Source organism: Lissotriton helveticus, chromosome 3_1 (assembly GCF_964261635.1).
Source record: "Lissotriton helveticus chromosome 3_1, aLisHel1.1, whole genome shotgun sequence".
NCBI classification, from domain to species: domain Eukaryota; kingdom Metazoa; phylum Chordata; class Amphibia; order Caudata; family Salamandridae; genus Lissotriton; species Lissotriton helveticus.
The window spans coordinates 132,940,866-133,012,954 of NC_136061.1; the positions used below are offsets into that span (position 1 = coordinate 132,940,866).

A 72,089-nucleotide genomic window follows, 5' to 3' on the forward strand; every position below is an offset into this window, starting at 1 on the left:
AACCTATGATCTGGACCCAAGGCTTTCCAAACTAATCATGAGTACAGTCTAAGCTTTACTTAGTTTCCAGAATGTATCTTTTTTTTTTTTGCAGTTTTATATAGCGCAAACTAGACCCGAACCGAATCGGGTATCAGAGCGCTTTACATATTTTTAACTTACGTTACATGAGGACACACTTTCATTTTAGGCACGGGGAGATTAAGTGATTTGCCCAGAATCACAGGAGGTTTTGGCGTCGTTACCGAGACTCGAACCCAGATCCCCAGTTCCGAGGTCGAGCGCCCTAGCCGTTAGGCCAACTCCTCTCCCCAATCTGCTACTCCGTCTGATCAAATAAATCCTGACACAACCGATCAAAGTCAAATGGAATTAGACTGGCTGACAAAACAAAAAAGGTCACTTCTGGAAGACAACTGGTCCTCCATAAGTACATCTTCCCTCATATTCCATATGACCCCTAATCTAGCTTAAACAAATGTATGCTTCTACAAAGAGCTTTACTGGACTGTTAGCCTACACCTCCTACCTCAACACTTGTTAGAATTGTAGCAATGAAAGTGGTGAGTTACCATGCATTTTGTTCAAATATGGAAAAAAGTAATGCTTACACCCTAGAAAGCTTTCACGCATCCCTTAGTTTTACTACAACAGCAGCAGGTGTATTAGCTCCAATCAGTTAAAATTAGACACTGCACACGTACATCAAATCGATCTTATGCTTACTCTAGGAGTCAAAATAATACTCTAACTGGTAAACGCACAATACACACATTTTTATACTCAACATTATGCAATCTCCCAACACATGCTGTATATTGGGCACATCTCCATTAACTTTATTAAATACATAATTGTGATTTGTCAATAAACAATTACTTTCCCCCTTCTTCAATACGTGCGCAAAAGGTCACATCTGAAAATGCAGAATGTTTTATTTGCTTTTAAAGCATTTGTAGTATCTGTGCCAGAGAAAAAGTACAGAAGAACGTCTGCATGTTGGCAAATTTTAATGCATATACTAAAAGACAATCTTTAAGTATTTTTTAAGTAGAAACCTGAACACAGTTAAATCAGCGTAATACAGCCTAGGCTGTTTCAAGGAACATATCCTTCAGAATAATAAAAAAATATATATAACAAATAGGATACCAACATTTCTTTTGTCAACGAGTTGGCATGTGTAAGGTCCTCAAATGTATTTGAAAGTAGCAGTGGAGACAAGTACACACAACACTTAGATATCTGGCATCACTAAGGTAAAAGGAACCATTTGAGACTGCGTTTCTGTTCTTCATTACTACATTTGGGACAGTCTATTAATGTGTTGACACAAAAATGAGGCATATATTGCTCCTTGTTGGGCAAAAATGTCTCAAAGCTTGGTAATCACAATCCTCCCTTTATTTCTGATGGTGTCACACACCACTGAAAGGAAGTCTCACTTAAGTTCACTGTATCAGAGACAACTGGAGCAGAGGTTCTTTTCAGAATAGTGGGGATGCACAGTATCTGTAAGAAAGTTTCTGAACCGAGACAGAGTTTTCGGTTCCTATATACCACCACATTGCCCATTGGAACACGCTCCATGAGTGATTACTTCTTGTTGCATTCAGTTTTCAGGGCACAGGCCTCTTTTCGCCCTCTTCGATCACTGTGGAAGAGATCTCAAGGTCCTGTAATTTGTCATTCAGACTTGTGTCAGAGTCTACTAGACTTTCCAGATATCTACTTCCAGCACAGGCTTTTCCAGTCATTGGATCAATGACATTTCCAACTTTGTATACAATCTCAGCCAACTCATGTTTGACGTGCTTCGATCTCCTCTCAGGTAAAGCTTTCAGAAGGACAACATCCCCAACAGTACACTGTTGCAGTGCATCGTGAGCGAAATATGTTTTGCGCTTGTTGTAAAACTGTTGAAAAGCAAAGAGAAATGTCAATAAACGTATATCTGCAAGTACAAATCTGCATTAAAAATTCATGCATATACAACACAGAAGCATGCACACACTCTCTGGGCCAGATCTCTTCTGCCACTGGTCTACATGAGTGCCATTTACACTCTGCTTCTATCCATGACAGCATATAGGATGAGGTAATGAATCAGTTCACTTCAACAACAGCCTCTCTTACCCTGGGAGCGCTTGGATTGGTCTGATCACACGAGCACATCTAACTGAGAATGTGCGCTCTTCAGTACATGCAAGTTAGGCTAATAATTTAGCTTTCTTTTTTCACCTCTCACTAGGTCGACTTTCATTTCTTTCCTAGTCCTCTTTATTAGAGCACACTAGAACTCCAAATGCAGCCCTAGGGTACCACTCGATTGCTGCCCATTTCATCTGCAGTGCACCACACAAGGCACCACTACTGCATCTAAAAACAGGCGACCATCATGGAATGGGATTATCTACAGTATATTGATTTTACTATTCCAAGATTGCCAACACATTGATTCTACAGGTGGTAGACATCTTGAAACTTTAAAACAGTGGCACACTATGTACAATACCATTGTATGAAGCCCACCAACTGCTTTGTTTATTGTAAGCGTGTGCCCACCATGTTTAGGCTACTTTCTTTTTTTTTTTAACTTTTATTCTTTTAATGTATCTTCAATACGTCCTTGAGTTTGAATGTGGTTCTTAAACCCATCAGTGACTAAAAAGGCACCTTCATTTATAAACCAGACGTATCACCATTGCCACTACTTGCTATATACAGTTGGTTTGAGACTGATATTCTTCTCATGATAAACATGTTGAATATATTTCGTTTACAAGGAATATGATCTGAAGTCTCTAATATGAGTATATTTTAAATCAAACAAGGGAACCCCACAAGGTAGATAAGGACTTTGGGTATCAGTATTTTACAGAAACAAAGGTCCTTAAAGAACACAATAAAGTTACGGCAAATATAGACTAGAATCAGTGCTATATTAAAGATGTCCAGCCGGACAAACAATTTAATTAATCAAAAAAATGCAAAGCAAATAAGAGCACAGTAATAGAGTGGGACACAGTCCTGCGTCCTACACAAACATAAAACAATTACATTTGGGCAAAAACATTTTCAGGCAAGACAGGAGTAGCTTGTGGCCAATATGAATAAATAGGGCCAGCTTGCAAAGAAACAGTTAATGCACTTGTTTAACACATTGGATTAATGTGCATACTGTTTAAACAAGTCAACAGCGTTTCGATTCTTTTTAAAATACTAGGATCATCATCATGACGGGTATTATACAAGCCTGAATTAATACACTGCCTGTGGAACAAAAGGAAAAATTGAGGAAGAAAGGCAGAAAACAAAAAGATATTACAGAACATGTAGAAGAGGAGCTAAAGGTGATCTCCTGGTGGAAATTACTGAGTATGCTAAATCGTGGTAGCTATTGTCAGAAAAGTGCAGAAGAGTTCATCTATTATGAGTAGCACATACCTGATCAATTACATTAAAACACAAATATCTAACATCGAATGCAGACGATCATTCAACTTACCTTAAGTAAATAGGGGTCTAACACAAGCCTGGTTACGCGAACCTTTGCGGTTTTCGGCATTTTTGTTCCGATCACTTTTCCTACGATCCACTTTGCATGGACAGCAGCAACCTTTGCCGCCATTGTTCAGCAAAGGAAGAGGAGCTGCAATTGTAGAAAAGAAAAGCCATTCAAAATTCACTTGAGAAAGCGACAACTGGTTTATGCCATTAACTCTTAACATATTGATTACATTGCAATACGACTTGCAAACACAACCAAAACACGTTTAGCACGGCGTAAAATCCAACGTGCTGCGGGTGTTCTATTGCCCGTATGGAGCTGCGTCGGCCAGAGATATGAGCAGCACTATCGAGGTAGTGCTCGCGACGGCCGTTGGCCAACGGCAGCAGCTAATGGGTTAAATATCAAAATGATTTGTTTTAAAGGAGAATAATCAACAAGGTAGTTGCAGTAAAGGCCTGCCCTCAAGTTGAAAACTATAAGGTGGCTTCAAACTTGCTAGTAAACAATTTTTTTTCACTTATCTACAATTCCTATCCTTACAACAGTGCTACCCAACACAAGTCTGAAAGCACATGAACTCCCCAGATCGATAGATAAAGTTTCTTTTAGGGCACTGATCATTATCAGCTCTCTGTGTTATGCACTGGACAACTACACAGAGGGATTTTTGTGGTCTGATGAGCTAGAGTATTTTAATCTGCTAAGAAGGGTCAACTCCCAACACTTTATTTTGAGGAAATGTTTGTTGTTTTGCATCTTTCCACCACCATCAGCAAGCAGGAGGGGGTGCGCCAATATCCTCAATAGCCTCTTAGTGCTTCTATTCTTGAACGCATAGGGAACCTTGGCATATTAGCGCCCACCCATCCTTCCAATACACATCTCCTTTCTAAACCTAAGTCTGCTCTGCCTACCACTGTCCTTTTTGAGCTTCCACTTTATTCCTCTCTTTGTTCCTCTACCGCTGCCTCTATCTCCTCAACACCCGCTCGGCGGTGAAGCACTAACTGGAACTATTCAACTTCCTTGACGTCAGTCCCGATCTTCTGTTTCTCACTGAGACATGGTTCGCTCTAGACTCTCTGCCTGATCTTTTAGCAGCACTCCCTGATTCCTATTATGCTCTTCGAGACGATCGCTCTGACGGGAGGACCTCCAGTTTCAACTCGTCTCCCATCCTCCCATCATGGCAGTTGACTTTCTAGTTGTTCGCTCTCTCAATCTTGCAACCTCTTTCACTTGCGCACTCTTCTATCGTCCACCCCAAGTCACGCCTCACTTCATTCCAGCCCTTCAGGAGCTGCTGGCCACCTTGGTAGTTAACCACTCCTCTGTTTTGCTTTTGGGCGATTTCAACTATTGGCCTGGTGACTCCAGGGAGGACCAGACTTCTAAAGATTTTTCGGAAACTCTCCTATCTCCTAACTTCACTTCTCACATCTGCTCTCCCACCCATATCCACGGTCACATCCTTGACCAGGTTTGGTCAGCCAATCTACCTATTTTGTTTCCTACTGTTCTCCCTTGCCCTTGGTCCGATCATTCCCTGGTCTCCTTTTCCCTTGATCTTGGGCCCACCAAGAAGCCCCCTCTGCCCAAGAATGTCTGGGCCCGCAATTGGAATCATATTGACTTGGGGGCATTTTGCTCCTCCCTGGCAGCCTCGTCTCCAATCATGGATGATTCTCCACCTGACCTCCAGTTGGCCACCATCAATAGCTGCCTTTCTACCTCCTGCAACTCTGTCGCCCCCCTCAAACTTGTTAGGAAATGCCGCTCCCATGATGCCAACAGGTGGTTCACCAACGAGCTAAAAACCCTTAAACTCGCACTCAGACAAGCAGAGCGGCGCTGGAGGCGCAGTTACTGCCCCACTCTCAAGGCCCAATATTCGGCCCTCCTCCATGATTATAAAAAAAAGCCATCTTGTTAGCCAAAACTGACTATTTTTCCCTTAAGATCCTCCTTGCGGCAAACAAGCCCAAGGAGATCTTCTCCATTGTACACAATCTAGCCGCATCTGACAGAGTCAATCCTAATCCTGCTCCCTCCCAATTCCTCTGCAATTCCCTCAATGATTATTTCATTGAGAAGATCGCTACCATCAAGCGCAATATCCCTCTGCCTTCCTCCTCCTCCTCCTCTCCTCCCCCCCTGCCTCCATCGTTTTTGATTGTTTCCCTCTGATCTCTAGAGCAGCTTTCCTTCTGCTGCTCAAGAAGGTTAAGTCAGGCTCTCCTTCCGATTGCGCCCCGGCTCACATTCAGAGGGTAGCATTCTCTAACTGCCCTGATCCCCCCCTTAGCCTTCCTTAATTCCTCCATCACCCAGGGAATGGTCCCTGTCTACCTTATGGCAGCCACAGTTATCCCCATCTTAAAAAAATCAGGGGCCGATCCCTCTTTATCGGCCAACTTCAGGCCCATCTCCTTGCTCCCTTTCCTGGGTAAGATCCTTGAGAGCCACATACCCACCTGCCTCCATCGAGGACAACCACCTTCTGGCCTCCCATCAAGCCGGCTTCCGTCCAGCCCACTCGACGGAATCTGTGGTTCTCTCTGTCCTAGATGAGCTCAGAAGAAGTGCTGATGCTAACACCCCCCCAGGCCTTGGTCCTCCTTGACCTGTCCGCTGCTTTCGACACGGTCGACCATACCATCTTACTCGACCGTGTCGAGGCAGCGGGGATTCAGGGGACCGCCCTTGCCTGGCTTGCCTCCTTCCTGCAGGGCCAATCGCAGGCGGTCAAGCTTGATGGCTTTACCGCCCCCACCTGTTCAGTCTCCTGTGGGGTGCCCCAAGGGTCTTCCCTCTCTCCCCTCCTATTTAATATCTACAGCTACCCCCTCATAGTCACCCTGCAAAATCTGGAGGTCGCTGCCTTTAATTATGCAGACGACCTCCAGTTAGTCTTTGATCTTTCCCCTTCCTCTGACTCTATTCTTATATTTCAGACTACTCTTGTTTTCATTTATGACCGGATGAGCCATAACCATTTAAAACTCAACCCGGACAAGACGGAGCTGGTCCTAACCTGCGGCTTGTCCAATCCCTGGAACTCCGCTTTTTGGCCATCTGCCCTTGGCCCTTCGCCAGTGCCTTCCACCTCTGTTAAAGCCCTGGGCATAAAAATTAGTTCAGACCTTTCCATGCGCCCCCAGATCAGCTCTGTCGTTTCTACTTGTTTTCTGTCCCTCACAGTCATTCGAAAGATCTCCCGTTTCTTTTCCTATGATACTCTCAAACTAATCATTCTGGCTATGATTATCTCTCGCCTGGACTACGGCAATGGTCTGTTTGTGGGCATTCCGGCATACAAACTCCGGCGCCTTCAATCCATACAGAACCAGGCCGCACGTCTCATTTATCGGCTCCCTCAGTTTCACCGCATCACTCCCCTTCTCAAGTCCCTTCACTGGCTACCCATCTCGCAGAGATCTCTATTTAAGATGGGCTGCCTGCCTTTCATGGCCCTGGCTGGCTCAGCCCCAGTCTTCATTAACTCCATGGTCTCCCCCTATGTTCCTAGCCGTACTCTTCGTTTTCCCTCCTTGCTCCTCGCTTCTAGAACTCTCTCCCTCCGGTTATCAGGTCCATAACAATCTATCTGGATTTCCGTAAAGCCCTCAACACTTATCTTTTCAATCTAGCCTACTCAGTGTAATTAAATCTCTCCTCGGTGCCCCCCTCGACTCACAGCGCCATGAAACCGCTCGGCGACCGTGCGCTATACAAATGCTTTCAACTTCATCCTCAAATGTGAGCTACGTACCATATTCTCCAGTAGTTCTACCTAGACCTCTAGATATTATAATGGAGACAGTGCCACTGTCCAATGCAATCCTGGTGTTCTGATTGCTCTTTTTCACGGTCTTCCTCTTCTCTCCGGCAGTAACTTGCTGATCAAGATGACTCACATCATGGTCCTTTCCAGAAATTGAGGGCTTTAGTTTCCCCAGCATCCAGTCTTGTCCCAAGTACAAACTAAACATAAAAACATGTTGTCCTTGGCCCCAAACAATATGTCCTAGGAGTCAGGCTATAGGAATTTCACACCCCTAGAGGAGGATAAACAAGTGAGAGGGGGGCAGAGCGTATGTGACTGGTGGGTTGGTGTACAGGCTTTGTATGTGCGCGCAATACGTTTGAATTGGCTGCGCTTGTGAATGGAGGAGCCAGTGAACCTTCTTGAGGTGCGATGTATTCACGGCATGGGAGGTAGAGTAGGAGTCTTGCAGCGATGTTCTAGAGTATGTGTAGGAGTTGTTTGAAGATTCTGGGGTACAGTGTTGCCGTAATCAAGCCTACTGGTGATGAGGGCTGGTGCAATAGTCCATCTGGTGTTCTCAGGCAACCATTTGAATATCTTTCGTAGCATGCGTAGGATGTAGAAGCAGGAGGTGCATACTGTGTTGACTTAAGCCCTCATCTTGAACTGGTCACCTAGGATGATCCCTAGATTTCTTGCATGGTCTGTGGATGTTGGACCTAGGTCAAACAGCCATCATGCGGAGTTCCATGGAGAGGTCTTGTTACCAAAGACCAGTACTTCATTCTTGTCTGAGTTGAGCTACAGGGAGTTTGCATTCAGTCTGCTACTATGGTTATGCAGTTGGTGAAGTTGGTTCTGGTGGTGGTTGTCTTGTTCGTCAAGGAAGGGATGAGTTGGGTGTCATTGGTGTAGGAGATGACGGTGAGGTCTTGTGATCAGATGATGTTGGCGAGTAGTGTCCTGTATATTTTAAAACTATCAATGTGGGCCTCCGCATATCAACCTCCTGGTCTCTGTAGTGAAGGATGACAGCCTGACCCTGTGGGTCCTTCCCATGAGGAAAAAACAGATTTATTTGAGAGCAGACCCCTGTTGGCCAACCTCGTTGTAGTCTTCTGAGGAGGGTGTTATGGGAGACTGTGTCAAAGGCCGCGGAAAGGTCGAGCAGGATGAGGGTCCTCCTCGATCCAGGATGATTTGAATGTTGTTAGTGGCCGCGATGAGTGCTGTTTTGTTACAGTCGTTTTTTCTGAATCCTGATTGAGTGTTGTCTAGAAGATGATGAAGTAAGATGTGAGTTACGAGCTGTTCATGATGGCCTTCTCAATCTCTTTGGCTTGATAGGACAGCAAGGAGATGCGTTGGAAGTTGCTCAGTTGATTTGGGTGAGTTGTGGGCTTTTTGAGGAGGGCGTGGATTTCTGAAATTTTCCATTCATCCGGATCAGGATGGTGCCGATTTGTGATGTTCCCAGGTTGTAGATATAGTGGGGGCATGGGTCCATTGGGACACCAGGTGGATCATCCGCATTACTGGCGTTGTGTCATTTCTGGTGCGGTTTGTCCATTTTGTCAGGTGGCCGTTTTTGGTTGGTGGTGGGTAGGTTAGCAATGAGTTCTCTGGGGTTGGGTTGGTGTGTGAAATAGCTATAGTTTGTGATTTTGCTATGGAAGAAGTTGGATAGGATGTGGTAGCGCTGATGGGCGGCAGCAATGATGTTGATACTGGCTGAGGGCGGGGTGAAATCCTTATGGATCGAGAAAAACTCCTATCAGCTGTTGGAGCTTCCTTAGATGCGGTCCACTAGTATTTTTTCTTGGTGTCTCTTATTTGCAGGTGATAGCGTCTCAGTGCAGCCTTATAGGTAGGTCTGTGAGTGGAGTCTCAGCTGGCTCTCCATTTACTTTTAAGTATATAACAATACAAACCTCCACCACCAGACACCATCTAATAATGCCAGCACAGCAATGCACATAAATGTAAGTTTATAAAACAATATATACGCACATATGTGCCACCACTATAACTGCCTGGATCTCTCCCACTGTTATTTGCCGTGAAGATCTCTCTCAGTCACTTGAAGGCGAGGCCAAGGAATCAAGTTAATACCCTGGTACACCCAGACATCTTAAATGTGCAATTTGACGATGAAATTTAAGATAAGGGATGCATGACAGTGGACACATCAAACTATATTGTGTGAATCCTCACATCTCTGCTGCTCACTCTATAACTGACCACCCATAAGCATGCCACCTCTTTAAAAAAAAAAAAAAAAAAATCAACAGTTTCAATGGTATTTAACCTATAGCTTCCTATTGGGGTTATAGCCCTTCAGATTTTATGACCCTGGTACTTTGGCCTGCTGCCGGTGCTTGTGTTTTATCTATTATCTGATGAATAGGGCAATCCGAAGGAGTGGAGACCTCCTGCTCTGCTGAGGCTACACAGGTATGTGCTACATTCCTGGAAAGTGACTTGGCATATTTCAATTAGTAAGACTGCAGACCAGCAATAAGGATTGCTTAACAATGCATTAATGTGAGGTTAACTGCACATATAGCAACACAAAAAGATATGGATAGAATGATGAACATTGTCAAACATTCACCCCCACTCACAGATCTGGGTTAAATCCATAGGGTTTTTTTGGTCCTCATGTCACTCCTGTTTGGACCCAGGCATAAGAAAATCAGTGATTTGACCCTGCTCCCTATAGGTACAGTCCAGTCGCAACCGCCCAGGACCACAAAAAATCGGAGAATAAGCATAATCCATAAAACACAAGCACATACACTAGATCGCGACCCTCTGCTCCCTGGTTTTCTACCCCCCTCCGTGAGGAGAAAAGCAGATGCAAGGCTCTCGAACGTAAGTGGAGACTAAACTATGACCCTGAAGCTAAACTTTTATACAGATCTACCCTGAAAAAATTTCTCAAACAAAAAAAACTCGCTATGAAAGATCACTTTGCCTCTCAAATCACCAAGGCCAGAAACTCATCTAAAACCCTATTTAGCATTGTCAAAGACTTTATTAATCCTCCGGCCAGGGCTCCTCAGAACACCTCGAGTCAGGCTCTATGCGAGGGACTTTCAGACTACTTCCTCGAAAAGATAAATAAACTTTGTGTCTCCTTCCCCACAGGGCTAGCCCCCACGCCTTCCCCCACTAGTCCCCCAGAGTCCCCGTCGTTTCTCTCTTTTAATAAACTTAATCAGGATGATGCTATCAGGTTACTCATCCATTGCAAACCCGGCGCCCCCTCCGATCCGGTCCCTGCGAAACTCATGGGAGAACTGGCACCTTCGCTAGCCTGCTCCTTCCTTTCCATCTGGAATGCCTTCCTCCATCATGGCTTCTTCCCGACCATCTGGAAGGAGGCCTTGGTGATTCCCATCCTAAAAAAAGCGGATGCAGATCCCACTGTTTTTGCTAACTATCGCCCCATCTCACCTCTCCCTAAACCCGCAAAAGTCTTGGAAAAAGCCGTGCAGTTGCAACTCACGGAATATCTGGAAAACCACTCTCTACTGCACGAATCACAATCCGGATTCAGAGCTGGATTCAGCACTGAGACGGCATTGTTGGAAGTCTCCGAAACAATTCGGGAATGCGTGGACAGGGGCGAGGAGGCCATGCTGGTCCTCCTCGACCTGTCCGCAGCTTTCGATACGGTCTCCCACCCTATCCTCCTTGACCGACTTAAACAGATAGGCATTGGTGGCACCGCTTTCAGCTGGATCGAGTCCTTCCTCTCGACAAGAAGTCAGAGGGTATTGTTGCGACCCTTCAAGTCAGAGAAAAGACCCCTGTCTTGCGGGGTGCCACAGGGTTCTGCCCTTAGCCCCCTGTTCTTCAACGTCTACCTTGCCCCACTGGCCGACATTGTGGAGTCCTACGGAGTCAGGGTGGTCTCTTATGCTGACGACACTCAGCTGGTGTTTTCCTTCAGGGACCACTCGGACTCCGCATTCGCCAACTTCCGCCAGTGCCTCAACAACATCAGTGTCTGGATGACCGCTAATCACCTCAGACTGAATGCAGATAAAACGGAGGTACTGTTTTTCAATCAAAAAGCCTCCATCCCCCCTACTTGGTGGTGGCCCACGGCACTTGATCCCGCCCCATCTCCCGTTCACTCGGCCCGGAATCTGGGTTTCCAGTTTGATGACTCCCTATCATGCAAAACTCAGATTAATAAAGTGACTTCTGCTTGCTTCCTGAAGTTACGCATGATCAGAAAAATTCTTCCTTATCTCCCCCTGGATTCCCGCCGTACAGTTACCCAAGCCCTCATCACGTCCCACTTGGACTATGCTAACAGCCTCTATGCTGGTGCCCCCCAGTATCTGGTAGGCCGGCTGCAGATTGTCCAGAATGCTGCAGCCAGACTGATTGGTAACATCCCCTACCGCCAATCTGTTTCTGCGTATCGTAAGGAACTCCACTGGCCAGCCGCATCCAGTTCAAGGTCCTTACCCTCACCTATCGAGCCGTCAACGACCGCGGGCCCAACTACCTGAAAAAACGTGTCTCGATATCCCGCTCCACCAGATCCCTGAGATCCAATGACCTCCGCCTCCTGATCTCTCCCCGTTTTAGATTATCTAGAATGGGTGGCAGAGGGTTCAGTGTCATTGCCGCTAAATTGTGGAACTCCCTACCAATCGAGTTGAGATTCTGTCCCTCCGAATCCATCTTCCGAGCCAAACTCAAAACTTGGCTCTTTTCCGCACTTTGAGTCACCCTACTGCTTCTCCTTGCTCTTTGCTCCCTTTCCCCTTTAGAGGCTCAGGTTTTTAGCGCCGGGACACCCCTTCGGGGGTAGCTGTGCGCTCTATAAACTACATAAAAAATAAATAAATAAATAAATAAATAAATAAATACAGCAGGTCAAAGAAACAGGGTCATAACAACTAAGAGAAAATACATGTGACTGCAATAGCAAGCCACAGAGTAGATGCCACTGAAACTGTTGATTTTTAAAGAGGTTGCATGCTAATGGTTGGTCAGTTATACAGTTAGCAGAAGAGATATGAGGATTCACATAACTATAAAAATCATAATTGCGCCAGGACGCTCCTTCGCTGGAGCAGCTGTGCGCACAACAAACATCCATAACATAACATACTTTGCATGGGGCTACATAGTTTTCCAAACCGCATGTGCTGGGCGAGTGATGTGTACTGTCTATGTCAAAATGGAATTGCAAAGGATGAACATGTGAACTGCCAGGTTTGCTGCTACAAGAAACAACAGTGGTCCTATGCACCATAGATTCATCCGAAAAGATAAATACAGACACAATCAATTCTGTGTTAATATGACTTGTCCAGCCGGACAGAGGTCTCAATGTTTTTACTCAACAAGGAATAAGCAAGGAATTTCATTCGACAATTTCACGTGGTGGGGCACAAGCCTTTACCCTACATAAGCACATACAGCTTAGTACATTCGAAGAGGCAGTGAACAGAAAAAGGGCTTTTTAGGCAAAAGCTTCAAGGTTCTAAAATAACAGTTAGAATAAGGAATTCAAAATGCACCTTTACATCAACATAATACATGATATAAACAATGTATAAGGCACATAAAAGGTTGACGGCGTTTCGATCCCACATTTAAATCATGGGGATCATCATCAGGACATTGATTAATGCCTAATTCAATCAAGCCTCTATTGCCTAGAAGAGAGAAAAAAATATATATAGGGAGATATATAAAACAGGGATGAATTGTTGAAATCGACTGGCATGGTGGTGATAGGTGAAAAAGTGGTGTGGAATAGTAAAAACTGGCAAGTCATTCCTTAAAAAGTGGAGCTTGAAGCGGACGTGCAATAAAATAATGAACAATAAGAACAATGGCCCAATCCTTTTCAGGCAACGCAGTGAGAATCTGGAACTCCTTTCCGCCTCAGCTCCGGATCACCGCCTCCTCCCAGGCCTTCAAAAGGGACCTCAAAGTTCTCCTCCTACAGAGACACCTCCAAAAGTAATTCACGTCCTCTTGCTATTTGTGAGGAAGACTTCCCACTACTGATAATTTCTACTTTCCATGACCATGGAAGTGCCTTCCCAGTGTATTCCTGTGGTTGGAGTGTCTGCCTTTTTGCAGTATTTTCCATGTACTGGTGTTCGGTGCCCTTTTGTAACATGCACACACCACTCTGCCCTTGTAACACACGGTTGCTACCTCTCACATGTTTTTACCTTTGATACTTGCACAAGTGCCACCTTGCCTACGTAACGCTTGTTCTTGTGCCTGAGTGTCTAGCACTTATTGCAGTACTATACCTCAAATTATACTGTTTTCTCTTATAACTGCACACTTGTCCCGTTTCCTCTTGTGCACTTTTGACTACCTCATGTATATTTGGTTGCTCACAATTTTTACTACCTCAAGTATTTTGTTTGCTCACAATTGTCACTATTACCTTTACTACCTCATGTATCTTTGGTTGGTCACAATTTTTACTACCTCATGTATTTTGTTTGCTCACAATTGTCACTATTACCTTATGTAAGTAACGTATGTTTTTGCAATCTGTTCTTTTGTAATGTTTCTCATTATGTTTCATTTCTGTTCCTAATGTGAAGCGCTCTGACGCCTTCGGGTAAAGTCCGCGCTATATAAAAATGCATAAATAAATAAATAAATAAAATAAGGGTCTTGTCCCCAAGACTCGACAGAGGTGGTGAGTAGCGGAGACCAACGAACATGAGGTTATGGCGGCGGCTTAAGTGACTAGATGAAGCGAATAAGTCAACGAATGAGCAAGTGAAGCGGCAATTTCCAAGGATAAAGGTAAAAGGATAATTGTTGCTTGTAGACTCAGTGACTAGTTACAGTTCCCCGTGAGCGGGAAGCTGCAGTGGTGGTGATCAATTCAGGATAAACAGGACTAGTGGGGTAGTGTAGACAGGCTACGTGAAAATTGGGAAGCTCAACGACGCAGAATAATTGTGAAGGTCATGCCGGCAAGGGGTGTAAGACATACGAACATTATTGCATGTGTTACGAGTGAATGATAAAATAGGGGTGATAAAGCGGCGCAGTGAAGGTTACGGTGGAGGAGGGCTTACCAAGGCGGATCCAGGGCTAAAGGAAGGGACAAATTCGTGCAGGTGGCTCCCTAAGAGGAATAACGGGAAGAGTAATAAGGTTGGGCGGAGCGAACAGAGCGAGCTGTGCGCACTAGGGACATCGATAACACGGGGCTTACCGGCTTCAGGAACCACGGGGACGCGTCGACAATCAGATCGCGTTGGGTGCAGGGTGTACCTGGGAGGGATCGGGGATGGAGGTTACAGGATATTACAAGAAGGGGCTGGCCAAGGCATGAAATCGTATGGGGTCAGCAGGGCTTACCGGGTCAGTCGGTTTCCAGTCCCTCTCGGCAAAGCGATAGCAAGCCGGGATCAGCGTTGCTTACTTAGGGGTTCCTGATTGGTCGGGGAAAGGGGCATGGAAATAGAGGATGGGGAAAATGACGGCCCGATTGGGAATCGTGCATGATCGGTCGGGGATGGAAATGGAAGAAGGGAAAGGCGGCGGCCATGTTGGAACTGGTTAAACTTTGAGCGTGTTACAAGTTCCTAGACCGATCGGACTAGGGAACAGGGAATATTACCACAGGGAATCCCCGGCCACGTGGGACAGGGCAGGTGGGTGTGATATGTGATAAGGAAAGTGAATAGACAGTGGGGAACATAGTAAACATAAAAACTGAAAATTATTAAAAACAATCATAACAATTCTGAAACAATCCGTACATTATTGTTTAGAAAGGGAGCTAGTACTGAAAAGAAAGACATCCATTAGACCAGATTGGTCCAGTCTTCCTGAAGATTCAGTCCAGAGTTAAGACTGTCCGTTTTTAGGATCCATTTCAATTCTTCTCTGTTAAGTAGTTTAGAGAGATCCCCGCCTCTAGGGGGGAGGGTCACTTGGTTAATTACAGTCCAACGAACTTCGTTCTCATTATGTCCTTTGTCAATGAAATGTACAGCACACAGACAGAATACCATTGTTTCTTTAGGGAGTGTGAGTTGCAAGAGCTCAGGTTATCGTGCGTAATACGTAATAAACGCATGACATCACCTTTTGCATAATGTGTAACTTACATTATATCTAACAGATATGTGCAGGTCTATGGGCAATTAACGCTGGCATATGGTGACCCCTGACATGCAGACCCTCTTAACAGACAAGACGAAGTACCGATCATATAGGAGTCAGAATGGTAAGACTTTGTATTTGGCGTTTACCGTCGCTGTAATTTGCTCCCCGTGGTTTGTCCGAGGTTGTGTTTAGGCAACGGGTGTAACAATATTAATCCTCTTGTCTAATTTCGGTTAGTGGTTTTGTGTAGCTTCTTGTGTGTTAGCAATGGATGCATAACCACAGTTAAGCGTCTTCACATAAAACGCGCACACCGGAAAGGTAGATGCCCTAGCTTCGATTGTGCACTTTAGAGAACGCAGAGCAACGTTAAACATTATCAATTCAAATCTATACACTTCTGAGTTTGACCAGCGGCGCCCTTGCGCTCCTAGTAAAATTGCCTCACTAAAATGTAACATTATGCAAAAACTGCACTTCAACGTTCCCCAGAAATTAGCCACAATTAAACATTTGCTAACATTCGTGCCAAGAATTTTCAATTCTATTAAGGACAGGAGGCGAGGATTATGCTTTCTCAATTTCTTTACTGGAAACACAGCAGCCAATCAGTACACAGTAAAGAAATAACAAACTACATTACCCATAAACCCAGGGTAACCATAGAGTATGTGAATGTATAAATAAGGTCATAGAGGTGAACACTTCCTCTTTCTTTGTCCATAGTCAATAGTAAAGGATCCAACGTAAACTTAAACAATCCATCAAAGGAGTCCCCCGGAGAGGTCATTATCTGGCTGAAGTGGGGAAGGAACCTCCCAGAGCCACAGGAACAGCAACAGACCAATCAGGAGAAGAAAGTCACGGCACACTTCATTTAAGGTCGGAGCCTGAAGAAAAGAGACAGAAGCCGTGAAAACTGTTCCCCAAAAGAGTTGAACACAGTAATCAGGACGGGGAGGGAACATTTCATAAACAGTAACCAAAATGGTACAGCATAAATGCAGTAAACATAATATAAAGACAATAATGAAATAAGGGTGGGATAATCCTCGCCTCCTGTCCTTAATAGAATTGAAAATTCTTGGCACGAATGTTAGCAAATTTTTAATTCTATGGCAGGACGGAGGCTCCGATTATGCTTGTTTAAAGCTTCGCCACCACAACAGATGCAACATCTACAATTGGTTTAAAATAAAAGGTTTTGAAAACAGACTCAGATGACCAATCCGCAGCTCTCATGATATCCTGAAGACTAGTACCCATGGAAAAAGCCTTGGAAGCCATAGCTCCTCTCGCAGAATGGGCCCCAAAGATGGAGACATCAATGCCCGCTTCCTGCATGAGCCAACGTAACCAACGTGCCAACGTAGCTGGAGAAACAGGCTTGAAAGGCTTCTGTAAAGCGATGAGCAATTGACCTTGTGAATCAGAACGAAAAGGTGCGGTGCTTACCTCATAATCCTTTAGGCATTGGACTACACACAACTGAGGGTTGTGGGGAAAGCAAGGATAAGTAACCGCAGCAGTATTACATTTTGTTCGTTTTGAAATGACAAAAGAGACACCCTCAGGAGAGTAGGTGCGACCCGCGAGATCCAAAGCTCGCACATCAGACACTCTTTTACAAGAGACCAAACACAGGAGCATAGTAAGCTTAGCTGAGAGTTGTTTGCGGGATAAAAGGTTATTGGAAGGCCAATCAGAGAGAAAACGTAAAACAATAGAAACATCCCAAAGGGCAACATATTTGGGGCAAGGAGGTTTTACCATCCGGATTCCCCGCAACAATTTCGATATTAAGGGATGTTCTCCCGCTGGTTTACCATCTACAGGAAAATGACCTGCAGAAATTGCAGAACGAAAGTTATTAACCGTTCTGTAAACTAGCCCAGAGGATGCCATGGAAGCCAAAAAGGTAATGATCAAAGAGACATCCGCTGAAACGGGATCCACCGACCGCTGTGAGCACCAATCACACCAACGCTTCCAACTTGATTTATAGCTCTTATGTGTGTTGGGGGCCCAAGCCTCATTGATGAATCTGGTAGGGTCTCCCGATAAGCCCTGGATTTTCCAGCGTTCCCCGAAATTCTCCACGCTACTAGCAGGAGTTGGCCCGACATTACTAGAGGGTGTGGTTCCCGAAGAGGGTCCAGCAACAGGTTCCAAACCTGTGGAAGGAGGAGCGGTGATGAGCAACTCATCTCCAGAAGAACTGGAAACCACGCTTGAACCCTCCAAAGAGGGGTTATCAGAATGAGTTCCGACGAGAAAAGATGGGCCCGGGCTAGAACTCGGGAGATCATGAGGAATGGTGGAAATGCATAGCAAAGCAGAGGAGGCCAGACCTGGAGAAATGCATCCGTGGCTAGAGCCTCCGGATCTGGCCTCCAACTGTAGAACTGGGGAACCTGGGTGTTGAGGCGAGAGGCAAAGAGGTCCAGGTGACAAGTCCCCCAAATTCGGGACAACCTGCGAAATACTCGAGGATGAAGCCTCCAATCGCTGAAATCTCGCAGATGGCGAGAGTTCCAGTCCGCAATCAGATTGCGGGAGCCCGGCAGGTATTCGGCAATAATCGTGATCTTGCGGTCCAAGCAAAGGTGCCAGAAATCCTTCGCAATTTCTGAGAGTAGCCTGGATCTGGTACCCCCCAGTTTGTTCACATAACGAACCGCCGAGACATTGTCCATTCTGAGAAGAATGCAACAATTCGTTCGGAGAGGAGAGAGACATCGAATCGCGAAGGAACCCGCCAGAAGCTCCAGGCAATTGATGTGGAGAGACAATTCCTCCTGAGACCAACGACCCCCTGTTGATGCTGAACCGCAACGGGCTCCCCAACCCCAGAGGCTGGCATCTGACTCTATCACAACATCGAGAGTTCTCCTGAAGAGCGCACAACCGTTCCAGGATTCCATGTGGTCCAGCCACCACCTCATCTCTGTCCGGGCTTCCTCTGAAAGAGGGACATGATCCGAGTACCGAAGACCCTTCTGAAGATGACGGATTTTTAGGCGCTGAAGCGCACGATAGTGTAATGGACCTGGAAATATCGCTTGGATGGAGGAGGAAAGAAGACCCACAATCCGAGCCACTGAGCGCAAAGAGACAGTCTCTTGAGCGAGAAGTAACCTCAAGTCCCTCTTGATGGATCTGATCTTCTGAACTGACATGAGAGTAAATCGATTCGAAAGCCCAGAAAATCCATAGTTTGAGATGGAGAAAAGTTTGACTTTAAGGGATTCACTAGAAAACCCAAAGATTGAAGAAGATCCATGGACCATTGCAAATGTGATTGAAGAAGAACAGGACACTGAGCCAAGAGGAGAATGTCGTCTAGGTAGACGATTAACCGAACTCCGCGGGATCTCAAAGATTCCATCACAGGACGAAGGAGCTTCGTGAAGCACCACGGAGCGGAAGAAAGGCCGAAAGGAAGGACTTTGTACTCGTACCAACTGTCCAACCATTGGAACTGAAGGTAGCGACGATGAGGAGCGTAAACTGGAACCGAGAGATAAGCATCCTTCAGATCCAGTCGAACCATCCAATCTTTCTCTCGAAGAAGGTCTCTGAGAAGATGGATGCCCTCCATCTTGAAATGACGATAGACAACGCCACCGTTGAAGTCTTTTAAGTTGAGAACTAAACAAGACCCTCCCCCTTTTTTCTCCACGAGAAAAACGTTGCTGACGAATCCCTGGGGATGAGGAAACGTCGGAACGATGGCCCCTTTGGCCAACAGGGAAGAGATTTCTGTGGAGATAACCTCCTGATCTGGTCGGGAAAAAACAAGAGGGCGTGGCCGGAAATGCTGGTGAGGGCGAGAGTAAAATTCTATCTTGTACCCTTGCACCGTCTCCAGCACCCAGGCATCGTTTGAGATCAAACGCCAATTGTGCAGAAAAACCTGAATCCTTCCCCCCAAAATCACATTGGAAGCGAGAATCAAGCTCACCTGAGGCGGAAGAATCGGGACGTCCTCCTTGGCTACCGTTGTAACCGCCCTTGCCATACTGCCCTCTGCCTTTCCTTGAAGGGTAGAATGAAGATTTGGTTGAGGAGTTGCCTTGTCCTCCTCTGTGGGACTTATTCCCCCGTTGAGCGGGTTGATCTGACCCACGGCCGGACGAACGTCCCCTTCGTCCGGCCCTGCCGAAAACCGGACGGAAAGCCCGTCTCAGGTTTGCCTGAGCTTTATCAAGCCCACTGAAGGTCGAAATAAACCTGGTGAGTTCTTTGAGAAAAGGTGCACCGAAGAGCAACCCTTGAGCTTGTGGGCCAGATTCTGAAGTCGCCAAATCAGTGAGACGTGGATCAAGCTTCATCAAAATGGAGCGACGTCGCTCTGCCGACAAGGCACAATTTGCATTACCCATAAAACAGACTGCCCGCTGGGACCAGCCAATTAATTCCTCAGGGTCAATCAAAGCGCCAGACTCCTTTGCCCTGAAACCCAAGTCCAAAATCTTTGCGAGTGGGCCCAGCAAATCCAGAAGTTTATCTTGGCACGAACGCCAAGACCTATCCAAACCCTTAGTAGGATCTTTAGAGTATTTACGCATATATGTGACCATGGTAGGGTCTACATCAGGCGTGGAAGCTAGCTTGTCTGAAAGGTCAGGGCGAGGGTATTCCGAGCGTAAACGGGCTCGCACATCCTTTTCAAAAGGGGAACGGATGTGGGTTTGGAGATATTCAGCCACCTCGAGAGATGGCAACCAAGCGGAGGAATTGGGATGAATGATGTCCACAGGATTGAAAGTCAAAACCTTAGGTGAAGATGGCGCATCAACATAATGCTCCTTTCGGGATTTCTTGGATGGTGGAGGCTTAGCAGACTCAGAGGACGTAGATGAAGAAGAAGACGACCCATCATCTGTGTGGGACGGAGGGTCCGAACGGGCAGGCGCAGCACGCTTTTTTGAAGAAGGAGCAGAGAGGGTCCTGGCCAATTTGGCAAATTTTGATTTGTGTGGGTTCTTTGGCGATTTTTTGCTACGCTTAGAGGCAGGAGGCACCCAACCCTGTTGGGCTGCATAATCAGATAGATGCTTTTTGAATGGCGCAATCGCCTGAAATAAAGCTTGGCCCATGAAATCATCAAGGGACGCAGAAGGCTCATCCTCCTCATAATAATCTTCACCTTCCTCATCATAATAATCCGCCATGATGATATGAATCACCAAATAATGCCCTCAGGAAGGAAAGAATAAGTTTTCAAGAACTTATAAAAAGGCAAAGCCAACTTGGGGGAGTGGTACCCCTAGTGCAAGTCGTGTAAAGACAGGAAAACCTGACAAACAGAATTCAATAAATTGTGGAGAGAGGACTCGCACTGAAAACCAGTTAATTCTGCCACTCTAGGCAGAGCCTATGCAACAATTTATACAACCCCCAAAATTAATTGTAAGAGCGCGTCAGGGGAGCTCAAGCGGCAGCAATAGGGCAGGCGTCAAAAACGAGCACCAGAATTATCCTCCGTCAGAAGCCGACTGAGGTAAACACACGCCTTCGACGGGCGTGTAAACAAAGGCTTCGCGCATGCGCAGAAGCCGCTTGCCGAATAGGAAGAGACGCGCGCAAGGAAACGCGTCTCTTCCAGCTCCTACTCCCGCTCCACTTTGCAAACAAACAACGCAAAACGCGTTGAAGAGACACCGGAGGTGGAACCCACGCTCCCAAAATTAGAAAAAGCAACACGGCAAAACGAGGTCAACGACCTCAAAGCAATGCGGCAGAACGAGGTCAGCGACCTCCAACCAAGACTACAAGCGGCGTGAGAGAACGCACACAGCGGGAAAACGCAATACAAGTAAGCGTTGCAAAGTTATAAATAGCACAATGCAAAACAGTAATGTAAAAGGAATAAAGGCACTTAACTGGCTGCGAAGCAGCAAAGAAAGAGGAAGTGTTCACCTCTATGACCTTATTTATACATTCACATACTCTATGGTTACCCTGGGTTTATGGGTAATGTAGTTTGTTATTTCTTTACTGTGTACTGATTGGCTGCTGTGTTTCCAGTAAAGAAATTGAGAAAGCATAATCGGAGCCTCCGTCCTGCCATAGAATTCATATGTACGGCGGAAAGTGTGCACGCGGGCATGACACCTTCTGAGCAAAGAGCAAAAGGCGCTTCTTGGGTTGGTGCTTTTGGTATGGCAGCCCCAGTATCCACCAGGTCACCTGCCTGCAGCATGGTCTCAGAGATGATCGTTCCCTTCCTAGTGTCAATACTGCTCGTCTGATCGTGCCACATCCCATTGCGTTTTGTTTATTTATATCCTTTAACTCTCTGTCTTGCAATTTAGCAGGCATAAAGACTCGCTTCGGCAACACTGGTTAAGGTGTAATAAAATAACAAGAGTTCTGCTACTTACACTGACCTTCTGTGAAGCCAGGTTAATGTCTCGTACCCGTCATTGAACTTTTAAATATGACGCAGACTGTAAGTAAGTACTTCCGGTTCGCTCGACAGCCATTTATATAGCTGAGTATATACCAATAGGATGTCTTGAAAGTGGGAGGGGCTGGTAAACTGTAAACTGACTTGTGATTGGAGCATTGGTTGTAACACAGCCAATCGTAGCGCTCTACGCATAACACCGAAAAATTATTTGGCTGTGATATTTGCTCGTGCTTCTGCAGTGTGTAAATAGTACACATTTTTGTCCATTTATGTTCTTACGATCGGCCTGTGAACTCGACCTTGAGGTGTCAGCCAGTCTCGGTCGGGAAGGATTTCCTGTTCTTTGGCTGTCTTCGGAAAATAGACTCTGCCCTGGACGAACAGGCAATATAAACAATGGTTCTGTCGGGTAAAAAAAAATTCTTCAAGTTTTAGTATATTAATTCATACACTTCTTAAACTGCAGTATTAACTTGCTTTCAATATACCAAACACAAAAATGCAAATCCAGAACAACCAATAGGGTATAAGTAGATTATTTTATGAATTCAGTATCATTCATAGTTACCCTGTATTCAATACATACATTTGAAAGTTCTACAAAAACGGCGCATTAGAATAAGGTGATAGTGATATATAAGTGCAGTGATTTATCGTGCAGTGGTGAGATAGAAACAGTGACTTATGTACAAGTGAAGGAACGGTTGGGGTTAAAATGTTGGCCAAAACAGTATTCAATTGGAGATATTCCTTTATGCCACTACAGTTGGCAATTGCTATGGAATACTCTGTGTTGGTCCAAGGGCATCCATAAGTAACAGAAATGTCAATCCATATTAGTAAACAAATGGAACAGTACAACTCAAGTGTATTACATCAGTGCTCTTCCAAGACTGGCGAGAGCATACTCATTGTTCTAACACTCATATCTTCAAGTCATGCGTATTCAGACCTCATATAGGCTAGTGCATTTTATATACATCAGTTGCATAGAACACCATATTGATATATGTATGGTGGGGCAAGTACATGTGTACACCTCAGGTATAGTATTCAAAATACACATTGTGCTCATTATCACATTCCCATCATATTTGTGTGATATGGCACTTATAAGCGTACTGTGACACGTGTATGCCTTTAGAGTTCACCCATTTGTCTGGCTGTCTCCTCTCTCTCATTAAGGCCCTCCTGTACAGTATTAAGGCAATGTATCCATTTGCACTCTTTAAACTTAAGGGACCTTGTCAGTGATCCACCCCTACTACTGGGGATTATTTTCTCAATAACCCACATAGGTCTTTGTACATGGGCATGTGATTGTGTAGTGTTGTAGTTTGTAGGTTCTTGAGTCAACCATGAAACTTGCTCCCTCTTGGCAATAGTCACAGGCCTGAAGGCGTTTTTGGAACCTCCGCAAACAAGAGACATCAGAAGCTGCCTAGGCCTTCCACCACTAACAGGGCATGATAGATGTGGTAGCTGTAAGGCCTGTGACTATTGGCAAGAGGGAGAAAGTTTCATGGTTGACTCAAGAACCTACAAACTACAACACTTCACCAACTGTAATAGCACACACGTAATCTACGCAATCATATGCCTATGTACAAAGACCTATGTTGGACAGACAACCCAAAAGGTGAAAACAAGGATCCTGCAGCACATGAGTCGCATAAGGTGTAAAACTGTAGGTACACCCCTAGTAGAACACTACATTGCACACAACCACAAGCCTGAGGACATCAGATGGAGGGTTATTGAGAAAATAATCCCCCAACTGAAGGAGGGGACGGAGAGATCAAACCCGCGCCAGAAGGAGCTGCACGCCCTGAACCCCAAAGACAGCGTAACAGACCTTATTTCCAACGCAGGCGGCAGCAGTCGACAAACCTGGCGCAGGCTCCTAAGACCCCCGGCTGAACCAGGAGCTCCGCGAGCGAGGCCTCAGCTCCAACACCCAGGAGTCTGACGACGACCTGCTGGACGACAGCCCGGTGCGGGCGGAGCGGCCGGAGCCCGACGACAGCATCGTGGTGAAGAACTACCGGACGGAGCAGCAGATCTTGAGCCAGCTCCCGCAGCATCATTCCATTGGTCGGAAGTTACGTCTGATGCTAACAGCGGACAAAACAAACGAAATAAAGATGCACCTTTCACCAGCCTCGGGGCTTTGAAGGGCCCCTCTTAAGTCAATATCTGAAAAGCCTAGGGTGCAGGAGTCTGGCCTTCTGGACATCATTGCTCCTGTGGAACGGAAAAGACAAGAGGCCATTTTTGAAATCATCACCTCTGAGTATTCCTACCTACACAGCCGTGACATATTGGTGCGCTTCTTCCATAAATCTGAGGAACTCAAAGAGACCATGAACACCACCGACCATCATCACCTCTTCTCTAACATCAGGGACATCTTGGAGATCAGCAAGAGAAACCCAGAAAATCCCAGAGCGATGTCGGGTATCCCCACTTTGACGAATCTGATTCGCGTAAGCTATGCAGGATCGGTGACTTTTATTTTTCTTTACTTTTTTACTTTCACTTTATTTATTTTACTGGCCCTGTATGTATTTAAATGCTATGGACTCCTCAACATAGTTGTTTAATTTAAAATGGCCGCTTGCTGGTGTGTTCCCACTACGCTATGACAACTGAAAGAGGACCATAGTCCCTACAATCACTAAACAGAGTAATAGGACTCACCAATGCTGGACACTAACAAAGGACTATATATCAGGCCATCTTGGAATGTCCTCATTACATTGCTTTAGACTGACTCTCACATAGGTACCCCAAAGACTAGACTTTTTGACCACCTCCTGATCCTCACTGTATTCTGGCGGAGTCCGAAACGCATACCTGACCGACTCCCGGTGGAGCTGCTCCGACAGCTATAAGGGAGACTGGCTCTGGCACACCGCTATGGCCGTCACCTACCCAGCCGGACTTTGGACATTTGTCTCGTTTTCTTCCCCACTACTGTCTCCTCCTGTGGTTTACCAGCTTTCCCCGTTCTTTCTGATCTTGATTTTCATGTTCATCTGGCTTTTGTTGGAACCTTATGTAAAGCCGTTGAGACGACATGGCCATTGCCCGGTGGAGCCGCTTAGTTCGGCTATAGAGGAGTCTGGCGCCCGCGGCCGTCACCTACCCAGCCGGACATTGATGCATGGCACTCCGCGCCTTTCGCTGCTGTCTCTTTATATCTTCCTCCGAGGACCTCCTCTCCCTCTCTCAGAATCCCTTTTTCTTGTCCCCATCTTCCTTCTCACCCTCTCCTCTGATCCTGACCTGACATCTTGTTCCGTCCTTTGTCCGTTCCTTTCTCCCTGCTCCCACTCATTCCCATGTTTCCCTTCTCTTCTCCCCCTTTTCCCTGACCCCTATTGTCCCTCGCTCCCATTGCACCTTAATATCTTCTGTTTTTTGTAATGATCTAATCATTAGATGTATCTGTATAACCTTGTTTTTCCTCTTCCTCATAACGATCTTTCATGTACATTTTGTAACGTTTGTAATATGCTAAATGCTAAATTCCTCATGTAACTTGTAACTGGTGTAATTCTATAATTTTGTGGAAAACTTATGTAAAGACGTTGAGACGACATGGCCGTTGCCCGGTGGAGCCGCTTGGTTCGGCTATAGAGGAGTCTGGCACCTACCCAGCCGGACATTGGTGCATGGCACTCCTCGTCCTTTCGCTGCTGTCTCTTCATATCTTCTTCCGATGACTTCCTCTCCCTCTCTCACAACCCCTTTTCTTGTCCCCATCTTCCTTCTCACCCTCTCCTCTGATCCTGACCTGCCGTCTTGTTCCGTCCTTTGTCAGTTCCTTTTTCCCTGCTCCCACTCATTCCCACGTTTCCCTTCTCCCTCTTTTCCCTTACCCCTATTTTCCCCCGCTCCCATTGCTCCTTAATATCTTCTGTTTTTGTAATGATCTAATCATTAGATGTATTTGTATGACCTTGTTTTTCCTCTTCCTCGCAACGATCTTTCATGTAAATTTTGTAACGTTTGTAATATGCTAAATGCTAAATTCCTCATGTAAAGCGCTCTGATACCTCCGGGTCTAGCAGCGCTATATAAAACTCTTAAAATAAATAAATAAACGTCGACAAAGAAGCCCTTGGACCAACACAGAGTATTCCATAGCAATTGCCAACTATAGTGGCATAAAGGAATATCTCCAATTGAATACTGTTTTGGCCAACATTTTAACTCCAACCGTTCCTTCACTTGTACATAAGTCACAGTTTCTATCTCACCACTGCACGATAAATCACTGCACTTATATGTCACTATCACCTTATTCTGATGCGCCGTTTTTGTAGAACTTTCAAATGTATGTATTGAATACAGGGTAACTATGAATGATACTGAATTCATAAAATAATCTACTTATACCCTATTGGTTGTTCTGGATTTGCATTTTTGTGTTTGGTATATTGAAAGCAAGTTAATACTGCAGTTTAAGAAGTTTATGAATTAATATACTAAAACTTGAAGACATTTTTTACCCGACAGAACCATTGTTTATATTGTATATGCTACCAAGGTTCTGAGGGATACTGGGTTACCCCATAGTAACTTACTGGACGAACAGGCAGCAGCATCGTAGCACTTCTCTAGGTTGCTTACATGCAGGCGGGCAACTAGAGCCAAATTTCGGGGGGCGGGGGGGGGTCTAATTCTTCCAACCATAGACAGAGTGGCTGTAAGAATGGGCGAACACACAACAAAAGCCTCATTTACAATTAATGGTCTTTTAAAGACCTGTTAAGTACTCGGGTGCGGCTGCAATTAGATGCTCGCCAGCCCGTGAAGACGTGTCAGCCCGGGCTGACACACACGACGGGGGGGGGCGCTGAAGCTCCGTGAGCCCAATGGGTGTTGCGCGCCTGCTTACATGTATATTCAATACTATGGGATGCCAAATAATCTCACACTTGTCTAATATTCCTGCGGTTTACTGCCACAAAAGAGACAAGCAGACTAGTGAGTTAAATGGAGATAATAAAACACGCATTGGTAAATGCAATAGTTTTTTATGCCGATGTCATTAAGAATAAGCTGTTGTGAGCAGACTACCACATGAGATACAAAAATACCTCTACAAAAGTGCTTAATCATGCCAGTGCAAAAGATGTCCTCATGCATGACAGTGCAGGAGAGGGCAATACACATGTAGGATCAGCAGCCGTGCAAAGCCCCAGTACATATGGGAGCATGCCAGCTTGGTGTTCGCATAGGTGTATGGAGTCGTTATCTCTTGGCCTGGGTCTGCCTGTGAGAATTTACGGCACTATAGGAGCAGCGAGGCGGAAGAGAGCCAAACCCATTCCGCTAACGTAAGGTGTATAATGTGCTACTTAGTATGTTGTATAGCAGCGCAGTTCAAGTCTCGCGTCAGCTCAACATCCTGTAATTCTGGGCAAATAACGTAATCTCCCAATAAAAACAATAACCCCCAAAATGGAAGTGTCCCTGTGTAATGTAAGTGGTGCACATGTAAAGCACTCCCAACACCTCCAGGTCAAGTTTGTGCTACATGAAAGCTTGAAGGAAAAAAAGGCCCTCAATGGAGGTTAAAGCTAGAAAAAAAATAGAACCCTATATTTTGTATACGGTCAAGCTTAATGTACGATGCATACAGACTAGTGGCGCTGCGTTCCAGATTAAATGCATGGAAATTAGGCCTAAGTGCCTCCTTGGGTTTAGCAGTGCACACCTCAGGCCTGTGTCCTGGTGCTTTTGCACCTGTTGCAGTATTGACAGTTACACACCTAACTGACAGCTTCTGTTGTTTTGTGTTACAACACACACACATGAAGAACTGAAACGTTTATAGGCAAGCTTTTTATGAGGAGACCGTCATACCAGAGGAGGCGAGAATAGACAACCAAGAAGTCTGTGGGGGCTTGGAGAGAGGGGACAGAATGATGTATAGAGACCAACAGAGATGGGACCTCTGTATGTTTTCTTGTGTTAGTTGAGTGTAACATGCACCCTCCAAACTTATCACACTGTAGGTGTGGGCCTCAGGAAAAGACTAAGTCTGCAGAGGATGCGAACAGGGATGTGAAGAAAGATTCAATGTGACATTTAGTTTCCACACCAGCATGTCCTTTCTAAAGCAGCAGGCCTTTTTGTAATGTCTGTATCGGCCAATATCAGCCTTTAGTCTATTTTGGTGCCATTAATTTCCCAGTATACTCTTGTCCCTCGAATTCCAACTGTGGGACCAAAACAGTCTTGACAGAGCTGCACTGTCTGCTCCACAACTGCAGATCTGCAAGAAAACACAAACTTGAAATCTCCGATACCATCACCTTTCACAATATTGACATATACAGGTCACAGCTCCAGTACGCCGTGAGGGCAACAGCTCTTTATCCTGACATTGTCGGCATTCTGCCCCAGCAACCCACGCCGTGAGGGGAACGGCTCGAGTTCCAGCACACGCCGGTCCCGTCAGCAGCGGGACACTACAACTCCCAGCTGCCCTGGGGACTGGCGCACTACTGATGCCCACGACGCATCCGGAGGCGCTTTAAGAGGAAGGAGCGCCGAACGCTCCCTGGGGATACAGGTCACAGCTCCAGTACACCGTGAGGGCAACGGCTCTTTCTCCCGACATTGTCGGCCTTCTGCCCCAGCAACCCGCGCCGTGAGGGGAACGGCTCGAGTTCCAGGACACGCCGGTCCCGTCAGCAGCGGGACACTACAACTCCCAGCTGCCCTGGGGACTGGCGCACTACTGACGCCCACGACGCGCCCGGAGGCGCTTTAAGAGGAAGGAGCGCCGAACGCTCCCTGGGGATACAGGTCACAGCTCCAGTACGCCGTGAGGGCAACGGCTCTTTCTCCTGACATTGTCGGCATTCTGCCCCAGCAACCCACGGCATGAGGGGAACGGCTTGAGTTCCAGCACACGCCGGTCCCGTCAGCAGCGGGACACTACAACTCCCAGCTGCCCTGGGGACTGGCGCACTACTGATGCCCACGACGCGTCCGGAGGCGCTTTAAGAGGAAGGAGCGCCGAACGCTCCCTGGGGATACAGGTCACAGCTCCAGTACGCCGTGAGAGCAACGGCTCTTTCTCCCGACATTGTCGGCCTTCTGCCCCAGCAACCCACGCCGTGAGGGGAACGGCTCGAGTTCCAGGACACGCCGGTCCCGTCAGCAGCGGGACACTACAACTCCCAGCTGCCCTGGGGACTGGCGCACTACTGACGCCCACGACGCGCCCAGAGGCGCTTTAAGAGGAAGGAGCGCCGAACGCTCCCTGGGGATACAGGTCACAGCTCCAGTACGCCGTGAGGGCAACGGCTCTTTCTCCTGACATTGTCGGCATTCTGCCCCAGCAACCCACGGCGTGAGGGGAACGGCTCGAGTTCCAGCACACGTCAGTCCCGTCAGCAGCGGGACACTACAACTCCCAGCGGCCCTGGGGACTGGCGCACTACTGACGCCCACGACGCGCCCGGAGGCTCTTTAAGAGGAAGGAACGCCACCCGCATCGCGGGACGCGCGCGGGCGGCGCCGGGAGAAGCCCGGGACAAGGGCGGGACCGTCTGTGGCCGTCCGAGGCCAGAAGAGGCCGGGCCGGGCAATCCTCTTTGGTTTTCGACTCAACTAAGGTACCAGTAGCCCCTTCAGCTATTATTGGCCTCTGACTGTAAGGGTTAACAGTAGTGGTTATGCCAGGTAGATTACTGTGTTTTAATCCACGTTCGTAACCTGACCCAATTACAAACCTCAAATAATGGCTGAGATGAGTGGGAGGACGGGGGTAACTGGCTCTTTGGATGACTTTATATCCAGAGCAGAACAATTAGTGTGTCGTGAGATTGAGTTTGCAAAACGTCGACTTTCACTTGACCCTTCTAGCCTTCCAACATATGGACAAATGACTAGTATACCTATCAGCAAAGTACTAGTTTCTGCTTCACATTCACAACAGAATGAGGGTAACAGTCGATTTTCACCGCAACCGTCACAGCAACAAACTATGAACAATATTATCCCTGGGACCCAACATAAAGACCCTGGGATTGCAGGGATCTTCACCAGATTGCGGACGCAGAAGTCTGCTATGGATATGGGAGCAAAACCAAAAATCCAGCCCAAGGAGAAAAAACAAGCTGGGAAGAAAGGGAAGCCATGTAAAACTGTGGGTTGTAAGACCGGGGATGGCAATGCTCATATCCATGACCTAGTTGAGATAAGATGCAGATCCTTGGGAACTCAAACTGATTTTGTCTATGGTATGAATTTTAGTAATTTTGGTAAACAAAGTGAGACAGAGGTAAAAGAGGCAAAAGAAGATCGTACCATGGTGGGAATATTTAAAAATGCCCTAGATGCAAAACAATCCGAAATTAACGAATGCCTAAACTCTAGATTAACAGTTTTTGACAGAAAAGTAGAACTACTAGATAAACTGTCGACTAAATTATGTGTTACTATTGAAGAAGGCAGGGGGTTGATTGAAGATGGTACTTGCTTATTGAGTGAATTGGAGAGCAGATGTATGGATAGTCACAAACTGACAAACGTTGTAGACGATATAAAATCCCCAAATTCTATTTTGCTACAGGGTAATAATATTGGGGTTGATGGTCCGTTGATAACTAATAACAATACTGTTACTACACTTGCCCCTGCACTCACACAAGCACTTGGCCCCGTACCTACTATCAAGATTATAGAAGATAAAAGGATTCAGGGAAGAAAGGGGATTGTTCATAGCCCAAAGGGGACTGATCTGGTGCCAAATGAAGACGTTTTGAACCTACCACCTGCTGCATTTCCTTATGTATTAGTATTAACAGGTGTACCTGACCTAAAAATAGACCAAAGAGAGTCATGGGACAACCTCAGGAACAAAGTTGTCTATTGGCTCAGTAAATATAAAAAGTTTCATCCTGACAGGAGTGGGGAAATAGTGATGGTGAGAAGGGTTGGGTGGGTAGGTGTATCACCAAAAGATATACAAGGGGACTGTATTATTCTAAATTTCAGGCACCCTAACATGGTCCGCAAGATATTAAAAAAACATGAAGATCCCCACCCACAAAGCCCCGATGTGCAAGTCTTACCTCTAGGCTATTTTTATAAACAATGTGCACCAAAACCAATGCAAATTTTGGGATCACTGGCGTTCTTAGAAACCCCAAATAGGTTTAACGAATTAGCATCCCTAGAGGCTGTCGATTGACTGCAAACAAAGCATATGGCTAATAAGAAGGGAATGGTACACATAGGTTGTACTACAGAGGGGATTGGTACAAGTGGTATGGAAGGTGGTGACGTTTATCGACCTCCCACACTTGCCTTAAGTACACGATGTGGAATAACGTCACTGAAGGAAGTTAGTGGATCAGAATTCAAGGCAGTGGATAATGTGTTTAGTGATATCAGCCCTATTGGTCCTCCCGTACCAATTAGTGATTTTAATTCAAATGGTCCCCCCGATATAAAGCTAATATTGTGGAATATAGCAGGAGTGCGATCAAACATAAGTGACCCGGAATGGAACAATTATATAAATACAAGTGATATTTGCATACTTCAGGAAACATGGGCCACGAAAACTGTACACAGGGTAGGATATAAAACGTACCAAATAAATGCAGTACCATCGGCAAGGGGTCGACCGTCTGGGGGCCTTATTATTTGGGTAAGAGTCACTATTGACATCGTCATTAGTAATTTAGGAATAGACTCCCTAGATATACTTGGAGTAAAAATGGTGACGAAAGATAAAAAGGTGCTACACCTATATAATGTCTACAATAGACCGTTTCCATCTTACAAGGAGTCCCGTACAATTGAAATACTGTATTCAGTCTTAAACGCTTTAGATCCAGGAACAAGTAAAATAATTTGTGGAGACATGAATTGCAACTTTGAACCAATCGTAGGGTTGGATAGGTTGTTGGAGGACGAGGACAGTGCCAACAATATACCATCACTGTCCAGTGGTGGTACAGTTGCTGGCACTGCCCTAGCCCTTCAAATCCCAAGGGTAATGGCTGGCCATGGGTTGAGGGCATGTAACGGGCGCTTACCATCTGACAGCCCTAAAGCCCCAACCTTTTTTAGACACAAGTGCCAGAGCAAAATTGATTACAATATTCTATCGTCTGATATATGGTCATTTGCTGTAGACATGGAAATAAGAGCAAGAACAGATAGTGATCTCCGCACACTTGAACTTAGTCTCTCTAGAAGCCTACTATTGGGATACAATGAAAATGCCAATAAAAGAACATGGGATGATACCCCAGACAATATTGAACTTAGTAACAATCGTCGTGCAGTTAAATGGGCACTCATATTGGAGAAGGAAAACCTAGTGGCAAACATTTATAGTTCCTTTGTTAACACATTTGGAACATATAACATTGCTCAAAATGAGTCTATGATTTTTTTAGATTTACATAAAACCTTTTTCAAGGAACTCCTACTGTTATTGACTAAAAGACCAAAAAAGACGGGAGGAGTAACTGATTCTCAGTCCGCAGGTAAACCCTGGTTTCAATAAAGAGTGCCGCACAGTAAAACTAACCTTGGTTCAGGCGATTAAAAATAATAATGCTCTAGAAGTCAAACAGGCTAGGAAAAATTATAAGAGAACCCTAGCTGAAGCCAAATCATCTTGGGACGAAGAAATTTGGTCAAGTATGCTTTTGGCGGCCAAAATGAAGGATCAAAAATCATTCTGGGAAATAGTGGCAAAAGGAAACAAAAAAGAAAAGGGCTCACGAGAGGTCTTCCTTGATGAAGCCACTTGGATTGACCACTTCACCAAACTATATGATATCGCAGAGGGGGACAAGGCTTTCCAGGTTGTAGACCTACCACCATTTCTACATAAAGAGAGTATGCCCATAGTCTTTGACTACCAAGAAACAGAATTTGCTATTGCCTTGGCAAAAAATGGGAAGGCCCCTGGGCTTAACAAAATACCAGGTGATTTATTCAAACATGAAATAAGTATTTGGGTACCATACATAAATCACTTATGTAATGTTATAGCTGCGGGTGCAGAAATCCCGGACACCTGGAAAGGGGCAGAAATTATTACTATTTTTAAAAAGGGCGATAGGAATGACCCTGCTAACTATCGCCCAATTAGTTTAATTGATATACCACCCAAAAAATTTTCAAGGCATGTTTTAAACCGTATTAATATATGGATGGAAGAAGAGTTGGTGCTAACAAAATATCAAGCAGGGGTTGGAGCCAAAATAAGCACCATCGACCTGGTTCTAAGATTTTGTTGTTTATACTGGAAGTACATCACCTTGAGAAAAGGTCACCTGTATGTAGCATTCGTTGACCTTCGGGCGGCGTTTGACTTAATTCCACGAGAATTGCTATGGGAGACCCGTAAAAGCCAGGGGCTACCAGTCGATTGATTAAAGCTGGTAATAAAACTACACACGAACAACTATGCCAAAGTTAGGTGGGGACCGAATGGGTAATTATCACAGTCCATACCTATAAAGTGCGGTGTCCGTCAGGGATGCGTGTTGGCTCCAAAACTTTTTTCCCTGTTTGTCAACGACATCCCCTTGGATATGGAGGATTGTGATAACGATTCCCCAAAACTGGGGGGCGAACGGGTCTCGTCCCTCCTTTTTGCGGACGATACAATTCTTATCTCCCAAACACCCCAGGGATTACAAAACGTATTGAACAGGTTTCAGGTATACTGCAGTAGAAAGGGCCTAGAGATTAATGCAAAGAAAACAAAATATATGGCCCTAAACGCCCACAAAACTTTCAGAAAAAACCTGACGTTAAATGGACAAAAATTGGAATGTGTCCAGAATTTTACTTATCTGGGGGTTTCTTTGGACTCGAAATTAACATGGAGAAGCCAAATAGAGAAAAGCAAAATAGTGTTTAAACAAAACTCTCTACCCATAATGAAAAGACATGGTAATAGCCTGAATAAAGCAATCACCCCGGCACTAGAGATATTTAAATTCAAAGTACAATCAGCAGTGCTATACGGGGCAGAACTATGGGGAATTATGTGTAGAAACTCCTTTGAAACTGGAGAAAACAGGTTTTTCAGGGCGCTGTTAAAACTACCAGTAAGTACCCCGTTGATCCCTCTTCTTTTAGACCTAAACATGAAACGTATTGATCATCACGCAATTTTGAGACCGCTAATGCTCTGGGTCAGATTGTGGACGACCCCAGAGCTGTCAGACTATAAGGATGGTCTAAAAGAAGTCATGGATCTGGATTTCTGTAATAAAGTTCAATGGCTTAAACATGTAAGAACCTGGTTTGCAAAATTAGGACTAGCACACTTTTGGAATGAGCCACTATTATTGAATTCGTCCCCAAAGAAAATATTAAAGCTATCACTCTGGTCATATGTGAGTTACGAGGAAGTGAACATAAAAATATATGGATCTCTTACAAATAACTTTTTATTGTTTAAAGACATAGCATCTTTCGAAACCTTTTTGGAAGAGATTCATCCACCACTAGCAAATACACTCTATATGAAATTCAGATATGGTACGCTTAGGACACATGCGTGTGAACAAAGGTGGTCCAGTAGTAGTAGTACCTTGTGTACCTTATGTGCAAACCAAGCTAAGGAAGATGAGTCACTGTTGCGGGCAAGTGGTGCAGAAGGAACTGACGCAGAGGCGGTAGTCGTATGTTTAAGCGATGGTTTTATTTTTATAAATACTCGTCGCTTTCTACTGGTCAGTCTTTCCCTGGCGAACGTGGCAGGGTCCGTTCTGGTCTGACGTGGGGGCTCCAGGCTCTCTTGGTATCTTCAACCAGTCGTAGCGTCTCAGGTGGCTCCGGAAGTGTTGTTGCCCCAAAAGAAAAGAAACCAAGGTTCAGGACAACTGTCCTCTTACTTATTACCAGGGACCGGGAGTGAGGGAAACCGAGTGCTCTGGTGCTCCGGGGTTTCTAGTGAGGTGGACGTTGAGGATTGGTGCTCGTGATCGGGAGGAAGAGTATATACAAAGTCACCCTATGTACAAGGAGTCTGTACACAACAAGGACTTTTGTACACGGGTGAAGGGGTGCTTTATTAGGCAGGAGGGTTACGTCTTCCCACCCAACCCACTACCTTCCCCCTTACCTGGTCGAGCCACGCTCCTCCCGCGGGAACGTGGCGGGGCGACTCGTAGGAACGTTGACCTCCTGGCTTGCCGTCGATGCTCCTCTGGTCCGCACTCCTCTCCTTCGCTTCGTCTTCTTCCTCCGGTCTCGCTGCTCTCCACTCCGCTCTCTCGCTTTCCACTCCTTCCACCTCCAGGGAAACGTCGTCCGTCGACTTCCTGGTTCCGCTCGTTCTTGATGGGTCCTGCGCGATGACGTCACTTCCAGGCGGAGTCTCGTTAAAGGGGCCGTGTACAGATTCGTCGTCCTGCCACCACCAAGGGGTTTGTCTGTCTTGCAGACAATCGTCAGCAGGAGGTGGTTGTTGCATAGAGGGTACAAAGGTGGGTGAGAGGGGGACGGCGGACCACCAGTCCTGTAATTCTTCGGCACCCTCAGTCGTCTGACCCGCCCCGCCACAGTCACACATTTTGTTTTTTTGTCCAACGTATGCAATTCCAAGGAAAAGGTGGATATTGCCTATTTGTCGTAACTTAGGTTTAAGAACTCATAAAGGAGCTGAAAGAATTCTAAAAACTGATACCAGCCAAGTTATAGTCTTTGGTGTTAGCAGACCCTTCTTGTCTGTCTCATTTGATAACTTTATTTCGGTCAATGACCATAAAAGTGCAATAAAATATGTACAAGCACATAAATACAGACAGTTTAAAAAGTTATTAAACATTGAGTTATCAAAGATGTGAAAAAAGCAAGGGGGCATTACTTTTTGTTAATAAAAACAGTTCTTCTCCGCCACATGCCATATAAAAATCGGGAGACAGCGAAGACAATGGAAGAAGCAGTATCATATGTTAAAACTCTGCAGGCTTGTGCACATTGTCTAAGTCCCAAGTTTTTACACAATGGGATAAGCCAACATTTCCGATTTTCACTATATGCCGGGCAGAAAAAGAAAATATGTACAATGTCTTCCTTGCTATAATTACAGGCGGGACAATTACCCTCCATCGACTTTACCCATTTAGCTGTCAATGCCCCAATCGGTAGAGAACCGTGTCTCAATTGAGTATATAATTTTCTTGCGAGTAAAGGCTGCACTAAGTCCAAGAATACCTCCGTCTTGGGTTCAATTTTCATCAATAGGAACTCAGTAGACAGCCTACCCAAGGAGGTCGAACAATATAGTATTTTAAGGTTATAACACCTTACAGCCGCCACTAGCGCAGACCTTTGCATCCTCGCGCAGCTATCCTCCGGTGTGTCCCACAATTGGGGCAAACCAACTTGGTAGAAGAGAGCCTTTATATGAACTAGCCAGGGTATGTTCTTATTCTTTAGCTGCCCCCAAATTGCAATGAATTCTGCTCTAAAGGATACAAGCTCCGGCACAGACCAGAGCCTTCTCCAGAAGAGTAGAGGTCGTGCAGCTGCCAGTTCGTTGATATCCAACCGTAGTGGTATAAGAGGCGTGCTTTGGGGAAGGCCAACCAGACTACGCATGAAGGCCTGTTCTACCTTCAGTAAATTATGTGTGTTCGTGTGTCCCTAAAGTTCTGCAGCATACAAGCTGCTGACCTCACCTGTGTTTTATAAATAGGGCTCCCGGTTTTCCGTTTAAACGGATTTATACACATAAATACAGACGGAAAACATTTTTTCCTTTGTCTGTATTTATAAATAGACACAGAAAAATACTGACAAAACAGCGATGTGTCTATCCCTGTCTGAGGTTCACAGGGGCTGCAGAAAGAAATTTGAAACCTTTTCCAGATACTCCGGCACACTATTCTTCCATCTAAATCACCCTAAGCACTCCCCTGCTGAGTGATTTGTTTCCAGGGAGCCCTGACAGCAGCAGTCCAGGAGCGCTTATCAGCTTTTTTTAATGTACACTCTCGGCTGTTTAGGCTGTAATTAGCTCTCTCTTTCTCTGGACTCGGTGCCTGTGTAGATCGCTCGAAAGGAAAAGGGGGGGGGCACCATGGGTAAGTAGGGAGGGGACCCCAGGACACACTAAAATCACAGCGTGGGCATTGGCCATCACATTGTCTGGCATAGTGATGTCACAGCCAACTAAATGACACTATGGAAACTTTCAACCTGGGCAATTCAGCAAAGTCGAGTGCTGGGGGCACGGAGCGATACCAGGAGGGCAAATAGTGTCGCGTCTTTTGCATTCTTTGTAACCAAAAGACATTTTAGACTTGTATTCAGTAATCCTCATCTATCCCAAATGCATGTTTTGTAATACATACGTTTGTGAGCCCTAAAAAGATCACCTTTGTCCAGCAAACCATGCCTCTGTTGTGTCCATTTACTCTGTTGTTCTATAATTGGATAACTGATGGAAAGTTACAGTGGCTGCAGACTTCAGCACTTAAAAGTATTCTAGTTGGAGAGATCAAATACTTAAAATACCATCCTGATCAACCTATCATACCAAAATAAACAACATGAACAAAACAGGGCTCAGTGGGCTGCACTGTATTCCACAAAGCAATTATGAATTTGTGTATGCGTACAATCCGTCCATTGTGACATGTGCATCTGGAAATCTCGAACACATGGAACCAGGCCCAAATGAATGTGCATTTGCACAGCAAGTTTATTTTCACTCCGAGGGGGATCTACTTTCGCTATATTGCAGACTAACTTTCCAGTTACTGACCTGTGTCCTATCTCTTTTAGATAAAGTAATTGAAAAATGTGTGGCTGGCCACCTTCGACACACCCCAGTGTAAGTTGCTAGCACCATACCAGTGGTTCCTGTCAGGTTTTTCAGCAAAGTAAACCACATGAAAGTAGCAGGCATCTTGGAAGTATGAGAGGCAGAGTAGCCCTGCTAAAAATTCATCACATGGCCTGAGTTCCCACTTGGTGTACAGTACAGTACACAACAGGCGCACCAACCCACTGTGCTATAGGATACAGATGTTCCATACTCTGGGTCATTAGCAGGGCTAACCTTGGCACTGGTTCGAGCGCCACTGTTCAAGAAGGCATCAAGTAACTGGCAGAACTAATTTTGATAAAACCAAGTGCCCAAGAGTAGCAGGTGGAGAGCACATCATGGGCACAGAGCAAAAGGAGAAGAGAAACTAGACATAATACTTGAATATCCTAGAAATAGCGGAAGCGAGGCGCAACAGAATTTGGAACAACATATTCATTGCCATGTGCTCGGGAAGGAGGAAATCCGCCCTTTCTGAACCTAGCTGTTAGTTCGTCTTACAGTCAATCAGTGGTACATTTCTAGAGCGTTTCTGGTCAACCGTTACGGTATGCAGGCGCTGGGAAACCCCATTCAATCTCGTATGACCTAGCAACGCCATTTAACAGGAGCCTAAAGTAAGGTTTAAGCAGGGATCAGCGCTTTCATCATAAATATGGGGTCAATTAAAATAAATGTGGAAAAATACTGGCTTTAGCATCGTCTTTTGCTTGTTGCAAAAATAAATGTGGATAAATACAGATAAAATGCCCAAAAAATAAATATGGATAAATACAGACGGAAATGGCAAAAAAATAAATACCATAAAACCGGGAGCCCTATTTATAAATCTCGAGTACAGGGGCAACAGGTTTGAATATTGAAGTTCTATTGAATCTGCCAATACCCCCCATAATCTGCGACAGTCTCAGGGAAGATTTGGATACTTGTTGGTCCCATACAAAGTGCTCGGGCAACGTAACCCCCAGACAAATGAAAGTCTTAACTCGCTCTAAGGGAGTGCCACTCAGAACGGGATTCGGGCGGGTGTGCCTCAGGGGATTGAAAATCATAAACTTGGTTTTCTCCAAGTTAACCTCCAATCCCCGCGAGGCACAAAAGGTCACAAACCCGTCCAGGACCCGCTGGATGCCCGATGATGTCCACGACAACAGCAAGGTATCGTCCGCGAACATCAGAGCGGGCACCCGGCCGGAAGCCAGGCGCGGAGCATCATTGTCCCTAACACTATTGAGTTCATCTATCAGTCCATTAACATATAGACTGAAAAGTGTAGGGGCCAGTACGCATCCCTGACGTACGCCCCGAGTTACAGGGAAACGGGACGATAATTCGCCGTTCCTCCCACACCTCACCTGTGCATAATTCCCTGTATGAAATCTAATTAGGGCGTCCAATAAGTAGGGCGGGAGACCTAATTCCTCCAACACCGTCCAGAGCCTCTCCCTAGGAACCAGATCGAACGCGGCCCGCAGGTCCACGAAGACAAGGTATAGGCTGCCACCCTCTACTCTTGCAATTTTCCAGTATAGGACCTGGAGCCGGAAGATCTGGTCCATGGTCGAGACGCCCGATCTAAATCCGGCTTGGAGGGTGGTCAATGTTTTGTTCTCCTCCATCCAGCCCAATAGTCTATCGAGTAAAATTTGTCCCATCAGTTTCTGGGTAGTATCCAGTAAGCTGATGGGTCTGTAATTGGAAGGAACAAGCGGGCAACCCTTCTTATAAATGGGAACAATCTCGGCTCCCAACCAGGTCTCTGGCAATGCGGTACCCTGCAAGACCGCATTGAACAAGACCGCCAGGTACGGAGCCCAGATTTTAGGTTGGGGACGTAAGAGGTCCCCCAGGAGCTTGTCAAGGCCTGGGGCTTTATTCGGGAGCAGTCTCTCAATTGCAGATTCCACTTCCTTAAGGGAAATGGAGTCTAGATTATTAGCGGCAATCCTCTCCTGGGCATCCAGCTCTCCTATCCGGTTTCCAAGGCCCAAGGCCCCCGGCAGTCTATGCTCATGCGGGAGGTCTGGGGCCGTGGAAGTCCCGGAGACTGAAACCACCTCTGGCATCGTATCCTGGCCTTGAGACACAAGAGCCCCAGGCCCCAAGTCCCCCGGCAGTCTATACTCATGCGGGAGGTCTTGGGCCATGGAGTTCCGAAGGACCGTAACCACTTTAGGCATCTTGTCCCGACCTAGACACACAAAAGCCCCCTGCTCAGGGCTTGTGTAGAGTGCCTTAAAATGCGCCTCCCACACTGAGGGAGCGATATTCGACACCCCAGCCTCTCTCTCACCTCCCGCCATCGAAGTGGTGATGGCCCAAAAGGTCTTAGCGTCCTGTGAGAGGAGTGCTTGTCTTAACTCATTCCATCTAGATTCCTCCCACTCGCTCTTACCCCTGGTGAGTTCCTTCTTGTAGAGCAATCTAGATGCTCGGATTTTTAGGGTATCTTTAGATTTGATTGCTGCAAGGAGATCTCTCTTTGCTTTTTTACAGGCATGGTCATGCCAGGGATGTGTTCTAATCCTAGGCTGCTTTGTCCCGCTAACTGGATAGAATACCTCCCCTAGGCTCACGGCTAACTTCTTGTGAATCTCTATTGCCTGCCCATAAGAGGTAGATCCCCCCCATTTCACTTATGAGCGGGTTTGCAATCTGGTATATTTCTGCAAGTCGGATGGGAGAGTCCACACAGGTAGGCCATTTGACCCTTCCCTGTTATTGGATATAATAAAAGGTGGCACTGCCATATTAGGGCTAGAGTCAGGGTTAGTTAAACCAAATGCACCAGGCTTAAGCGTCAGGACAAGAGCGTTATGGTCACTGTTGTGCCTTGGTACAACCCTGAAATCTTTGAACCTGTCCCAATGTTTAGCTTCCAGCATGAGATAATCAATGATGGAAGTGCGGTTGGTCCTATTGTATGTGGGTAGGCCGGAACTGTCGTTATTGGACCTTCCGTTGCATGCCCACAGAGACGTTGCAAGGGTAAAGGACTTTATTTGTAATACCAACGAGGTCCAGGCCCTTACCGGGGCAATCATAGGGACCGGGATGCACCAGAGCGAGTCAACTTCATCCTGATCGCACATCTCGGATCCACCCAGGGGTTCGATTAAAATCGCCGCCAAGAATTATCGAAATTGCGGGATCAAGTGTCTGAATAAAAAGGTCAAGCGCTTTGATAGTACTCGATTCCTTTCCATTCATGGTGGGCCTGGAATAGATGTTTATAATGGCCACTCGAGATTTATCAAGGGGCATTAGTAAAACACACTGGATATCTGGGGAATTTGTTTCCATCTGGGTAGCCTGTATACCTAAGTGTATACCTACCCATATGGATAGACCACCTGAAGGGCGGCCCTTGCCCCCGGAGACTGCAGGAACATCGTAAGTCACAAAGCCAGGGCTAGCACTCTCCTCCAGGGCCCAGGTTTCTTGCATCAAACAAATGTCGTGCGTGGCCATGAAGGAGGACCACTCCGGTACAAGTAACTTACTCTTTATCCCGGCTACGTTTCATGAAAGGATCTTTATACATCCTTCCTTTGCCTTTTCTAAGCCTTGCACATCCCCCTGTTCCTTTGAGGGGCCCTGATCCAAGCTCCGCTCTACTCTATTCCCTACCCTTATAACATCAATAGGACAAAGGTAATCACCAGTAGGCGTGGGTAAAATCTTTTCCTTTGGTACAAAACCTCCTGTAAGTTCACCGTTATTAAATTCTGATGGGTGTTGGATGAGCTGATTAAACTGAATGTGGCGAACAAGATAAAATGGCTAAATTCTTTGAAACAGTTAGTTGTGAAGTTAGGAATGGTTGAATTTTGGAATTCTCAGACGCCACCTCACAAACAAATTGTTAAGAAAATTTATTGGGAGTGGGTTGAGTCTGAGGAATCTAAAAGTACAAAGTGGGGCCAACTAACTAATCGATTCCTTGAACATAAGTCATTTAGGAAGTTGGAGCCTTTTTTGGATTATATCCAAATCCCGAGAGACAGATCCCTCTTCTTGAAGATGAGGTACGGTATACTCCCCCTCAAAAAGTTCACAGAGGGGTGGAAAGGAGTGAGGGACTACGATCTTACTTGCCCAGGGTGTCCATGCAAGAGGGAAACTCTGACCCATTTTTGTTTGCTTGTAAAGCTTATAAACTCCCTAGAGCAAGATGATTAAAACCTGTGTGTAGGGAGATGGGAGTCGAGATTTCAGGATTGCTTTACGTATTATTCTATCGGACACTACATCGCTGTTTATTGTTTGCGGGATTGCAAGGTTCTTGGCTAGTGCCTGGCTCATACAGACCAGGCTGATAAGTAACATTAATAATTAGATCCTCGTACCTATATAGATGAATTTTAGATTGAGTGCACCTTATCTGTAACTACCATTTTTTATTGTATATAGATTTTAGCCTTTTTTAAATGTTGGCGGATGTAATACTTTTGTACATTTGGTTCTATGTATATAAATGTTTGTACTTTTATGATATGTAATATATCGAATAAAGTATTACAATTACATTACTAAATTCTGATGGGGGGGTTCCCTTTGGAGTAAGTCAATCAACCTCCTCCAGAACACTGAACCTATTCCAGTGAGCTTGCAGCGGGTAAGTAGGAGTAGGTGGGAAGGTACCCTCCCCAAATGTCTGCCAGTTATGGATTCTATTAGGAGGAGAGTAGTGATTCCTATTGTGTTGGAGCCTCCTAGGATAAGTCAGTTTGAAATTAGGGGTAGGATAAAAATAGGATAGGTGCAAAGGGAATATTTGGGAATCTCTACAGGGAGGGACTTTGCAGATATGGTCCACAGCGGAAGGGTCTCTAAAGTTTATTGTAACAACATCTCCTGCCACTGTTTTTGGGCCCCTTCCAATCCAATCTATTCTTCTCACCGCCAATATTTCTCCCGAGATATTAGAAGGTAAGGGTCTGTTTATGCTCAACCACTGAATACACTTATTTTTTAAGTCAGTCTCATATTCTCTTTTCCCCTCGCTAAGGACCGGGACACCTACTAGGGCAACCACATATGGTTGTGCTACCGGGGGCAAGTTTATTGACGGCAACTGGCAAGAGACTGCCTTAGGCAAAGCAGACCTCACTAGTGATGATGTGCTAGTTGTTCCCGGAATTTCACCCTCCTTAGGATGTGATCTAGATTTACCAGTTGGGTCCCCTGCAGACTGAGAGGTATGACCTAGTATATTAGAGGTAGGAGGGGGGGTGGTACAGGGTTTACAGACTTGGGGGTAGTTATTGGAGTCCCTAAATTTTTGTTCAGCGCTACTGGGATATTGGGCTTGACTACCCCAGGACAAGGGGCCTTTGTGGACGCACCGCCAGATGTAGAGGGTGCTAGGTTACCATGGGGATTTGTTGACTTTGTTGTCCCTACCACCCTATTGTTTAAGATGGAGGCTATTCTATCCAGTTTCGACACCAGAGGTTTGATGTGGGAAACAATAGTTTGCTCCAAACTTGCCTGGAGATCAGGCACCATATTGGTGACCCAACATGGTATCCCTGGAGATGGATGCAGAGTATTATCAAACGGGGTCACCAAGTTATGGTTGGCCTGCTTCTTTTTACCCTTATTTTTTGGGAACTATCTTTTTTCATCCTAGGGCCTGGCTTACCAGCTTTTGCAATTACCACAGGGGGGGAGAGGTCAGGATAAGAAATGGATCCTCATCATTTATAGGGGACTCTACTGGAACCTGCACTATTTCAACACCCACTGGAGTCTCAGCTGGCATCTGTGTGCAGGGCAACTCAGCATAAGTAGATGTAAGATAAGAGTCTAAGACCGTAGGGTCAATTGCAATAACTGAACAATCCCCGCCGTGGTCTTGGAAGCATACTGTGGGTGTGAGGGATAGTCTCCTTTCAGTATTTTCAATTGCATTAGCCACATCCCCTATAGTTTTTTGTAACATTTTCTCAATAGCCGTCAGTGTTGGTAAGGGCTGTGGCAATGCCGCCTGAAGTCTAGTGTTTGGGCGAGATACAGGTGGTTTTAATTTCTTGCCCAGATTGCTCATTTTTACTAAAAATTAATTAGCAGCAATGTATCAGAAAGTAATAAATGGAGAAAAAGTCCCGCACAAATCAAATGTGGCCCCCTCAGTCCTGTGTGAACCCTATAAATCAAGTAATAATGGCTAGGAGGATATATGTCCAAGTAGCAGTACCTTTGTAAAGAACGCCTGTTCCTTGTATGTTTGGACGTCACATGTAAGGGGGGTGGCCCGTCCCGTACCCTGTAGTCCCCGGACGGCCACAGACGGCCCGCCCTTTGCCCGGGCTTAGCCCGCGCGCGGTCCCGCGACGCAGAAGGGTCAGCCTCCTTATATGCGCCTCCAGGCGCCAAGGTGTCCGGCAGTAGGAGGTGTCCCCAGGCAGCAAGAGATGCTGGGCGTTGTGGTTCAGCCCTCTCCCCACTCGGCGGCCGCGTTTGCAGTGGCGGCAGCGGGGGAGAGCAGCAAGTTCAGCGGGACCCCAACGGTGTCAGCGGGTCCCGTAGCAGTAGCAGGTACGATGGATTATGCCCCCAGTAGGTGTTCTGAGCCCCCGCTCCACCGAAGGGTCAGCCTCCTTATATGCGCCTCCAGGCGCCAAGGTGTCCGGCAGTAGGAGGTGTCCCCAGGCAGCAAGGGATGCTGGGCGTTGTGGTTCAGCCATCTCCCCACTCGGCGGCCGCATTTGCAGTGGCGGCAGCGGGGGAGAGCAGCAAGTTCAGCGGGACACCAAAGGTGTCAGCGGGTCCCGTAGCAGTGGCAGGTACGATGGATTATGCCCCCAGTAGGTGTTCTGAGCACCCGCTCCACCGAAGGGTCAGCCTCCTTATATGCGCCTCCAGGCGCCAAGGTGTCCGGCAGTAGGAGGTGTCCCCAGGCAGCAAGGGATGCTGGGCGTTGTGGTTCAGCCCTCTCCCCACTCGGCGGCCGCGTTTGCAGTGGCGGCAGCGGGGGAGAGCAGCAAGTTCAGCGGGACCCCAACGGTGTCAGCGGGTCCCGTAGCAGTGGCAGGTACGATGGATTATGCCCCCAGTAGGAGTTCTGAGCCCCCCATCCCTTGTCTGTCAATTTCATGAGAACGAAATTGGGACTGAAACTTTGAGGTCATAGAATTTTTTTAGTAGGTGTGATCCTCATAGTAATACTGTTGGACATTCATGAAGTGAATATCATATGATATATTAACAGCCTCAATGTCAGACCCCCAGTTTTTATCTTAACAAACTTTTTTATCTATGCCTTTCTTAGCTTTTCAACTATTTAAAATCCTATTTTATGTCTTTTTTGCCCCCGGAATTGATGTCCAGGACCTACATGAAATTTATTTGTACAAACTATTAAGTATGTTATGTGACCTTATGATCCACTGATGTATATTGTAAAACTGTAATGTAATTATAATGTATTTTATTTATGTATCTTTTATGGTACTTAACGTATCGAAATAAAGATTTACTGACAATATTGACATGCTCTTTCTCATAGAGACCTGGTTCAACGATACCTCTCACTCTATGTTTGATCTCCTATTACCCACAGGCTATTCGATTTTTAGAAATGACAGAACTGAAAAAGTTGGGGGAGCAGTCATCTTTAGAAACTCCCTTCAACTCAAGGCTTTTCCTATCAGCTCCTTCTGCACTTTTGAATGCCTATCTCTTGAGCTTCAACTACACCACCGCTCACCCCTCAGATTCCATGCCGTTTACCGCCCGCCTGGCAGCGGCCCTGCGTTTATGGAGGAACTCACTGACTTCATCAGCGACCAATACTCGCAAAGTGACAATCAGACCTTCGTGGGTGACTTCAATATCCACTGGGGCTTACCGCAAGACTCTTCTGCAAATTCGCTGGCCACCTTCCTCTCTGCAAACGATCTTATCCAACACTGCACAGAATCGAAACACTCCAAGGGCTCAATCCTGGACCTTGTTATTTCTAAAGCAGGCCTGCTTTCTATCGCTACCCCTATTCATGTAGACTGGTCTGACTACCTCCTCATCCCATTCTCTCTTCACCTTGCACACTCTATAACTCTTGGCCAACCTAAGAGGGCTACCTCCTGGTTCCGTGACACTAAAAATATTGACACCGTTTCCCTCTGTGATTCAGCTTTACTGTCACTTCCAAGACTAGACCCGAACCTAGATGTTGGCGAACTCACCTCCCAATGCCTCACAGTCCTTGCAGTGGAAATCAATAACGTCGCTCCTCTCCAAAGCAAAAGGAAAAGGCCCATTCCCTCAGCACCTTGGTTCAACAAATCCCTCTATGAAGAAAGGAAGCACCTAAGACTATTGGAGAAACAATGGAGGAAAGCGCCCTCCACCGATAAGCAAGATCCAATTACCACAAGCACATCTTCCTTGGGAAAGCGTCACACTTCAGAACCCTCCTTGATTCAGCCAAAAATAGACACAAAAAACTATTTGTTTTTATCAAGAATACTAACTGCTCTCCCCCAACCTCCAAGCTGGAGGATTCTACAAAGAAAGCAGCGGACTTCGCTGTATTCTTCGACGAAAAAGTGAAATCACTGGTGGAGCAGGTTGCTCATCCTATCCCTTCAAAGGAGCGCAAATCATTAGTCATTTGGCAGAACTTTGACCCCCATCTCTGAAGATGCCCTCCTCAATTCCATTCTCTTGACCCCATCCCTAGTGCCAGTGCCATTGACTTCTATACCCATTCTCTTCCCTATTGGACCACTCTAGTCAACCTCTCCCTCTGTCAAGGCTCCCTTCCTGTCCCCTTCAAAACTGGGCAGGTCACCCCTCTGCTTAAAAAACCCACTGCTGATGCGAATGACCTCAACAACTCCCGCCCCATCAGTATCCTACCCTTTCTTGCGAAGATCACAGAAAGATGTGTAGCGAAACAACTCTCTCGTCATATCAAGGACAATGATCTTCTTGACAATTTTCAGTCTGGCTTCATCCAAAACTGCAGCACTGAAATAGCCCTGCTGCAAGTAATTGATGACACGCTGCGGATACTCGATTCGGGAGGGTCTTGTCTTCTAATTTTCCTTGACCTTTCCACAGCCTTTGACTCTGTCAATCACAACACTCTCCTCAACACTCTTCAACAGAGAATGGGCATGGAGGGCACTGTGCTTAAATGGTTTGCTTCCTTCCTCTCTGATAGATTCCAAATTATCAAAATAGCGAACAGTCTTTCACCTCCTTCGGCGGTAGGTCAAGGTGTTCCTCAAGGCTCTATACTTGCACCCACACTGTTCAATCTCTATTTAGAACCACTGGGAGATAGCCTAAGTACATCCGGGGTCCACTATCATCTCTACGCAGACGACACTCAAATCTACCTCAAAGTTGCCTCCACTCACGATCTCTCCGTTCTAAACTCTACTCTGGACTCCATTCAAAACTGGATGTCAACACATCAACTGATTCTGAATCCCCCCAAAACTGAATTCCTCCTCCTCTCCTCACTGTCTCCTCCCCAGTGCAATCATGGATGGATCAGTTGACTCTACTTAACAATAAACCCATCTTTGTTGACAGCTCAAAATCCCTGGGTATCATACTCCAAAAAACTCAATCTAATCTCCCACATCAACTCCATTTCAAAGTCTGCTCGATACCAACTGCGCCTTCTTTGGGGAATTTGTCGCTTCTTCCCGGAGCAAGACCTTAAAACTCTGGTCCAATCGCTGGTCATCTCCAGACTGGACTACTGCAATTCTCTTCTCACTGGCCTCCCCAAATCCCACCTGCCCCCCCCTTAAATCTATTCTCCATTCAGCAGCTCGCTTCATTTATGGAGCCAAAAGAAGTGACCACATCACATCCATGCTATCCACCCTCCGCTGGCTTCCCATCAAGGCAAGATCTATCTACAAGACTGCCTGTATCACCCACAAAGCCTTGCACTCCTTCTCTCCTTGCTACCTGGCAAATAAACTGAAACTCTGGAGACTCTAGACCATCACGTAAAGCGGAAAATGTACTGCTTGAACCTCCACTTTCAATAAGGAAAGATCGATGGCCCAATCCTTTTCAGGCAACGCTGTGAGAATCTGGAACTCACTTCCGCCTCAGCTCCGGACCGCCACCTCCTCCCAGGCCTTCAAAACTGACCTCAAGTTCTCCTCCTTCAAAGACACTTCCAAATGTAATCCACACCCTCTCTATTATCTGAAGGAAGATCCTCCATTATAGAGAATCCTTTTTCTCCATGACTATGGAAGTGCCTTCCCAGTGTGTTCTGCCAGCTATTTCAGTATTATCCTTCTACCTGTGTTTGGGTACTCGTTTGTAACATGCACACGTCACTTTTCTCTTGTAACACACTGTTTGCTACCTCTTACATTTTGTTTGCTTTAGATTCTTGCACAAGTGCCACCATTGCCTACGTGACGTTTGTTCTTATGCTTGAGTGTCTGCCATTTATTGCAGTATTATACCTCTACTTGTACTTTGTACGCTGTTGTAATCTATCTGCACACATGTCACTTTTTCCTCCTGTAATGCACCGTTTGCTACCTCTTTTATTTTGTTTGCTCTCAATTGTCATTTTTGCCTCATGTAACTTAACATTTGCTTTTGTAATTTGTTCACTTGTAATGTTCTCCTCAAGTATCAGTTCTGTTCCTATTGTGAAGCGCTCTGACACCTTCGGGTAAAGTACGCGCTATATAAAAACGCATAAAATAAAATAAAAATTAAAAAAAACATCCTGGGCGAGGTGCTAGATCTCCTCCCTCAGGATGGGCAGGGGGAAGCTTCAAAGGCCTGCAGCCTCTGTGAGCGCCTCCAGACCATTTGCTGTACCCAGCAACTGGCCCCCTCCAGTTGTGACCCCATCTCTGGCGGGAAGACTGGCGGGAAACCCTACGTAAGGAAGGGGGTGTGCCAGCCTGTGCCAACCCCACCCCTTAGGTGGGGGAGGCGAGGTGAAGCACGACCCCGGGCCCCTGCCATCTTGAAGATGGGGAGCCCTGCCCAATCACAGCTAGGCTCCTCCCCCCCTCCCACCGGAGAGGAGCAGACTACGGGGTGTACCCACCCCAGGACAGGGACCCATTGGTCCCTGCCCTTGCCTTACCTGTAACGTCCCTATATTCAGTATTTAGGGGCTCCCTGAACCTTCCTTCCTCAGATCCCAATAAGAAAAGTAGAAAGAAAATCAAGAAGAAGAAGACACGCCGTGCAGCTGCTAACAACAGGACAACACCCACTGACTTGGACCCAGCCCTACCGGCCTGTCGATCCTGGAATCTGCTCCTGCCAAATCCCGGCCACTCCTGCGGACAGCAACCTTGGGACACCCGTGTGAGAAGTTGGCCTGGTATATGATGTTCACTATTCTAGTGGGCACCTTGCACCAGTCCAAACAACCCTCATGGTGATGGTTGTAAAGTCAACCTTATAGACTAGCTATCCTAGTGGTAGCATGGACAAAGCAGTCTTAGGCTAAACTCAAGAGGGCATGTGAAGCCAGCTGTTTTACCATATGTAACGTAACCCCTTTAATACCAAGTGAAAGGACACCACACAGGTTGTATATCAAAATATATATGTATTTATTTCTAACACAATCCTCTGAACTCTTTATGAGGTCAGAGGTACCAGCACATAACAAGATACTTAATTAAAATACAATAAGTTGCACAAAATACAGTAATGCCCTAGGGGCACTTCGAGCCATATACTAAAATAGTGGTATAAGAACCACGTCACGAACAAAGGATAGGCCTAGGGCCTGGAGAATCGCTGGGGCAACGCTGTACTACCAAAGGATAGGGAGCAGGAGGCCCACGGGATGCGCGTGCAGTGTCTTTACACTCACGCAAGTTACCATAGAGTTAGAATGGGAACGAAAGAATTGGAAACTAGTTCTTTTAGGACACTTCCGGATGTACTAGGGAAAAGCTACTTGAAACTAGGGCACTAGGATAGTCAATACCAACAGGAGTACCGAAATATTCGTGTTACCTCACCCACAGGAAGCGGGTGCATAGGTGTCAAAGTGTGTCGGGTTTCGTCGCTGATTCCTATGGAGCCTTGGAGAAAGATGCTGCAGGCGAACAGGAGAGAAGTGTCCGGTTGGATCCAAGGGTGGATCAAGGATGAAGAGTACCTGAAAGCAGAGGGGACAGAGTCTGGGTCACTAGCCAGTGACCAGGATGGAACCAGGAAGGAACCAGGCGATGTCGCGAAGCAATTAGGTGATGTCGTGAAGCTTGTCTCTGAAGCCACGTGGACCAGGAGATGTCGATGAGGACCAGGAGCTGGATACGGACTGTCCCACGAAGGCTCTCGCTGTTCGGCGGTGTCGGCTTCCGGATTGGATTCAACAAGCCTTGGCAAAGGCAACCCGCGCAGGAATCGAAGATGGCTTCTAGATCAGACCAGCAAGGTCTGATGGACTTCTCCTTTTCAGGGAAGCAAGGGCCAGCCTGGAGCAACCAGACCAGCGGTGTAAATCAAAAGGTTTGTCGCCACAGAGGCCACTAGCCAACGGACAAGTGACCGGACAGACGCGTCAAGCAGGAAAATTCAGAAGGGGCCAACGCAGAACTCGTGGAATGCGGAGGGCTGATCTTCGGTGCAGATGATGCATGGGGCTGGGGCTTCTCAATCCCCAATGCACAACTTCGAGGGTGCCTCAAAAGTTGCATGGAAAGCAATTCGCTGGCTTTCCAAGATGGCCGGTCTCACGTCTCTCGTCGCCTCCACGGGTCTCAGCTCTGCTGTGACTGTGGATCGGGCTGTTGGAAGTCTGGAAGTCCGGGTCTTGTTAGGCTCTGTGCTCGGGCTCCGGTGGTAGCGTCGACAAAGCAAACCGTTGATCGCTTGATGGTGCCTGCTTGCACAGGGTGGTTACTCCTTGACCACAAGGGAGATTCTTCAGTCGTCTTCTTGCAAAGTAGATCATCGAAGGTCCAGAGTTTCGTATCAGAGTTTCAGTCAGGATAAATCTAAAGTCTTGGGACTCAGCTCCTACCTATATACCAAATTTAGGGGCTGGATTACCTGCTAGGTCCCTCCTATGGGTGGGACCCAGGAAAGGGGTGGTTACACCCCTCTCCCTTTGTCCAGTTTCGCACCAGAGCTGGGGCTGGAGTGCCCCAGCACCGGGTTGAACTGGACTATGCATGGGACACCTTGTGTGCCCCAGGGAGTGTCTCATTTCATTCAGCCCTCCCTGCCCCAATACACTATGGCCTGTCTGGGGTGGTGCTAGCACCTCCCAAGACAGGAAACCTATTGTCCAAGCCTCCCTCACTGGAAGGAATCCTAGCAGCAGGAGGTCAGACTTGTGTCTGTGGCAGCAGAATCCATTTTGTGAAGCTGAGGCTCTGGTTAACTTTAACCGGGATTAGTAGGAACAACATGTCTTCTCCCTCTAGAAGGGTGGAATGCTACCCCCGTCGCCAGAACTGGCGAGGGGGTAGTATTCTAAAGCGTATGACACCTTACACGCCATGTTTTTTTTTTTTGTTTTTTTTTTTTTTTAAAACCTTTATTGAGGAACAGGTATAAGTACAAGCGCAGGCCTACAACCACAAGGGCCGGCCGCAAAATCAGGAGAGTCAAAGGAGAACAACATCAATGTGTACGGTAGGATGAATACAGGATAGACGAGTAATGAAATCGTTACACAGTAAGCGCCAGGATAAGAAAGGTTTCATTTTATGATATATAGAGGAGGCAGAAGCCATATCTACCCGTGTGTCATGCAACATACTCAGAAAAAGAGGGGGGGGACGAGAGGGATGCAGCCCCCTACGCAATCAAATAACCACAGTAGAGCAAAGCCCAGATACATCCAATGCCCAGCAAAGGTTAAAAAATAAAGGACAAATCGCAGCAAACAAGTAAATGGGTCACCGCATAGACCGCCCTCCCGCCCCGAAAAAGGAGAAAGTGCAGACACTTACGAAACGAAGGAGAAAGAACAAAGGGACATAGCCCACCCCCTAGAAAAAGGGAAAAAAGGGACCATAGAAGAAAACAAACTAAAATAACAAACACCCCTCCCACCCTACATCACTGTAATGGCTATGGCCTATCCCACTAAACAGCGTGCCTGTCGCCCAGAGTCACCCGAAATATAGAAGAAAGAGAAAGGGAATAATAACGAAGGGAAAAAGGAGAAAGGGATAAAAGGAGGAAAAAGAGGGAAGAGGAGAGGAGAGAAGAGAAGAGAAGAGAGGAGGGGAGCAAGCGATCGAAATACAGAACACCACCCCACCCGCAATAACGGATCACTAGTCGAGGTCAAAAAAGGGGTACTGAGAAAAGCCTACATAAATGATGAAAATAGGAACTGTCCAAATGATGAGGCACGGAGATGGCAGTTAACAAAACAAAAGTCCCGCAGGCACCCAGGCACGATCACCCCTGGCCACTTCTATGAAAAGCAGAGCTGCCAGACCCCGCCACGGCCAGGAAACAGCATGATACAGTGGGTCCATACCAGTCAAGGAAAGCAAGTGGGATCTTCACAGAACACCGTCTAGGCGAACAAAAAGCAGCCAGGAAAACTCGGCAGCAGTCAGAATGCAAAAGTAACCCAAAGATCCACGTGGCCAAGCACAAAGTCCGGGCTGTCCAGCACAAAGCAAAGAAATCAGGATGTAGGAAATACTGCTGCATCGGCACCGGGTCCACTTGATCCCATGGAATCGAACACCCAGCCGGATAGCCCAGCACAGCAGCTGGAGAAGTCTCAACAAGACCAACTCGGGGAGACGACACCGCGTCACAAAATGGCTGAACAACCATGGCGGCGATCCGCAACTCCAGGTCCCGGCAGTGCAAGGACAGGTCGATCCGCAGAGCACCCAGGGCGAACAAAACAGCATTCCGTGTAGGGGCCGCCCGAATCAAACATGGTCCGGGGAGAGCAAATGCAGCAACGTCCCTGTCTCCAGGAGGAAGACACTCCGAGGGGCCATCCGCCATCTTGTGCATATCGCCCGCCGCCATTGTCGCATCCGCCGCCAAGCCCACCAGGAGTGCCGGAGGCCCCAGGACACACAGCCGATCCGCGGCGGATGGCGCTCGGCGGAGAAAGGAGAGTCACCAGAAGAACGGACGTGCTCCCCACCACACTCGGGGGAGCCCTGCACCGTATTCCAGGCGGGACAATCAACAGGAGTGGTCTTCTCACCCGAGGGGTGCCGGACAACGCGGCTTCTCTTCTTCGGGTCGGGAGACAACCAGGCATGCGGGGTGGCCCACCATCGAGGGTGGGCCCACTCCGGTGCTTCCGGCTCGCGGCTCTCAGGCTCCCACCATCGGGTCTCTTCAGCGGTTCCGGGCCGCCGGCACTCCGAACACCTCCGGGCAGACACAGCACTCGAGGCCCCGGCGTCAGGGCCGGGAAGGCCAGCAAGGTTACAAGGGCGGAACGAGGAAACCACTGCACGCCAGAGCCCCGGAAAAAGACGGTAAGTGAAGGCTCTTCCCAGGTAACCAAATTCGGAACACCCCGATCAGGATGAAAGACAGGATAGGCGGCGGGGAGGAAGGGATCTCGGAGCGAGGCGTTTATGCGACTGTTCCGATCGCCATCTTGGCTCCTCCCTTACACGCCATGTTTTGATAAAGCCAAACCAAAGTTAGCATTTAACCGCAAGGTTCTTAATGCACTTAAGAGTATATGGTATGGCTATATCATAGAACAGCTATAAGGACATGGTTCCGAAAGCTGCAGACAGGCTCAGCTCATGCTAGAGCACCATCTCACATAAAACCAAGCACTCTGCCTTCAGGATTGTTAAGGCCTGCCATAGGAGTGACTTATAGGTGCATATGTGTCTAGATATAATGGTAGGTATGGGAATACTCACCTAAGCAAGGGGTGATTACACGACCTTGCCCCAGCTGAGTGATAAGCCAGTTGTGTCAGTTTGGATGGCCAGCCAGGGGTGGCAAAAGATATGCTGCAGCCCCTTGTAGGCCTTAGATGCACTTATGCCCTTGGTACCTATAGTACACTATACAGGGGCTCATAAGGTGACCCAATATCCAATTGGTGATGTACCTAAAGTACATGGTGTGAAATTTAGATAGAGAACAGCAGGCCTGTGGGTCTGGTTAGCAGGCCCACAGCCACATTAAGTCGAAAACCAGTGAAGCAAAAAGCAAAAAATGTGGTGACCATAGGAAAGCAGACCCTACTCTCCTACATAACCCCCCCATCCCCCAAACGCAGGAACATTAGACTAACCTTGACCAGTTGTGTCTTCATGTTGTAAGTGGAGGTACCTGGAGAGACCATCTGCATTGCCATGGTCAGTCCCTGGTCTGTGCTCCACTGTAAAGTCCATCCCCTGTAGGGAAACGGACCACCTGAGCAGTTTGGGATTCTCACCCTTCATCTGATTTAGCCACAAGAGAGGCTTATGGTCTGTCTGAATCTTAAAGTGAGTGCCAAACAAGTATGGCCTCAACTTCTTTAGGGCCCAAACCACAGCAAAGGCCTCCCTCTCAATGGCTGACCAACGTTTCTCTCTAGGGGTCAGCCTTCTGCTAATAAAAGCAATGGGCTGGTCTTGACCATCTACATTACATTTGTATTCTGCTGCGCACTATATTCTACCAGCGCTTACTGCGAGCGTGTAATAGGATTTATCAGCGCTTTTTAAGAAAATGTACCGCATTATAGTATTTTAGTTTAATATTCTTTATTCTGCCCCTGTTTTTAAAAGTATTACTCTGCCCACACACTCGCATATAATAAATGTGCCCCCACCGCTGTTTGGAGCGGATAAAACTGTAGTAGTGCTTACTGCTCGTGGTGTTCGGCCGCCATTTTGGAAGTAGCTGGGGAACTCTCAAGGTGCCATTGGGCTGAGCGCTCTAGTGCTCAGACGGACGGTCAGGTGAGCATCTACTTAACCCTCCCACTACTCGCGCAGCGGTGACGCGCAGCGGGAGCGCCTGACTCGCGCCTGAGTCAAGCCAGAGTCCTGCCCGTCTGCGCTAAGGAGGCGGGGAGGCGGAAGACTCTGTGCTATTATTTACCATCGTCCCGCTTACATCCAGGTATGTCAAGGGAATTCTTGTTGTCCTGTAAAGGGCCCCACGTACCTTGTCTTGATGTATTACGTCCTGATACTTGGTTTGGTCCGGCTTGTTGTAGTCGGTGCCAGCTCACGCTGAACCCCGAGCCTACCCTGAAAATATCCTCACATTCTCCTGTCCTACGGGGGGCTTAATTAATGCACGATCTCTCTCTAAAAATGCACAAAATATTAAGAATAACCTTGATTTGCTTTTGGTCACAGAAACATGGCTAAAACCTTGGTGTAATCCCGATTTGGCCTTAGCCTTCCCGCAGAACTTCCTTATACAGCGTCTGGATAGACCTGAAATACGAGGAGGAGGCCTCGCTATAATTTACCATAAGTCTCTTAAGTGTTCTACTCAAGAATTGGTGGATATAAAAGGGGCTGTGGCGTTAGCCTTCACTTTAGGCATCCATGATTCTCTTACTTTCTCAGGCGCCCTTATTTATCGCCCTCCGGGACCTCCTACAAAGTTCCTGGAAACCGTGGGCAAAGTACTGAGTGACTTAACACTTAGATTTTCCCAGTTCACAGTACTGGGCGACCTAAACTTGCATCTAGTTTCCCTTAAAGAACCCGGAGTGAGTTGTTTCATGGACATTATTGATGTGTTAGGACTTACGCTTTTGAATCGGGAACCCACACACTTGGCAGGACACTTATTAGATTGTATCTGTTCTAACTCCACTAGGTTGAGAGTTAAATCTCCCAGCCCCCAGATTTGGACTGATCATTTCTTTATCCCTTTTCATATTGTTTTGAATTCCATACCTATTGTCACCTCTATGACAAGTATTAAAAACCCTGAAGCCAGACACATTCCTAACTGGAAAGAATTAGCCAGTAGACCCGATGTTGTAGCTCAACTGAAAGCCAGTATACCGGCTCTATCCGGCCACACTTTCACAAATAATCAGACCTTTTGTGACTGGATTGTCAGAGCGGGGGCCTTATTGAGATCATCCAGCAATAATACCTCAAGAACTATTAAGACCAAAAAGAGCGCCCCTTGGTTCTCATTGGCCTTGAAATTAGAACTGGGAGAGGTAAGAGCTCTGGAACGGAGGTGGCGTAGAAATTATGATGCCACCGCCCATAATACTTATAAGTCAGCGAGAAGGAAGTATCACGCTGAATTAAAATCTGCTAAGAAAGCTCATTACCTACAGGCCCTCTCCATGGCAGGCCAGGAACAAAAAGAGATCTTCAAGATTGTAAAGGACTTTATGAGTCCATCAGCTCTATCGCAGGAGATTCCTCCATCTCAAGACCTTTGCAATGCGATATCTGATTATTTTGAAGATAAGATTCTTGCCATCGTGAAGACTTTCCCCTCAGTATCGACTATGTCGATGGCCTCTGAACAGATAGAGGAGATGAGGACTTTTGCCCGTTTGGAAGAATTCGCCCCAGTCTCTCTTGAGGAGACCTTCAAGGCTATTCTAGCCACTAAATCTGAATCACCTTTCGATCCCTGCCCCCCTCTAGTTTTACAAATTCTAGTAGAGACGGTTAATCCCATAATTAATGGGATTATAAATTCATCTTTAGCTACGGCAGACATCCCGAACGAATGGAAGCGTGCAGCTGTCAAGCCCCTTCAAAAAAAGGCACTAGCCGACCCTACTACCCTCTCCAACCTGCGTCCCATCTCCCTGTTGCCTGTGCTGTTCAAACTGGCGGAAAAGTTCGTCAACAGTCAACTGACGAACTTTTTGGAGAAGAATAACATTCTCCCTCCTAACCAGTCAGGGTTCCGATCAACTGAGACGGCCCTGCTTTATACAGCAGAGGCCCTACGAGCGGCTATGGACCAGGGAAAGAAGGCTGTCCTAATCCTACTTGACCTGTCGGCAGCCTTCGATACGGTTTCACATAACATCTTAGTGGACCGGTTGGCTGCCGCAGGTGTAGGGGGGAAAGTCTTGGCCTGGCTCACGAACTTTCTTAGCAACAGATGCCAAGTCACAGTGTTGGGTCAACACCAGTCTGAAGCAAAGGTCGTCAGCTCAGGGGTCCCTCAGGGCTCGAGTTTAAGTCCAATACTTTTTAATCTGTACATGGTACCCCTAGTGGAACTGATCGCGTCATTTCAGATCAGTTCAATTTCATACGCTGACGACACCCAACTCATTCTGGTGTTGGACAGGGAACGGCCCAGGGCCGAAGAAGATCTTAAGGAATGTCTAGCAGCAACATTTAAATGGATGACTGACAATCATTTAAAATGTAACGCTTGTAAGACAGAAATCCTGCCGTTCGGGAGCCACAACCTGTTTTCTCCAAAAGTGTGTTGGCCAGTGGATGCAGAAGCACCTCCCAACACAATTACATCTGCTCGTAATTTGGGCATCAAATTTGACGACCAACTGTCTTTTAAACATCAAGCAGTGGCAGTGGCTGGAACGTGTTTCCAGATTATAAAAGCTTTGAGAAAGTTTTTCGACTTTCTCCCACTGTCGGCCAGGAAAACAGTTGCAGTGGCCTTAATAAACTCTAGGTTGGACTATTGTAACGGTTTATATGCTGGAGCTAACAAAATCGTTCTCCATAAGTTACAAATGGTCCAACATGCAGCCGCCCGTCTGGTATTACGTTGGCCCCGCAGGTCTTCAGCTTCGGCAGCACTTAAAATACTCCATTGGCTACCTATAGGGAAAAGAATTCTGTTTAAGATCCTCATAATTACTTTCAGGGCATTCCATCAGCAGGGTCCAAAATACCTGTGCAATGGCTTTAAGAGATATCACCCGACACGTTGTTTGAGGTCTGCCAGTCAGAATCTACTTACAATTCCCCGATTCAAGCTGGTAACAAAAGGCGGTAAATCACTTTTTGTACTGGGTTCCAAGGCCTGGAATAAGCTCCCGCCCCACCTACGAATATTTTCTCAAGAAACACACTTCAGGAAAGCATTAAAAACCTGGATCTTTTCTCTATCTGATGCGGCGTGTTGGGAGCTGGTGTAATGTGTAGTGCAGTATGCAAGTCATTTCTTTCCCTCCAACCTTTTCATCTAGGCTGGATTGAGCGCCAAGATACTCCTTGGAGTGAAAGAAGCGCTATAGAAGTGTTCCTTACATCGTTACAAGGTGTGAAAGCACAGCTCCCACCCCCAACTCAGAAGCATCTGTTTGGACAATAAACTCTTTGGAGTAGTCAGGACTCTTCAAGATAGGTGCAGAGCATATGGCCTTCTTCAGGTCATCAAATGCCTTTAGACAGCTAACTGTCCACTAAACCTTTTTTGGCATCTTCTTTGAAGTCAAGTCATTAAGTGGTGTCACAACGGACCCATAGTTCTTAACAAACTTTCTGGAATAACCCGACAGGCCCAAGAAAGCTCTGACCTGTGTCTGGGTGGTTGGAGGAGCCCAATCCTTGATGGTCTGGATCTTACTCTCCAGTGGTTGAACCTGACCCTCACCTTCAAGGTGGCCCGGGTACACAACCTTACTCTGCCCTATCTGGCACTTAGTGGCCTTGATAGTTAGGTCTGCCTTCTGCAGGGCCTCTAAAACCTTCTTCAGGTGGATCAGGTGATCCTCCTAGGTGGAGCTGAAGACAGTAATATCATCAAGATAAGCTGCACAAAAGTCATCCAACCCAGTGAGGACTTGGTTTACCAACCTTTGGAAAGTGGCAGGTGCATTCTTCAAGCCAAAGGGCATTACCACAAATTGATAATGACCTCCTGGGGGTGAGAAAGCAGTTTTTGCCTTGGCATCCTCAGCTAACCTGATTTGCCAATAGCCAGCTGTCAAATCAAATGTGCTCAGAAACTTGGCAGAAGCCAATCTATCAATGAGCTCATCTGCTCTTGGAATGGGGTGAGCATCTGTCCTAGTGACAGCATTGAGACCTCTATAGTCCACACAGAACCTCATCTCTCTCAGACCATCTTGGGTGTGAGGGTTTGGTACAAGGACTACTGGGCTGGCCCAGGGGCTCTCTGATGGCTCAATTACTCCCAATTCCAGCATTTTCTGTACCTCAGTCTTTATACAGTCCCTGACATGGTCAGGTTGCCTGTAGACCTTACTCTTCACAGGCAGACTGTTTATTTATTTTATTTATTTATTTATTTCACTTGTATCGCGCAACAGCTACCCAACAAAGGGTTTCCCGGCGCTACTGATTCAGTGGTTTGTCTCTGGCCAGGCATGTTTCAGATGTTAAACAGCCAGGTCTTTAAGGCTTTCCTGAACTTCAAATAGCTAGCCTCATTTCGTACAGAAAGTGGCATCGCATTCCACAATGTGGGTCCGAGAAACGAAAAAGATTTTCCACCCACTCTTGACCATTTAGTTTTGGGAATTACAAAATGCTTAGCTGAGGCAGATCGGAGGGCTCGGGAAGGGTGGTAGGGGTGCACTAGGCTTTGCAGGTATTTTGGGGCAGTTTTTGTGGACATTTTGTGCATAAAGCAGAGAGATTTAAATTTAATCCGATTCTCCACTCTGAGCCAGTGTAGATCACGGATGTACTTAGAGGTCGATGTCGTATATGGGATTTTGAATAGCAGTCTGACCGCCGCATTTTGGCCTGTCTGCAGTCTACGAATCGTTTCCTTCTTAGCCCCTAAATATAATACATTGCCGTAATCAAGCCTAGATGTAATTAACAAAAAACACAGTTGATGGACAGAATGTAGAACAATGTCATACATTCACCCCAGTACAAAGATCTGGGCCTAAATCCATTGTTTTTTTGCACTCCACACCACCCGGGTTAGACACTGGCTATATGCAAATCAGCTCTGACCCTGTGCCTCATGGGAACAGTCCAGTCCGAACTACCAAGTCATGTCTTTCCCGGACCGGAAACAAGCATCCAAGGACCGGTTTCTGGCTATCAGCCTTCATCAGCCTGGATAGCTTGACTCCAGTGGTGTGGAGAGCCTGGGACTCACGTCTGAGCATACCCAGCCCACTCGGGGTGAAAATTGCAAAAAACACAGTTGGACAGAATGTAGAACAATGTCATACATTCACCCCAGTACAAGGATCTGGGCCTAAATCCATCATTTGTTTGCACTCCACACCACCCTGGGTTAGACACTGGCTATATGCAAATCAGCTCTGACCCTGTGCCTCATGGGAACAGTCCAGTCCGAACTACCAAGCCATGTCTTTCCCAGACCGGAATCAAGCATCCAAGGACCGGTTTCTGGCTATCAGCCTTCATCAGCCTGGATAGCTTGACTCCAGTGGTGTGGAGAGCCTGGGACTGACGTCTGAGCATACCCAGCCCACTCGGGGTGAAAATTGCAAAAAACACAGTTGATGGACAGAATGTAGAACAATGTCATACCTTCACCCCAGTACAAGGATCTGGGCCTAAATCCATCGTTTTTTTGCACTCCACACCACCTTGGGTTAGACACTGGCTATATGCAAACCAGCTCTGACCCTGTGCCTCATGGGAACAGTCCAGTCCGAACTACCAAGCCATGTCTTTCCCAGACCGGAATCAAGCATCCAAGGACCGGTTTCTGGCTATCAGCCTTCATCAGCCTGGATAGCTTGACTCCAGTGGTGTGGAGAAGCTGGGACTCACGTATGAGCATACCCAGCCCACTCGGGGTGAAAATTGCAAAAAACACTGTTGATGGGCAGAATGTAGAACAATGTCATACATTCACCCCAGTACAAGGATCTGGGCCTAAATCCATCGTTTTTTTGCACTCCACACCACCCTGGGTTAGACACTGGCTATATGCAAATCAGCTCTGACCCTGTGCCTCATGGGAACAGTCCAGTCCGAACTACCAAGCCATGTCTTTCCCAGACCGGAATCAAGCATCCAAGGACCGGTTTCTGGCTATCAGCCTTCATCAGCCTGGATAGCTTGACTCCAGTGGTGTGGAGAGCCTGTGACCCACGTCTGAGCATACCCAGCCCACTCGGGGTGAAAATTGCAAAAAACACAGTTGATGGACAGAATGTAGAACAATGTCATACATTCACCCCAGTACAAGGATCTGGGCCTAAATCCATCGTTTTTTTGCACTCCACACCACTCTGGGTTAGACACTGGCTATATGCAAATCAGCTCTGACCCTGTGCCTCATGGGAACCGTCCAGTCCGGACTACCAAGCCATGTCTTTCCCAGACCGGAATCAAGCATCCAAGGACCGGTTTCTGGCTATCAGCCTTCATCAGCCTGGTCCAGGGAAGACATGGCTTGGCAGTTCGGGCTGGACTGTTCCCATGAGGCACAGGGTCAGACTGATTTGCATATAGCCATGTCTGAACTGGGGTGGCAGAGTGGCCTAAAGAACGGTGATGGATTAAACCCATATCTTTTGACTGGGTGTGAGTGTTTGATTGATTCAGATGCTCCGTCCATCACCACCCCCTTTTGTACCGCTTTTGGCCGCCATAAGTGTGGCAGGGTATGCTCAGACGTGAGTCCCTTGCTCACTTTGCCACTGGATTCAAGCAAGCCGGGCTGAAGACGGCTGGAATGCCAGAAACCGGTCCTCGGAAGCTTGTTTCCGGTCCAGGGAAGACATGGCTTGGCAGTTCGGGCTGGACTGTTCCCATGAGGCACAGGGTCAGACTGATTTGCATATAGCCATGTCTGAACTGGGGTGGCAGAGTGGGCTAAAGAACGGTGATGGATTAAACCCAGATCTTTTGACTGGGTGTGAGTGTTTGATTGATTCAGATGCTCCGTCCATCACCACCCCCTTTTGTACCGCTTTTGGCTGCCATAAGTGTGGCAGGGTATGCTCAGACGTGAGTCCCTTGCTCACTTTGCCACTGGATTCAAGCAAGCCGGGCTGAAGACGGTTGGAATGCCAGAAACCGGTCCTCGGAAGCTTGTTTTCGGTCCAGGGAAGACATGGCTTGGCAGTTCGGGCTGGACTGTTCCCATGAGGCACAGGGTCAGACTGATTTGCATATAGCCATGTCTGAACTGGGGTGGCAAGGTGGGCTAAAGAACGGTGATGGATTAAACCCAGATCTTTTGACTGGGTGTGAGTGTTTGATTGATTCAGATGCTCCGTCCATCACCACCCCCTTTTGTACCGCTTTTGGCCGCCATAAGTGTGGCAGCGTATGCTCAGACGTGAGTCCCTTGCTCACTTTGCCACTGGATTCAAGCAAGCCGGGCTGAAGACGGCTGGAATGCCAGAAACCGGTCCTCGGAAGCTTGTTTCCGGTCCAGGGAAGACATGGCCTGGCAGTTCGGGCTGGACTGTTCCCATGAGGCACAGGGTCAGACTGATTTGCATATAGCCATACTGGGGTGGCAGAGTGGGCTAAGGGACTGAGATGGATTAAACCCATATCTTTTGACTGGGTGTGAGTGTTTGATTGATTCAGATGCTCCGTCCATCACCACCCCCTTTTGTACCGCTTTTGGCCGCCATAAGAGTGGCAGGGTATTCTCAGACGTGAGTCCCTTGCTCACTTTGCCACTGGATTCAAGCAAGCCGGGCTGAAGACGGCTGGAATGCCAGAAACCGGTCCCCGGAAGCTTGTTTCCGGTCCAGGGAAGACATGGCTTGGCAGTTCGGGCTGGACTGTTCCCATGAGGCACAGGGTCAGACTGATTTGCATATAGCCATGTCTGAAATGGGGTGGCAGAGTGGGCTAAAGAACGGTGATGGATTAAACCCAGATCTTTTGACTGGGTGTGAGCATTTGATTGATTCAGATGCTCCGTCCATCACCACCCCCTTTTGTACCGGTAGATGTAATTAAAGCGTTGATTACCGTTTTTTTTGTGCATTCTGGCAGCATCCAGCAGATCTTCATAAGCCATTTTAAAATTGCAAAGCAGGTAGCAGACGTCTTCACTGCTTGTTGGTGCATATTAAGGGAGTCGTCAACAATGATACCTAGGTTTCGGGCCTGCATTACAGGAACCGGAAGAAGGCCCATTTCTTGTGGCCAATGTTGGGGGCCCCATAGTTCTTTATCTTTACCTAGGATCATTACTTCGGTCTTATTACCGTTTAATTTAAGAAAATTCTCTTGCATCCATCCTGCAATTTTCACAAGTCCTTGTTTTAAGGTAGATGGACTATCATTTTTCGCAGAGGAAAGCGAAAAGAGCAGCTGTGAATCATCAGCATAGGAAAACATTTGTAATCCAGTCTCTTTCGCTACCTTTGCTAGCGGACTCATATATAAATTAAATAGTAAAGGGCTTAATATGGAGCCCTGCGGTACTCCATGTTTAAATGCCTGAATGTCTGAACATGCAGAGCGAGAGAAGACTTGAAAAGTACGTTTGTCCAAAAGCGACATGATCCAATTGATGGCAGCTCCTCTAATACCCATTGAGTATAGTGTCCGCATTAATACAGTATGTGATACCGTATCGAAGGCGGCACTAAGGTCCAAGAACAATAGTGCCACCGTTTCACCTCTGTCCAACATGGAACGAATGTTCTCTGTAACACCAAGTAAGGTTGTCTCCGTAGAGAAACCTGATCGAAAGCGTGACTGTTGGGGGGGGCAGCAGGTCTTGGGCTGTAATAAATTCAGTTAGAGAACGGTGTACATGCTTTTCAAGTATTTTTGCAAATATAGGTAGTAAAGAGATCGGTCGAAAATTTGTGGGCAAGTTTGGGTCAGCTACAGCTTTCTTTAGTAAAGGGTGGATCATGGCATGTTTCCATTCACTTGGCACACATTCTTCCTGAAGGGATACGTTTAAGAGGTCCGTGATTATAGCCATAGACTTCTTATTAAGTTGTTTGAGTACTGAGCACGGCAGTGGATCATTGGGCGATCCTGATTTGATGGTACTAAGTAGCTCAATGACGGTATCAGTGCAAAGCACAGGCCAACTTTCTAATGTACTAGTAGGGGCATAAGGGAGCCGCTTGTCGGTATGGTTACTTAGTACAGCAGAAAATGTATTTGGTGAGGTCGTGTTAGCCTGATGAAGTTTATTCTGAGCTTGTTCTATTCCTTGGTAAATTTTGTCTACTTTATTGACAAAGAACATAGCTAATAATTCGCATTGTTGCTTATTTAAATCTGGCGGAGTTTGTACTGTTTTCGAGCCCGCCAGCTCTTTCACCATTTTAAAGAGTGTTTTTGATTGATTTAGGGCCTCTGTAATAGTAGTACATATGAATTCCGCTCTGGCTTTACTACAGAGCGCTTGATATTTGGCTAATTTGATTTTATAATCTTTTTTAGCTTCAGGAGAATAGGTCTTTCTCCACATGCGCTTTGAGTTTTTGCATCTAGTTTTTTCCTGTTTCAATATTTCATTAAACCATGGAGCAGGGGATCGGTGATTTTTGCATTTTAGTTTAGTTTTTGGTAGGCATGTGTCGACGGCTGTCATGAGCCATTTTTGAAAAGTTTTGAACCGATGACTTAGAGCTAGGTATGTGTGCATCAAGAAAGGTATTTAAGGTGTCGATATCTAATTTCTTCCAATTTCTAATAAATTGAGTTTGCGCAGGTATGTATCCCTTACTTGGCAGCGCAATTTGGAATGAAAATTTAATAAGATAGTGATCTGACCAGTTGATAGGTAGAGCAGGGGAGGTGGCCATATCTTTAATGTTAGAAAAAATCGGATCAAGAAAATGTCCGGCACTATGTGTTGTTCCAGTATTCCTCAAGGTTAAGTTGAGGGACGCCAAATCAGCTATGAATTCTGCAGCTTTTAGACAATTCGATTTGTCTAAATGAAGGTTCATGTCACCAATATTGGAAAAGTTAGCAGTCTTCATAGCCAAAGGACCAATAAATTCAGGAAGGCTTGCCACCCAGTTTGTCGCCGTCCCTGGTGGACAATATATGAGTGCTCCAGAAAATGTATAATTGGGGGCAAGAGTAAGTTTAAAAATGCCTGCATCACAACCGGGACAAGGTAATTTAGTAAATTCACAATTAAAATCTTTCTTAAAAATAATAGCGATCCCTCCACCCAACTGATTTTTCCGATCTAGTCTTACAATGGCATACTGATCTGGGAGGGCTTCGGCGGTTTCATGCCCTGAACTTTCCCGGAGCCATGTTTCCGTTAGGAACAGGGCGTCAGATCTTCATCTATCAATAGATTGAAGATCTCCGTGTTATCTCTTGGTAGGGAACGACAGTTCAGGCTAAGAAAGGAGAACGTTTTTAATTTGGGCTCAGGATACTTCTTCATTCTGTCTCTACTTTCAATAGCTTTGGTCCCGACTGGGGTTATAAGGAAATTGCAATTTTGACATACTGCATTTTTCCTGCCTAAGTGCAGTGGGCTGCATGTGGTTAACAAGGAAGGTCTTAAAGCCTGCAACTGCTCAGAATTATATTTTGTGGGTATAGGCACATCTTTACGTACGCATACATCTATAGGAGATGTTACCTGATGTTGTTCATCATATGGTGATGAAAACTGGGCCATGGTCCTAGACGGGCGCAGATGGGCTGGACTCTGGCGTGACTCCGGCGCTGAAGCGGCGCGTCCGCTAGTCGCGTCCGCTACGCGGAGAACGCCCGTCTCCTTAAATAGGGATGTCTAGAGCGCTGACAATGCTGCCGCCTCCCACCCAAGATGTCAGCTGTCGGGAATATTTTCCCGGGACTCGGTCCTCAGCCCTAAGATCGTCTGTGACCGCCAAAGTGCGGGGGAAAGGGAATAACAAGGGCAAAATAATAATGAATGCTAAGGGGATGTGCAAATATAATTTTAAAATTCGCCGCTTTAAAATTCAGTGAACCACACGCTAGTATTCAGCAGAGTTACACAGCAGTCTACCTCCCGGCTTCCGCCTCAGGAGGGGTCCAATCAATTAAACAAACACAAACAGACACAAACAGAATCTCGCGTCTGTTCTTGGTGTGCTCCTTAAGTAGGGATGTCTAGAGCGCTGACAATGTTGCCGCCTCCCACCCAAGATGTCCGCTGTCGGGAATATTCTCCCGGGACTCGGTCCTCAGCCCTAAGATCGGCTGTGACCGCCAAAGTGCGGGGGAAAGGAAATAACAAGGGCAAAATAATAATGAATGCTAAGGGGATGTGCAAATATAATTTTAAAATTCGCCGCTTTAAAATTCAGTGAACCACACGCTAGTATTCAGCAGAGTTACACAGCAGTCTACCTCCCGGCTTCCGCCTCAGGAGGGGTCCAATCAATTAAACAAACACAAACAGAATCACCAGTGTCCACCTCATGGGTGCACCAGTTAGTCTGACTAGGTGTCAATGAAAACATATGTCTGAAGGACTGTAGAACTTGTCTGCAGTCCTGTTGCTGCTGGTCAGTGAGGCTGCCAGCTAAGGCCACACCGTCAACTGAACCATCATCAGGGTTCTGAGTCAACAGGTCTGGGAGAGGCTCACTCTCTTCCTCCTGTCCCTCATCTGTAGCCATGAGCAAGCCCATGTCTGCCCTGTCAACATATGCCTTGAGTCTGTTGACATGGAGCACCCTGGGAGTTCCAAGGTCCACCAAGTAGGTGACCTCTCCCTTTTTCTCAACAATGGTGTGGGGTCCAGACCATTTGTCCCTGGAGTGCTGCTGGAGCCACTGGCTCCAACACCCACACCTTCTGTCCTGGCTGGTACTCAGTCAGCACAGCCTTTTAGTCATGCCAAGCTTTTTGGAGTTCGTGGCTAGCCTCAAGGTTTTTAGAAGCCTTCTTCATATATTCAGCTATTCTGGAGCGGAGACCAAGTACATAGTCCACTATGTCTAGTTTAGGCTTTTTCAGAGGTAGCTCCCATCCTTCCTTCACCAGACATAGGGGTCCCCTTACAGGATGCCCAAACAAAAGTTCAAAAGGGCTGTAGCCAACCCCCTTTTGTGGGACCTCTCTGTAAGCAAACAGAAGGCAGGGTAGAAGGATGTCCCATCTTCGCCTAAGCTTTTCAGGTAAACCCTTGATCATACCCTTGAGGTTCTTGTTGAATCTTTCAACAAGCCCATTGTACTGTGGATGGTAGGGTGTAGTGAATTTGTAATTAACACCACACTCCTTCCACATAGCGGTAAAGTACCCAGACATGAAGTTTGCACTTCTGTCTGAGACAATCTCCTTTGGAAAGCCCACTCTTGAGAAAACTCCCAGGAGGGCTCTTGCCACAACAGGGGCTGTTGTGGTGCTAAGGGGAATAGCTTCTGGATACCTGGTGGCATGATCCACTACCACCAGTATGAATCTGTGCCCAGAGGCTGTTTGGGGATCCATTGGTCCAGCAATGCCAATCCCTACTCTTTCAAAGGGTACCCCCACCACAGGTAGTGGTATAAGGGGGGCCTTTGTTGTGCCACCTGATTTGCCACTGGAGCGACAAAACTCCTTAGTATCTTCTGACATATGGGGCCAGTGAAAGTGAGGGACAAGCCTGTCCCAAGTCTTATTCTGGCCTAGATGTCCTGCTAAGGGAATATCATGGGCTAAGGTAAGAAGGAAACCCCTAAAGGCCTGCGGTATGACCAACCTCCTGGAAGCACCAGGCTTGGGGTCTCTACCCTCAGAATAAAGGAGTCCTTCATCCCAGTAAACTTTATGGGTACCTGTAGCATTCCCAGCAGCCTCAGAAGCAGCTTGCTGTCTGAGGGGTTCAAGAGAGGGGCATGCTAACTGTGCCTGCCTCAAGTCTGCCCTTGAAGGCCCCCTGTCCCAAGAAACTTAACCTGGTCAGGTTCAAGTTCTTCTAGGACAGTTCCTTCAGGAGTCTCAGGATCAGCTTCCTGAGAAGGCTGATCCTCACTTGTACACTTGTAGGCAGGGGGAAGGCACTGCCTTTACCTTACTGCTCTTTCTCTTGGATGGCACTTGGTTCATAGTTTCAGGATCCAAGGCCTGTTCAGTTTGGCACTTTTTGGCCTGTGACCTGGTCACAGCAAGGACATGAGCTGATATGCCTAACATCTCTGCATGAGTCCTATACTCCACTTCTGACCATACTGAGTATTCAAGATCATTGCCCAACAGACATTCAACTGGGAGGTCTGCACTTACCACAACTCTTTTGAGGCCAGTTACCCCTCCCCAGGAGAAGTTAACAACTGCCACACTATGGGTAGTAGTGACATTGCTTGCATTGGTCACCAGGTAATTATCACCCAGTACAATCTGTCCAGGGTCCACAAAGTTGGGTGTCACCATAGTGACACTGGCACATGTGTCCCTGTAGGCCTGAGCCACTTTGTCATTGATTAAAGGCGTTTGCCTGTACTTTCCCAGAGTACTGGGACTCACAGTTGATGACATAGCCATGTCCACATTACAGACAAGAACAGCCTGAGTGGGGATCCTAACTAGGCCAGAATCCACCTCAGTACCCATGGTTAACCCCACTATAGCCTTGGGTTGGGAATTACCACTGTTAACTGTACTAGGGGGTGCAGATGCCTTAGGGGCTACAGTGGTAGGGGCTGTACCTTTCTTGGTGCACTCACTGAACCAGTGAGAGGCAAATTTACAATATTTACACCAAGGTTTCTTTGGACCTTCTTTCATCTTCTTCTTAGAAGTTTGGGACCCCCCTTCATTAGAATTTTGGGGGCCTGATGAAGACTTCTGGTCTTTTGGTTTCTGCTCCCCAACTTTTTGGTCTGCCTTTTTCTGATCACGACCTTGGACCTGGGTTTTCTGCCTAACCCTGGTTCTGACCCATTTGTCTGCCTTCTTTCCCAATTCTTGGGGAGAGGTCAGATCTGAGTCAATCAGGTGTTGGTGCAACAACTGGTTCTGACAAATGTTAAGTATTTGCTCTCTCATGATCAAATTATACAATCCTGTATAGTCCTTAACTTTACTTCCCAGCAACCAGCTTTCCAGATCCTTAGTGGCACAATCAACAAAATCAGTCCAGTCCTGAGTCTGTGTCTTCTGGGTATCTCTGAACATCAACCTGTACTGTTCAGTGGTTAAGGCCAAACCCATCAATCAGAGCACTCTTCATGACAGTGTAATTGTTAGCATAATCATCACTAACTGCGAGGAGCTTCTCTCTTCCTTTTTCTGAAAAGGAGAGCCACAAGATTGCTGCCCACTGACGTTGGGGTACCTGCTGTACTTTGCAGGCCCTCTCCAAAGAAGTTATCCATTTGTGGATGTCATCCCCAACTTTGTAGGGGGGCACAATCTTACTCAGGTGTCTATTGTCATAGGACCTGTCTTTATCCTTAGGGATATTGCTGCCACCAGTGGAATCTAATCCACTTAACTTTTGCTCCCTTGCTAAAGCAAGTTGTGCTTGGGCTAGGGCAAGTTCTTCCTTCTCTATTCTGATTTGGACTTCCTTCATCCTAGCCTCATGTTCTCTCCTCTGGGGGGAAGTCATCCCCCTCTGAGAACCCCTTGAAGCTTGGGAGTGGATGGAGTCACCTGAGTGAGACCTATCCCTCCTGTACCTCTGATTAAACCCACTTGGAGGCCTGAATGGGGCTGTCCCATTCTCAGCCCCAAATTGGCTTAAGATAGCCTGGCTAAGTCTTCTGACTATAGTTTGGCTCTCTACCGCTCCCTCAGAATCTTCTTCAACCTCCTCTTCCTCCTCTTCTGGGACTGCGGAGTCATCTTCTGTGGAGGGTATGCCCTCACCTGTTCTCCCTGTAGGCTCTGTGCCAGAGGCCTTGAGAATATCACTCTCATCTAAGAGTTCCATCAGGTGCTGAAGGGTATGGTTAGAACCCTGTTTCAACTTTCTTGTGGTAAACAAGTGTCTCAGTTCTCGAAAGATGAGGATTTCATATCTGGAGGTGCCCTGGGAGGGTCACTCACCACAGGTAGAGATCCAGATGGTTCACCTGTGCCAGACATGATCGAGTGAGGTGTGGTGTGTGCACCTACCTACACTAAGTGTTTTCCTACTAAACCTCCATAGGAGTTGAAGTAGGGTGTGCTAGGCCCTTTGGTCTACAACAACTAAGTTCAGTAGAACTTAAGTATTCTAAGTCTTGTTATATGTACCTATGGTACCTATGTGATCTTTCAAATGATATCTCAAAGATTACAATTGGTAAAACAACAGCAAGCTCAAATCCCAACCGCTGCACACCAATGTGAGAAGTTGGCCTGGTATATGATGTTCACTATTCTAGTGAGCACCTTGCACCAGTCCAAACAACCCTTATGGTGATGGTTGTAAAGTCAACCTTATAGACCAGCTATCCTAGTGGTAGCATGGACAAAGCAGTCGTAGGCTAAACTCAAGAGGGCATGTGAAGCCAGCTGTTTTACCATATGTAACCCCTTCAATACCAAGTGAAAGAACACGACACAGGTTGTATATCAAAAAATATATATGTATTTATTTCTAACACAATCCTCTGAACTCTTTATGAGGTCAGAGGCACCAGCACATATCAAGATACTTAATTAAAATACAATAAGTTGCACAAAATACAGTAATGCCCTAGGAGCACTTCGAACCATATACTAAAATAGTGGTATAAGAACCACGTCACGAACAAAGGATAGGCCTAGGGCCTGGAGAATCGCTGGGGCTACACTGTACTACCAAAGGATAGGGAGCAGGAGGCCCACGGGATGCAAGTACAGTGTCTTTACACGCACGCAAGTTACCATAGAGTTAGAATGGGAACGAAAGAATTGGAAACTAGTTCTTTTAGGACACTTCCGGATGGACTAGGGAAAAGCTACTTAAAACTAGGACACTAGGATAGTCAATACCCTCAGGAGTACTGAAATACTCGCGTTACCTCACCCACAGGAAGCGGGTGCATAGGTGTCAAAGTGTGTCGGGTTTCGTCGCTGATTCCTATGGAGCCTTGGAGAAAGATGCTGCAGGCGACGAGGAGAGAAGTGCCCGGTTGCATCTAAGGGTGGATCGAGGATGAAGAGTACCTGAAAGCAGAGGGGACAGAGTCTGGGTCACTAGCCAGTGACCAGGATGGAACCAGGAAGAAACCAGGAAGGAACCAGGCGATGTCGCGAAGCAATCAGGTGATGTCGTGAAGCTTGTCTCTGCAGCCACGTGGACCAGGAGGTGTGGACGACGACCAGGAGCTGAATACAGACTGTCCCATGAAGGCTCTCGCTGTCGGCGGTGTCGGCTTCCGGATGGGAGTCAACAAGCATTGGCAAAGGCAACCCACGCAGGAATCTAAGATGGCTTACGGATCAGACCAGCAAGGTCTGATGGACTTCTCCTTTTCAGGGAAGCAAGGGCCAGTCTGGAACAACCAGACCAGTGGTGTAAATCAAAAGGTTCGTCGTCACAGTGGCCACTAGCCAACGGGCAAATGACCGGACAGACGCATCGAGCAGGAAAATGCAGAAGGGCCCCACGCAGAACTTGTGTAGTGTGGAGGGCTGATCTTCGGTGGAGTTGGTGCTCAGGGCTGAGGCTTCTCAATCCCCCATGCACAACTTCAAGGGTGCCTCAGAAGTTGCACGGAAAGCAATTCGCTGGCTTTCCAAGATGGCCGGTCCTACGTCTCTCGTCGCCTCCACGGGTCTCAGCTCTGCTGTGACTGTGGATCGGGCTGTTGGAAGTCTGGAAGTCCGGGTCTTGTCAGGCTCTGTGCTCGGGCTCCGGCGGGAGCGTCGACAAAGCAAACCGCTGATCGCTTGATGGTACCTGCTTGCACAGGGTGGTCACTCCTTGACCACAAGGGAGATTCTTCAGTCGTCTTCTTGCAAAGTAGATCGTCGAAGGTCCAGAGTTTCGTATCAGAGTTTCAGTCAGGATAAATCTAAAGTCGTGGGACTCAGCTCCTACCTATATACCAAATTTAGGGGCTGGATTACCTGCTAGGTCCCTCCTATGGGTGGGACCCAGGAAGGGGGTGGTTACACCCCTCTCCCTTTGTCCAGTTTCGTGCCAGAGCAGGTGGCTGGAGTGCCCCAGCACCGGTTTGAACTGGACTATGCATGGGACACCTTGTGTACCCCAGACAGTGTCTCATTTCATTCAGCCCTCCCTGCCCCAATACACAATGGCCTGTCTGGGGTGGTGTTAGCACCTCCCAAGACAGGAAACCTATTGTCCAAGCCTCCCTCGCTGGAAGGACTCCCAGTAGCAGGAGGTCAGACTTGTGTCTGTGGCAGCAGTATCCATTTTGTGATGCTGAGGCTCTGGTTAACTTTAACCGGGATTAGTAGGAACAACATGTCTTCTCCCTCTAGAAGGGTGGAATGCTACCCCCGTCACCAGAACTGGTGAGGGGGTAGTATTCTAAAGCGTATGACACCTTACACGCCATGTTTTGATAAAGCCAAACCAAAGTTAGCATTTAACCGCAAGGTTCATAATGCACTTAAGAGTATATGGTATGGCTATATCATAGAACAGCTATAAGGACATGGTTCTGAAAGCTGCAGACAGGCTCAGCTCATGCTAGAGCACCATCTCACATAAAAACAAACACTCTGCCTTCAGGATTGTTAAGGCCTGC

The 72,089-nt window shown here is 46.8% G+C and overlaps 1 protein-coding gene across 4 annotated transcripts; it reads right to left on the minus strand.

The window, feature by feature from the left end:
• Nucleotides 1-816: 816 nt before the first annotated feature.
• MRPS17 (mitochondrial ribosomal protein S17) lies at nucleotides 817-21,853 on the minus strand. 4 transcript variants are annotated; one of them, XM_078679398.1, is made up of 3 exons: nucleotides 21,800-21,853; nucleotides 3,509-3,652; nucleotides 817-1,916 (listed from the first exon to the last, which is right to left on the minus strand). In XM_078679398.1, the coding sequence occupies exons 2-3, from the start codon at nucleotides 3,629-3,631 to the stop codon at nucleotides 1,620-1,622; spliced, it is 420 nt and encodes a 139-aa protein (XP_078535524.1). In that variant the 5' UTR covers nucleotides 3,632-3,652; nucleotides 21,800-21,853; the 3' UTR covers nucleotides 817-1,619. The 4 variants fall into 4 exon arrangements, with proteins under 4 accessions (XP_078535524.1, XP_078535522.1, XP_078535523.1 ...); XM_078679396.1 differs by lacking the exon at nucleotides 21,800-21,853 and adding an exon at nucleotides 14,658-14,779; XM_078679397.1 differs by lacking the exon at nucleotides 21,800-21,853 and adding an exon at nucleotides 14,512-14,648.
• Nucleotides 21,854-72,089: the final 50,236 nt, after the last annotated feature.

What these genes read in the sequence shown, in the direction of transcription:
- MRPS17 (XM_078679398.1), bottom strand. Translation starts at nt 3,631, where the DNA reads ATGGCGGCAAAGGTTGCTGCTGTCCATGCAAAGTGGATCGTAGGAAAA. An exon ending in TAGACCCCTATTTACTTAAG is followed by an intron (nt 1,917 to 3,508) that starts GTAAGTTGAATG and finishes GCTTTTCAACAG; the next exon opens with TTTTACAACAAGCGCAAAAC.